The sequence below is a fragment of the Oryctolagus cuniculus genome, chromosome 3 (assembly GCF_051225735.1).
Source record: "Oryctolagus cuniculus isolate XC-2025 breed Fujian yellow rabbit chromosome 3, ASM5122573v1, whole genome shotgun sequence".
NCBI lineage: Eukaryota > Metazoa > Chordata > Mammalia > Lagomorpha > Leporidae > Oryctolagus > Oryctolagus cuniculus.
In genome coordinates, this window is record NC_142869.1 from 179,609,450 (window position 1) to 179,681,538 (window position 72,089).

Here is a 72,089-nt window from a genome sequence, read left to right on the forward strand (position 1 = left end):
TTGATCTCTTTATATATTCTGGTTATTAATCCCTTATCAGTGGCATGGTTTAAAAAAAATTTATCCAATTCTGTCAGTTGCCACTTCATTTTCATAACTTTTCCACTTTTTCTTTTGCAGTACAGAAGCTTCTCAATTTGATGTAATCCGATTTGTTAATTTTAGATTTGATTGCCTGTGCCTCTGAGGTCCTTTCTAGGAACTGTTTGCCTAAGCCAGTGTCTTGCAGGGTTTCCCGAATGCTCTCTAATAATATGACGGTATCAGGTTTAGATCTTTAATCCATTTTGAATGGATTTTTGTGTAAGGTGTAAGGCAAGGTTCCTGCTTCATACTTCTGCATGTGGAAATCCAGTTTACACAGCACCATTTGTTGAAGAGATTGCCATTGCTCCAGGGATTGGTTTTAGCTCATTGGTCAAATGTAAGTTCATTGTAGATGCTTAGATTGATTTCTGGCATTTCTATTCTGTTCCATTGCTCTATGCATCTGTTTTTGTACCCAGTATCAGGATGTTTTGATTATAACTGTCTTGTAGTACATCTTGAAATTTGGTACTATGATGCCTCTGGCTTTGTTTTTGTTGTATAAGATTGCTTTAGCTATTTGGGGTTTCCTTTGTTTCAAAATGAATTTCAGCATCATTTTTTCTAGATCTGAGAAGAATGTCTTTGATATTTGCTATTTCATTGAATCTGTAAATTGCTTTCAGAAGAATGGACATTTTGATGATATTGATTCTTCCAATCAATGAACATGGAATTTTTTTTCCATTTTTTGTATCTTGTTCTATTGTTTTCTTTAATGTTTTGTAATTCTCACTTTAAATCCCTTAAAATATCTTTTAAATAGCCAGTTGCCCTGTAATTATGTGAATATACATTTATTAGTCACATCTTCCTGTTGAATTCATCCTTTAATCATTATATAATGTCCTTCTTTGTCTCTTTTAATAGTTTTTGTGTTAAAGTCTATTTTATCTGATATTAGGATGGGCACACCAGCTCTTTTTTGATTTCTGTTAGCATGGAATATATTTTTCCATTCTTTGACTTTCAGCCTGTTTGCATCTTTGTCGGTAGGATGGATTTCTTGTAGGCAGCAAATAGATGTTTTTTTTAATCCACTCAGCCAGTCTGTGTCTTTTTACTGGGGAGTTGAGACCTTTTACATTTAGGGTGACTATTGTTAAGTACTGGCTTTGCCCTGCCATGTTTCTGTATAAATAGTCCTCTTTTTGTGTTTTGGATTTCCTTTGTACTTTTGCTGCATCATTTTCTGCATTCATCTTCTTTTGTAGTGATGTATCTGTTTCTGTATTTCTGTTTGTAGCACATCCTTGCGCATATTTTATAGGGCTGGGCAAGTAGTCACAAATTCTTTCAATTTCTGTTTGTTATCGAAAATCCTTATTTATTCATCATAAATGAGAGCTTTGCAGGGTACAGTATTCTGGGTTGATAGTTTTTTTCTCTTAGGACTTGGAATATATCTCACCGTTCTCTTCTTGCCTATAGAGTGTCTGATGAGAATTCTGCAGTGAGTCTAATTGGATTTCCTCTGAATGTGGTTTGGGATTCTCTCATGCACATTTTAAGATATTTTCCTTATGTTTTACTGTGGAGAGTTTTACTACAGTGTGTCGTGGTGAAGATCTTTTCTGATCGTGTCTCTTGGGAGTTCTGTGTACTTCCTGTACTTGGATGTCTCTTTCTCCAGATTGGGGAAGTTTTCTGTTATTATTTCATTAGGAAGGCCTTCTAATCCGTTCTCTCCACACCTTCCTAGGATTTGTATGTTGGGTCATTTGACAGAATCTTGTAGATCTACACTGTGTTTTTTAATTTTCTGATTTCTTCTTCTTTTATTTGGTCTGACTGTAATATTTCCAGAAATTTGTATTCTAGTTCTGATACTCTTTCTCCTTTCTCACCTATTGTGTTGTTAAGGCTTTTCACTGCATTTTTTGTTTGATCTATTGAATTCTTCATTTCTAATATTTCATTCTAACTTCTCTTTAATATCTCAATTTCTTGGGAGTACTTTTCATTTAGAATGTGAATTTGCTTCTGATTGCTTCTAAGTAATCTGATGATTAATTTTCTGAATTCCATTTTTGGCATATCCTCGATGTTTTCTTCTTCACTTTCTAGTATTGAAGAGGTCTAGTGTTCCTTTGAAGGGCTCATAGTGTCTTCCTTATTCTTATTTAGGGTCTTTCCTTTGTTTTTTGGCATTTGTGTATTTTTTGGTCTGTTTGTTTTTCTCTTTAACTTGTGTCTTTGTGCTTGTGGTGAGATTTCCCTCTGCTATGAGCTGCTATGTGTCTGTACATTGCAAGTGAAAGCACACAGCCCTGCCTCCTGGAGTCCAGTTCACTTCTCAATCACAATGGGGTTGCGTATGAGCTCTGGTGCACTACTGGGGCCCAGCTTGCTTCCCACTGGTGTGTGAAATGAGCTCGAGTTTTTGATACTCAGGTCTTCTCCTTGTTGTACAGCGTGGATGGTGGGTAGGAAATTACACTGAAATGTTGTGGTTCTTTTTCCCAAGTTGGGGGTGTGGTGAGGTGGCCCCTGCTATTGATGGGTGTGTGCCTTTGAGGCAAATGCAGTAGCCCCTGCTTACATTCAAAAATGTAAACAATCAATATGGCTTCTCCCAGCTGGCTACAGGTCCAGTTGCAGGGAGAGGGGAGACATAGTTGGACAAGGCGTGCCTGACCTCTCTGTTTGTTCTGCTATACCTTCTCTCTCTTCCTGCTTGGAACTTCAAGCACAGTTCCCCAAGCCCTCCCTCCTGCTGTGAGGCTTGCGATTTCCCAGGTAACCTGGTCTGCTGGGAGGGGAAGTGGGGGTGTGGCACCAGCCTCCCCGTTCTGCATCCCCGCTGCGACTCTGCTGCACCTCTGCCACTTCCCTTTCTTATTTGCTCCTTCAGCGTGGACTTGCCCAGTCTCTGTTGTACTCCTGAGCCCCCCTGTATGAAAAGGGCTCTGTATTCTGCTTGTGTCATCGCTCCTTTTCAACTATCTATTTTGCCCCATGTGACTCAGATTGTTCTGTTGCTATACTACCATCTTGAGCTCCTCTCCAATGAAATAATTTTAAAAGCTAAAAATACCCTTTCTGTTTTCCTCCTCTTGTCTTATATTCTTCTTACATAAGTGTTATGGATATTTTGATTTTCAGAGCTGCAGTTATCTTTAATAAATATTCATAGTGACATATATGAATGAGTTGTGTCAGTTACCAGTATCCAGAAAACAGTGGGGAAAATGATTTAGAAAGATTCATTTTAAAATTTCGTTTTTGGAGGAAAGCATATGGTTACACCAACAGAGAGGTCCCAATTCTTTGTGTCTCTTGCATTTAAAGATATGAAGTCTACATCTTGAATATCAGTTTTATTTGACCAATAGTATATGAACTCTAAATCTAGGCCTTAAGAAGTTTTGAAAATACGTCCTGTCTTCCTTGGAAGACAGCTTCCAAATGACAAAGTCAGACTTGCATGATGGAGGGAAAGAGGTCTTATGGAGAGAAAGTTCCTTGCCATCTGCTAGTCAACTATAGTTGCATGAGTAAACTCAGACAAAATAAGCAGAAAATTTATCCAGTCTGCAGTATTTTTTAAGATTTTTTAATTTATTTATTTGAGAGGTAGAGTTACAGTGAGAGGCAGAGACAGAGAGAAAGGTCTTCCTTCCGTTGGTTCACTCCCCAAATAGCTGCAACGGCCAGAGCTGTGCTGATCTGAATCCAGGAGCCAGGAGCTGCTTCCTGGTGTCCCATGCGGATGCAGGGGCCCAAGAACTCAGGCCATCCTTCACTGCTTTCACAGGCCACAGCAAAGAGCTGGATTGGAAGAGGAGCATCCCATCTGGGATGCCAGCGCCGCAGGCGAATGATTAACCTATTGTGCCATGGTGCTGGCCCCGTCTGCAGTCTTGAAACTAAACAAACCATTGATGTTTTAAGCCACTAACTTTTGGTGTGGCTTGTTATGGAACAAAAGCTAACTGATGAGAGCTCTTCCCAAAACATGCCTACAAATATTCCATCAAACTGGTCTACACACACATGAATATATACATTGTACTGTCTCTATCTTCAAAATAAATCTAGAAACAACCAACCCCACCTCCTCATTTCACCACTGTTCTGGTCTGATTCACCACTGTATCATCTGGACTATTTTAATAGACTCCTCAGTATCCTCTTGCACTTGCCTTATGAGAGTCTGCTGTCCTTCTACAAAAAGGGTGATCCCATTGCTTTATTTTCAATTTTTAATTTTTTAATTTATTTGAAGACAGAGAGACAGAGATGGAAAGACACTGAAAGATTTTCCATCCACTGGTTTACCTCCCAAATTCCTGCAACAGTGGAGCCAGGCCAGGCTGAATCCAGAAGCCAAAAACTCAATCCAGGTCTCCACTGTGGGTAGCAGGGACCCAGAAACTTGATCTATCACCTGCTCTTTCCCAGGGTTTGATTAGCAGGAAGCAGGGATCATAATGGGAAGCAGAACTCAAACCCAAACATGTGAATTTGGAATGTTGTTGTCCAACGCACCATCTTAAGCACTGCACCCAATGTCCATCCAAAGAATAATTATTTTTTTAAAAAAGATTTATTTATTTATTTGAAAGTCAGAGTGGGTGAATGAGAGAGAGAGAGAGAGAGAGAGAAAGTCTTCCATCTACTGGCTTACTCTGTAGATAGCCACAAGAACCAGGCTGGGCCAAGCTGAAGATAGGACCTAGGAGCTTCACCCAAGTCTCCCACTTGGATGGCAGGTGCCCAAACATTTGGGCCATCTTCCGTTGCTTTCCCCAGGCCCCTAACAGGGAGCTAGATCAAAAGTGGATCAAGCAGGACACAAACTGCTGCCCATATTGTATCCTTGCATTGCAGGCAGCAGCTTTATCTGCTATGTTACAGTGCTGGTCCCCCAATTGAGTTTTAACTCAGTGAGATCATGTTATTCCTCTTCTCAAAACCTTCCCGTGTTTTCCCATCTCACTCAGAGAAAAACCTAAGACTCTTACAATGGGCTATGGGATCCAGCATAGTCTAGCCTCATGTATCCAACTCTGCTTCCCCTTAACTCATGACTCCAGCCACACTGGCTTCTTCCATGTTCCTCAGGCATGAAAGATAGGGTCTCAGATTTGCACATGCTGTTTCTACTTTCTTGAGAATTCTTTCCCCAAGTAGCGGCATGTCCTGCTCCCTCAGCTTCTCCTGTGTTTACTCCACTGCCACTTTCTCTGTGAGAGCTCTGTGACCATCTTATAGGAAATTTGAAATCATTCCCATCACTTTCCCTATCACTTTCCATGGTGTTTTTTTCCATAATGCTTATTGCTACTAGAATTACTCTATTAGTTTTCCAGGGCTTCCCTAATAAATTATAATTTTGTTGGCTTAGCAAAACACAAATATACCAGCTACTTGTTCCTTAGCCTGGATTTCTAATTCCATCTTCAGAATGGAATTAGAATTGAAATGGCTTTTTCCTTTGTCTTCTTCTCAACTTTCTCATTGAAAGGACATGTACTTACATCCCATAGAGATAATCTAATTTTGAGATGTATGAGTTTATTACACTTCAAATATCCTCTTTCCAAATAAGTTCACAAACACGAGTTTCAGGTTGAGGATGTGAGCAAATCCTTTTAGGAGCCTCATTTCTACACAATGCAATATGTATGTGTATATTATATGACTATAAACATGTTATCTGCTACCTTTTTCTATCCCTGAGGGTACCAAGTTTTGGGGTTTTGTTATTATATGTAGATATACAGTAGGTGGTTAATAAATATTAATTGAATTAATATAGTGACAAATATATACTGTCTGTATAATTAATAACAATATTAATTTATTTTATTTTATGAACTTTCTTATGAGTTTGATTGATAGCCAAATCCTTAGGGCTTAGAGTCTGGGTAACATACTAAAACTAACCACTAGGCTTGTATCATAATTCACTTAATGTCCACTAGTTTGTTCTAATATTCTTGCTTGTTTTATGCATCTCACCTTACAAATAACTTGTTTGTATATGAACATAACCATTAACCTGATAAAGTATCTTCTGTCTATTGAGAATGATTCTCATTTTGCTGTGATCTGTTTGTTCTGTTTGTTTAGCCTATGTACTTATATTCCTTTCTCAAAGAAGTCAGTGCTGCATTGCTGATTCTCTTCTGTTATTTCAAACATAATTTGATAGCATTGATCAAGAGACCCTGTTTCAACACCCTCCATTATCCAGACATTTGTGAGAAATAATGACACAAAAACCCCTTATAGTATTTATATAATTTATAGATTATACACATGGAGTCCAGTCAGTGTGGAATAGTTTTAGGTAGTCTACAGAACACCATCTTCCCCACTGGTTTTCAGTATAATCTAACAGAGTGGCAGCTTTCTTAGATTGTTTACTGCCCCACATTTTTAATAGTCAAGGTATTTTGCATCATAGTAGTTGATCCTCATAACCATTATGTAAGGCTGACAGAGTAAGAATTATTATTCCTATTTTACATATGAAGAATCTATATTTCAGAAAGTATGGATGGTTTGCCCAAGGTCACATGGTAAAAATATATCTATAGCTAAAATTCAGATTGTGGCTGTAGTTCTTTATCTTATATTTCCTCATCCCTAAAGAATGTATCTTTACCTGTTTTTAATGTGCATATTTAATAGTCCTGCTTGACCATGCCATCAGATTTTGATTTATCTGATTTTTTCAGAAAAGAATTCATTTTAGTTACATCTGGTTTTAAATGGAAATATATTGGTAGTCACTTCTTTATTGCATTAAGAGACCAAAATATGATGTATAAGCAAACATTAAATTGTTCCCATTGTAAGCATCATTTCAGTTCTTTTGTACAGTTATCCTCTCAAGTGAGCTATGCTTATTTTTAAATTTCTTTTCTCATGAACTATATACTTTAAATTTGTCTATTTTTGTTTTATTAACTGTGTTCCTATTATAGTAATTCATAATTTAAACCACATCCCTTTACAATTAGCTTCCACACTTGGCTCCTGAAGAAGTATGTTTCTCTCTAGGGAGATGTCATCCATTAGAAAAAGGAGCCAGATCTCAGTCAGGAAACCTGGGCTTTTGACCTCTGCTCCTCACTGTTGTTGCATATCAGTTACTTCTTTGAACATCTGCTCTTGAAATTTGTAAAATGGAGAAAATTATCCCACCTAATACTTCTTGCTGAAAGAAAAGATGAAATATTCTTGAATTTATAGTTTGTTCTTGGATGAAAGACTCTGTAAGTGCAAGAAGTTCTGTTTTACAACTACTCTAATGAAATAATTAAATTCCTACTGATATTGGCATGTAGTATTGAATACAGATCAACGTGTAGCTCCCTATGCCATTGGTAAAACTATGAACCAAAGTGGCAGGCATATGTGAGAGAATGGTCATATCTGATTGGAATGGTCTAATGTACATTAGTAGGATCTCAGGTAAAGAGTGCAGAATCGCCATAGCATGGGATGAAAATCTGTCAAATGCTAAGATTGGGCTGGTTTCTTGCATCAAGATGAGTGTGTAGAGAATGAGTGACAGGATCAGTTAAAGAAAAATTGAAGAGCAATGAGAGAAAGTTAATATTAAAAGAAAAGAGGAAAGATGAGGGCAAGTTTCATTTAGCAAATGGTGATAGTTATTTATCATCAATTTTATGCTTTACCTACTAGAGCATAGTAACAAATTGTGACATCTAGAAGGGAAATACCAAATTCAATAAAGTAAAAAATTTTCTAGTTACATCAGAAGACAAAACATAACCGTATAAAGTACAATTCACTCACATGTGAAAGAAAACACTCTATTTGAAGCAGAAAGAAATTTAATACAAGTAAGTAGGTGTATGCAAAAGTCTTGGAGAGACCAAAGGAGCAATCTCTGGTTGCTCTCACCAAGACCAATGCCCTGCACAACAATGAGAATGGAATTGCCGAAAGAACTGCTGCCTCTGTTACAGTCAGTGAGATTGGAAATAAGGAAACCATCACAAAATCGGCTGGTCCCAGGGTTGTTAATGTTTGCTAGATCCAACAACAGCTAATTCATATACCACCATCTCTCTTCTCACTCAGTTCACATATGAATTTGCTCACAGTTTTAGAAAGTCCATTTTGTGTCATGAAGAGAATTTATTTCCTCTAGTTCTCTGCATAAGGAGTGTGCCTTTGGAGCACTGACCACCTGCAGAGATGCCCACCTCCAAGAGCTCGTGATCTATGTGAACATAGGAATGTGCTGTGAACATGAGTAATGTGCAGCTGAAGCATTGAATAAGAAGGATTTAGGAAGGTAGACCAAGCAGTCAATAGTCCTTTCCTTCTGGTCAATTGTAATAGACTAGTCAGATCTGATGGTCTGGCAATGGGCCAGTTTCTTCAGAGCTTCCTTGACCTCTCGATTCCTTAGGCAATAAATGAAAGGGTTGAGAGCAGGGGTGACAATGGCATAAAAGATGGAAATAATTTTGTTCATGTTGAAAGCATGGATGGCTCGGGGTCGGGCATACATGAAAATTGTGGCTGAATAGAAGATAGTGACCACCACAAGGTGGGAGGCACAAGTAGAAAAGGCTTTCTGTTTTCCTGTGGGCATACGTAAAACAGTGGCCAGAATACACCCATAGGACAGGACAGTGATAGAGAGTGGGAAGAGAAAGATGATCAGTGCCAAGACAAAGTCTACCAACTCAGCCATGGACATATCTGTGCAGGAGAGGTTAAGTACTGGAGAGATGTCACAGAAGAAATGATTGATGACATTAGGGCCACAGAAACTGAGGCGGGAAATGAAGTAGATTTTTGCCAAGGAGATGCCGAAGCCAATGGTCCAGGAACCCAGAGCCAGGCGGAAGCAGAGCCCATGACTCATGATAGTGGGGTAGTGGAGTGGGCGGCAGATAGCCACATAACGGTCATAGGCCATGGCAGCCAGGAGCACACATTCTGTGCACATGAGTGCTATGAAGAAATAGAGTTGGATCATACAGTGAGTGAATGAGATGCTGTTGCTCATGGACCAAAAACTAAACAACAGCTTAGGCACAGTCACAGAGATGTACCAGGTCTCCAGAAAGGATAGGTTGGCCAGGAAGAAGTACATGGGCTTGTGCAGTGGCCTGTTCTGCTGCACCAACAGGATGATGATCACATTTTCAGTCATTGTCAGGATATAAGCCATAAGGAACATCAGGAACACTGCTGCACGCATGCTCAAGTTCCCAGGGAACCCCACTAGAATGAACTTGGTGACCCGTGTCTGATTCTCCACTTCCATGTTGGAGACACAGGGCTTGGATCTCCTAGGGGGGAAAAAACAAAATCACTTGATCAGACTCTGGTCCAGTGAAAATATTTTGTCTTTACCTTCTCTGGCGATCAATAACAGTAACAGGTGTTATTTATTAATGACATATAGATTAGATAGTGAACTGGTGTGAACACAGGGGAAGCAATTAGAGGATTAAATGTTAGTGGGGCCTGTTATGACTTGATGATATGGAAAAATAACTTTATCATTTCAAAATGGACTCTAGGCAGGCAAGAATAACGGGAGACTAACTGGAGGCTTTGCAGGGAAGGTGACAGTGACTGTGAACACTGTGGTTTAGAGAAGTGGCTGGGTTTAAGATACACTTAAGAAGCAGAATCTTTTAACAGTAGTTGAAGGCAAAGGGAGAAAGAATGAAGGAGAAATTTTGAATGAATACTTATTACACACGAGTGCTGCCATTTACTTAGAGAGGAAAACTTGGGATGCTTGCAGGCATTTTCCTCACAGTTGAAGAGAGAAATTGTTAAGAATTTGGTAGGTTATGATTTGATTAGATTTTAGCAGTCCAAAATATTTCCTTGTAATATGAGTACTTACTTGGTGCTAGGAAGCTTGCTAAGTACCTTACATAAAATATGGCATTTAATTCACAAAATAAAACTAGTGAGACATTATGAATCTCATTTCACAGACGACCCTGTGGTTTAGATAGATTAAGATTTCCAAATCAGAGAATGATGAAGTCAGGATTATTCTAAGACCTAGGGCTTTCTGCCTGCAGAGGCAGGCCTTTAAACAGAAGACTGAATCACTCCCAGATGAGGTAGTTGGCCAGTGCTTGGATTTGCCACCACTTTTATACATTTAAAATTCTTGAAACCTTTAGGAAGTGTTATCTAATCCTACTGAAAATTTTTTTCCAGTCACAAGCTATTAGAGATTAAATCAAATTTAAAAACAATACAGTATAATGAAAGTACGATTCAGTCTAGTGCACAAAACAGAAATGAATACATAGAAATGCTTGATATCTTAGTATGTATATCAGAGAAGAGATAGCCAGTGACTAAGTTTTGAAATATAAATAGAGAAGAAGAGATGATTTAGGAAGATGGACCAAGGCAAGGAGATCTGAAACTGCTTGGCTGTTTCAGGGAAGCAACACACTATGGCCCAGCTGCCATGCAAGTTAGCAAATTATGAGTGAGTGAATGAGTAGAAAAGTGATGGATTAGGAGAGAAAGGAGAAGGGAGAGAGAGAATATAAATTATCAAGACCAGATAATAACATACTCATATTGTACTATTGTACCCTAGCTTTTGATGTGGAAGAATTGTTTTGGAATGTATAGGGTTGCCAAGTCAGAAATTGGTAGACCAGTTGGAAGATCCCTTCTTAGCAGACTCTTAAAAACACACACAAAAAGAGAAAAATCACTGCAGCTAATAAGATTTGTTAAAGACACAAAGATGAAAATTTTTAGCTGTACCTGCTCACACAAGCAACTTTGTACTTCTAGGGGAATGTATACAACTTCTCCGTCAAAAAAAAAAAAAAAAAGACTTCCCTATTTCTCATTAACTAACTGAAAGTTCTACTGCATGCTAATGGAAGACAATATGGTGTTGCTACCTTATTATTTTACTATAAAATCTGTAGACCTATTTTTACCCATAATAGCTTTTATTCAATTTCAGAGTACTCAAAAAATATGCTACATCATGACAGATGTTACCATTGATCTAGAATCAAACATCTCATCTTCTCTCCATTCTGGCACCTGCTATGTGTGCACTTTCCTCTAGTTTGTTTTGGATTCTGTACAAATTAGGTTCCAAGTAATTTAAATTTAATGAAAATGCAACCTCCTTCCCCACCAAGAAGGAGCCACTTTTGTGCTGCAACCACAAGCAGGAGATGTGCAGTGTGCAGTATGGGCCTGTCAGGGGACATGGAATGGACCTAATGGCCGGGATCACACTTCGGGGCATTTGTTTCTGCTCCAACACCAGGAAAAGTCTGTTAAAAACAACAGGAGGAGACTGTTTCCTTAGCTCATTGCATAACCAGCTGCATTTTGATTTCAGATACTGTCAGCCATACTGATTACTGGGAATAGAGAGTGGGCAGAATGAAAGGGCATTAAGCATTCAGATTTAGAGGCCTTGAAGAGTGCTGCTTGCATGGTTAGAAAGTCATGTTCTGAAAAGGGGCACTCACCTTGGTGCAGTGGCTTCTGATGGGTTGAGGTGTGAAAAGAAACTCTTCACTGATTCTACAATAAGAAGAAGCAGAAAAAAAAGATTCAGGTGTTGAGTAGATATGAGGAACCCGCTCCCTAAACCTAGGAGGAGTGAATGGGCACAAATTACCCCTCTGTTTCCAAGCTGATAGGCAGAACAAGTTGAGAGGAGAGTCCTGCGTGCTAAGACTATGTGTGTGCCTGATGTGGCATCAAGCTGGCTCTTCCAGCACCCTGGTACCAGAACACCCATCACTTTCTTAGGGAACACTGCAGTGTTCTCAGGCAAGCCGAATTGTAATGATCTTTAGATTCTGAGGGCATTATATGCTACAAGACTTCTACTCTCTGTCAGTACCCAAGAGAAAACAACCTTGACGATAGCAGTTCAGGTCTCTTGTGGGATTCCAGAGAAATTTTTCATTTGTCTAAGTGTGGTGATCTTATTTGTTTCACATGATATTAGTTCCATGGGGAAAAAAATCCACTGATGACCACATACATTGAAAAGCACCATATGTTAGTTTCCTTTCAATCTGAAAGATGGATCAATGCAATAAACTCTTCTGCATTTAAATCTCTATTTTCAGTTATTATTAAGTCTTTGGCTTGTCTGAAACAGAATGATCATTTCCATGCTCCAAGGCAGATATTGATACCAGAAATCAATTAATATTGCTACATTTTGGTAAAAGTTTAAATAAAAATATTTTAATGGTTATGCCTTAAATATTTAATAAATAATTTATCATGATGGGGTCATTGTCACATTTTGTGAGCTTCCTTGTACCACTTGACCAATATTTCACATTCTGGGACAAAGCTCTAGTTGGCTATCACTTCTCTATATTGTGTAGAACTAAGTAACCCTCACATGAAGAAAGACTACATGTGTGCCTGATGTATCAGCTGTCATATTCACTATGGTTTCATGAATGATAAATGGAGATATTAAGAGTTTATTTTCTGACCTTATCACTTTGGCTAGGACTTCCAATTAAAAAGAAAAGATGAGCATGAACATGCAGGTAATGTTTTTAGTCTTAGAGGGGAATCATTTAGTATGTTACCACTAAAGATGACTTTACCTGAAAATTATTGTAGATACCCTTTATTGGTTACGTTACCTTCTATGATAATGCTTTCAAGCCTTCATCATAACTGAATTTGAATTATATATACTATCTTTTTATTCAGCTATTGTGATAATTGTTTTTTTTCTTTCAGTCTATTGGCATGAAAAATAGATTGATTTGATTTCTTTCTGGATGTTGAACTAAGCTTGCATGTCCTGAATAACCATCCCTCATGACTGTGATCTATTATATTTTTGTAAAATATTTTGCTAATATTTAATTAAGATTATTTATGTGTGTTCATGAACATTATTGGTCTGTGCTTGTATCTTTAGTCTGTGCATAAGGGTAATTCTGGCCTTGTAGAATGATGGACTAAGTGGTCTTTTCTATTTTTGGAAGAGTTTGTTTACAACTAATACTATATAACCCTTATATAATTAATAGAATTCATTAGTGCAGTCATCTGAGCCTGTAGCTTTTAATGGGAAGATTTTTAACTATAAAGTCAAGATACGGAATTTAACTATATTAACTATACAGCTAACTATATTGAGTATAAATTCCTACATAGGGAAATTTTAGGTTACCTATTTCTTCTTATGTGGGTTTTGGTAGCTTTTGACTTTCATGAAATTTAATTTTTTAAGCATTTTTTATTTATAAAGAGGGAACAAATTTCATGTATTTCATATATACAGTTTTAAGAACATAATGATACTTCCCGCCCTACCCTTTCTCCTGTAGGACTGGAATAGGGTTCAGTTCACATGTTTCAGTGCTGGGACTAGAGTTTTAGGTGTGATGAGCCCCAGCACCAGTTGTTTTATCTCCTCAGAACCTGGAAAAGGGCCCATCCAAGTCATGTAGCCACAAAGGTACAGTTATTAGTGTCACAAAGAGTTATTGGTGTCACAAACCCCAGCATCACTCAGACTTGCAAGTAAGGCAAGGGAACACCTCCTTTATATCCTTAGCACAAAGAACAAGGCCACAGCTATCACAATCCCTGGTGTAACTGGGACTGAAGTTACATAGCCTTAGAAGCACACATTTATCACAAACTGACTTCTACCTTTACAAACTGCTGTAGACTATACCCCAGCACCACTTATACACACAGCTGACACTGATTAAAACAAAGAATCTCTCAGAAGTTACACTGAAGGTTACTCAGAGTTTATACCTAGAACCAAAGCCAAAGCAACAAATCAAGTGATAACCATCATTCTATATAAATGATAAACTCTGCCCATAAAACCTCCTCAGTAAAGAAGATAGGACTGTCACACCAGATATGTAGATGTCAATGTAGAGACATAGGAAATATGAAAAAGCAGCATAGCATTACTGTGCTACAGAGCACAGTAATTCTCTAGAACTAGATCCTAATCTGAAGATATTTGAAATATCTGAAATAGAATTTAAAATATAATTGTAAGGAAACTCAATGCAGTGCAATAAAATACAGATAGCTTGAATAAATAAGGAAATCCATAGGTGACATGAATGAAAATTTCACTAAAGGAGATAAAAATCATTAAGAAGTACCAAACAGAAATTTTGAAGATTGAAATTTCAATTGATGATATAAAAATATGACTGAGAGCTTCAACAGTAGAATAGAACAAATGAAGAAAGAGTTTCTGATCTGAGGGTCAGATTTTGAAATAACTCTATATGACAAAGATAAAAAGAATGAAGAAAGTCTATGCAAAATATAGAATATCATTAAGCAGCCAAATACTCATATTATAGCAATTCCTGAAGGAGAAGGAAAAAGGCATTGAGAACCTGCTAAATGAAATAATAGTTAAAAATGTCCCAAGTCTTGAAGAAGACATGGATATCAAGATACAAGAAGTGTAAAAGAACCCGAGACAACTCAACAAAAAAAAGTTCTTCTGCAAGGCACATTGTAATTACACTGGCAAAAGTTAAGGACAAGGAGAGAATCTAAAGACAATAAGGGCGCACTCCGACTCCGAGAACGGGGAGGAGGAGGAGGAGGAAGAGGAGGCCGCGGATACAGGGGCGTTCAGTGCTCCAGTAATAAACCGATTCACAAGGCGTGCCTCAGTATGTGCGGAAGCTTACAATCCTGATGAGGAAAAGGATGATGTTGAGTCCAGGATCATACATCCCAAAACTGATTACCAAAGAAATAGATTGCAAGAGGCTTGCAAAGACATCCTGCTCTTTAAGAACCTGGATCCGGAGCAGATGTCTCAAGTGTTAGACGCCCGCCATGTTTGAAAAACTGGTCAAGGAAGGGGAGCATGTCATCGACCAAGGTGACGATGGGGACAACCTTTACGTCATCGACAGAGGAACATCTGACATTTACGTAGTGTGACGGTGTGGGAAGATGTGTTGGCAACCACGATAACTGTGGGAGTTTCGGCGAGCTGGCCTTAATGTACAACACACCCAGAGCAGCTACAATCACTGCTACCTCTCCTGGTACTCTATGGGGCCCGGACAGGGTAACCTTCAGGAGGATAATTGTGAAAAATAATGCCAAAAAGAGGAAAATGTATGAAAGCTTTATCGAGTCACTGCCGTTCTTCAAATTCCTGGAGGTTCCTGAATGCCCAAAAGTGGTAGATGTGATTGGCACCAAAGTATACAATGATGGAGAACAGATCATTGCTCAGGGAGATCTTGCGGATTCTTTTTTCATTGTAGAATCTGGAGAGGTGAAAATTACCATGAAGAGAAAGGGCAAGTCCGAAGTGGAAGAGAAGGGCGTGGTGGAAATCGCTGGCTGCTCCCGGGGACAGTACTTTGGAGAGCTCTCCCTGGTGACGAACAAGCCTTGAGCAGCCTTGGCGCACGCCATTGGGACCGTCAAATGCCTGGCCATGGATGTGAAAGTGTTTGAGAGGCTCTTGGGACCTTGCATGGAGATCATGAAAAGGAACATAGCCACGTATGAAGAGCAGTTAGTGGCGCTGCTTGGAACAAACATGGATATTGTTGAACCTACTGCATGAAGCGGAAGTATGGAACAAGAAGACCTATAATGACAAAGTGACACAGTATTGGTTAGTGCACTGAGGATGTGTTTGTCTAGATGCCAAGCATTTTCTGTGGTTTCAGGTTTTTTCCTTTTTTTTTTTTTTTAACATTTACGAGGTATCAGTACACCGTAGTGACCTAATAGTCAGTAGGCTTTAACATCACTTTCTAAAGAGTAGTTCATAAAAAAAAAAAACCCCAACATATTGGTAAAATGACTTTCTACTCCACAAAATTACTTGACTGAGAGATTTATTCAAATGATTGTAATACATTAAAAGTATGTGTGTTTAAGAAGATAATTAAAATATGTTACCGTGGATGATATGTGTTTGACTTCTTCATGATGTCATATAAGACTGTGCCCATGTGAGAGGGACCTTGGCAGGAATCATGCTGTGAGGCATGGTGTCAGGTTCCTTTTTATAACTCATTCTGTATAGTAGTATTGTAATCATTCTTGTTTTAAAGCTCTTCTGGCTTGGTAAGTTATGTGCTGGCCTTGGCCTGTTGGTGAAATGGTATACAATGTCATATGCAATTTTAAAACTTTTATATTTTGCAGTAAAGTACATTTTGACTTTAAAAAAAAGACATTAAGATGAAACATCAAGTTACATGTAAAGGAAAACCAATTAAACTAACAGAAGACTTCTAAGCAGAAATCCTGCAGACAGTGGTATGATATATTCAAGGTCTTAAAAGGAAAAATTTCCAACCAAGAGTATTATAGCCAGTGATTTTGTTCTTTAGAAGTTAAGGAGAGGTACCAGTGCTGTGGCGTAGCGGGTGAGGACACTGCTTGCAGCACCGGCATCCTATATAGGTGCCAGTTCAAGTCCCGGCTGCTCCACTTCCAATCCGGCTCTCTTCTGTGGCCTAGAAAAGCAGTGGAGGATGGCCAAAGTACTTGGGCCCCTGCACCCGCATGGGAGACCCAGAGGAAGCTCTTGTCTCCTGGCTTCAAATTGGTGCAGCTCTGGTCATTGCAGCCAATTGGGGAGTGAACCAGCAGATGGAAGATATCTCTCTCTCTCTACCTCTCCCTTTTGGTAACTCTGACTTTCAAATAAATAAATCTTTATAGAAAGGAAGTTAAGGAGAAAGAAAGAATCTCTTAGATGAGGGTAAACTGAGAGAATTCACCAGCATCAGACCAGCCTTACAAAAAATTCCGAAGGGAGTCCTCTATTAGAAGTAAACGTCATGAAAACACATGCTATTACCAAATTCTCTAACAGAGTATGTATAATCTGTATCCTATCAACAGAATGACAGGTGTTAGTTCTTATCTATCACTACTAACCTACAATGTAGGTGGATCAAATTCCCCAGCCAAAAGATTTAATTTGGCTAAATGAGTAAAAAAAGACCAAGACCCCACTGTATGCTGCTGACAAGAAACTCATTTCACAAATAAAGATATACTTAAATTTAAAGTAAAGAGCTGGAAAAAGATATACCAGACAAATGGAAACCAAATAAACATGAGTAGATATATATATATATATATATATCAAATATATATACTGTAAACGAAGAAAATTCTATATTGATTAAATGATAGATTCTGCAAGAAGATGTAACAATCATATATATATATATATATATATATATATAAAATCACTGAACATAAGACCACCCAGATACATATAGCAAGTACTATTAGACTTAAAGGGAGAGGGTAGACTCTGTTACAGTAATAGTTGGGTCCTTCAACATCCCACTGTGAGTAATAGACAGATTATCCTGGCAGAAAATCAACAAAGATACACTGGAATTGACCTATACTATTGGGCAAATGGACCTTACAGAGGATTACAGAACATTTCACCCAACAGCTACAGAATACACATTCTTATAATTACCACATGGAATATTCTTTAGGATAGACCACATGTTATGCCACAAATCAAGTCTTCGTGAATTTTAAGACTGAAACCATACCATGTATCCTATGAAACCCCAAAGGAGTAGAACTAGAAATCAACAAGAACAACAGAATGTTTACAAATACATGGAAATTAAACAACATGCTAGTGAATGATCGAAGGTCATTGAATAAATTTAAAAGGAAATAAACTTTCTTAAAATTAGTGAAAATGAAAACAATATATCAAAGCTTGTATGATACATAAAATCAATATTGACAGGGAAGTTTATTAAGAGCTTATATTGAAAAAAGAGAAAAGTTTCAAATAAATGATCTAATGATGCATCTCCAATATTTAGAAAAGCAAGAACAAATAAACTCCAAAGTACCAGGAGGCAAGAAATAGTAAGCTTCAGAGCAGAGATAGATGAAATAGAAACTTAGAGAACAATACAAGAGATCAACAAAACAAAAAAGCTGTGTTTTTGAGAAGATAAAAAAGAGATAAATCTTTATCCAGATTATCAAAGAGAAAAAACTCAAATAAAATTAGAAATTAAAAATAAGATATTACAGTTGACAACATGGAAATACAATGGACAAGAGAAACCACTATGAACAACTATTTGCTAACAAGATATCTGGAAGAAATGAATAAATTTCTGTAAATGAATAACCTACCAATATTAAATCAAGAAGATACAGAACATCTAAACGGACCCAACACAAGCAATGATATTGAAGCAGAAAGTAAAAGTCTCCCATAAAGGAAAAGTCCACAACTTCTATTAAGAGATTATATTGAATCAATCAATCTCTTTCTCTCTTTCTCTGCCTCTCCTCTCTCTGTGTAACTCTGACTTTCAAATAAATAAATATATAAAAAAGAGCTTATATTGAAAAAATAGAAAGGTCTCAAATAAATGATCTAATGATGCATCTCTAAGATTTAGATATACCACTGAATTCTACAAAACATTTGAAGATGCTTTACCCCCAATACTTTTTAAGTATTCCAAAATATTGAACAGGATGGTACTCTACCAAACTCTTTATGAGACCAGCATCATTTTGATACCAAAATCAAGCAAATACACAACATGGAAAGAAAACTACAGATCCATGTCCTTGATGACCATAGGAGCAAAAATTCTCAAGAAAATACTAGAAAACTGAATCCAAAACCACATCAAAAAGATCTTACATCACAAACAAGTAGGATTTATCCTAGAAACTCCAAGGTGCTTCAACATTCACAAATCAATAAATGTCAAAATTCACATCAGCAGAATCCAAAACCAAAACCATATGATCATCTTAATAGATGTGGAAAAAGCACTTAATAATATTCAACATCCTTTCCTAAAAAAAAAAAAAAAAAACCTCCACAAATTGGGTTTGGGTTTATAAAGACATGCCTCAAAATTATAAAGGCTATATGTGATAAACTAATAGCCAATATCTTGCTGTATGGTAAAAAGCTAAAAGCACTTCCGCTCAAGTCTAGAACAAGACAAGGATGTCTACCTTCATGACTGATTCAGTACAGTATTAGAATTATTAGCAAGAGCAATTAAGGAGGAAAAAGGCATCAAAATTGGAAAGGAGTGAATCAGAATATCCATGTTCACAGATTACATGATGTTGTACATGAAAAAACCTAAATACTGCTCCAGAAAGCTATTAGAATTGATAAGCCAATTTGGCAAAGTTGCAGGGCACAAAATAAACATAGAAAAACAGTAACTTTTTAATTTAAAAAAGATTTCTTCGCCGGCACACCGGGTTCTAGTCCCGGTCGGGGCGCCGGATTCTTTCCCAGTTGCCCCTCTTCCAGGCCAGCTCTCTGCTATGGCCTGGGAAGGCAGTGGAGGATGGCCCAAGTGCTTGGGCCCTGCACCCCATGGGAGACCAGGAGAAGCACCTGGCTCCTGCCTTCAGATCAGCGTGGTGCACTGGCCGCAGCGTGCCGGCCGTGGCGGCCATTGGAGGGTGAACCAACGGCAAAAGGAAGACCTTTCTCTCTGTCTCTCTTACTATCCACTAAGCCTGTCTAAAAAAAAAATTTCTTTATTTATGTGCCTGAAAGAGTTATGGAAGAGGGAAGAAGAGAGAGAGCACTTCAATCTGTCAATTCCCTCCCCAGATGACTGCAACACTGCAGCTGAGTCATGCCAAAGCCAGGAGCCAGGGACTTCTGGGACTCCCACATAGGTGGCAGGGATCCAAGCACTTGTGTCATCCTCCTCTGTTTATCCTAGGCCATTAGAGGGAGTTGGATCACTGGCATCACAGGTGGCTACTTTATCCACTATACAACAATGCAGGCTCCAACAGTAGCTTTTTTATACATTGATGATGAACTTGCCAAAAGAGAAATTAAAAAAAGAAATCCCCATTCACAGCAGCTGCAGAAATCAAATATTTAGGAATATATTTAACAAAAGAAATTAAAGATCTCTACAGTTTAAACATTGATGATGAAAGAAATCATCAGGAGGAGGCAAGATGGCGGAATAGGAAGGGAGCACACTGATAGTCCGGGGAGAGACAGTTTAATAACAGTGGAGATACTGCAGGTTCAAGGAAAAGTAGGGGAGAAAACAGCAGAAGAAACTCTTCTGGAACGCGTGATTCACAGTGGACCTGCGTGGAGAGCGTGGGAGCCCACAGCTCGGGATACCAGCGTGAGACTCAACACACCAGCGCTGGAAAGCGAGGTGAGCCGAACCTCAATAGCCCGAGACACTGGCAGGCAAGCGGAGAGAGGAGACTAGAGGGAACGACCCCCGGGGGGGGGGGGAGTTCAACAGGCTAACTGGAAGAGAGAGAGAGAGAGAAAAAAAGGTAACTGGTACAGACACGGGTTTCTCTCTCTCCGCTCACCTCTCAAGGGCGAGCAAGACAAAGAGCAGGCGCCATCTTGGACATACGTCATAAGCAGAGCGACCTCAGGTCTGCACCGGCCCTGAGCCTAGCAGAAAAACCTGACTCTGGGCGGGGCGAACTAACAGGAGATTAGGACCTAGTAAATTTGTGGTGCTACTAAACTGAGACTGTGAAAAAAGAGACGGTGGGGGAGAGAACTCGCAGAATTCACGTGAGTACTCTCCAGAGACGCTACAATTCCGTAACTTTGGCAACCCAGTGGGAGACTGAAGGAGAATTTGAGCCCACTCTGAGGGCCGAACAGATTCCCTGTGTGGTCCTTGGGAAAGAGCTTCCGATCTCTGGCTCCTGTGGGTATATCATTTGCCTGCTAACTACCTCCAACTTCATTCAGCTGTGCGGAATTACTTCCCTTTTGAACCAAAAAAAAAAAAAAAAAAAAAGAGAGAGAGAGAGATCTATCACGCCTAACCTGGGAGTGTCACCTTTGGCACACCAAACAGACAGCTCAGGCCACACCCATCTCAAGCCTCTAAGGCTCCATCAAAAACAGACAGTCCACTTAATCTAGAGTCATAGTATAACAAGAAAAAGCACCACAGTGAAGAAACCAAATATCTCCAATATGCCAAATAACAAACGCAAAAACCAAGATAATAGAAACAAGGAAGTCACCATGACGCCCCCAAATGAAAAAGACACCCCAATTCAAGATTATGAAGATGATGAGATAGAAGAAATGCAAGAAGCAGATCTCAAAAAATTGATAAGAACTTCAAGAAGGTCTCAAAAACAAATTCTTTAACTACAGAAATCCTTAATGGACAAGGTAGAACATCTCTCTCGTGAAAATGAAATATTAAGGAGGAATCAAAATGAAACGAAACAACTAGTACAACAGGAAACTGTGATAGTGACGAGAAATCATAATGAAGTGAAGAATTCAGTAGATCAAATGAAAAACACAATAGAGAGCCTTAAAAACAGAATGGGTGAAGCAGAAGAGAGAATATAGGACTTAGAAGACAGAGAACAGGAAAGAATACAGTCAGACCAAAGAAAAGAAGAGGAAATTAGAAATCTAAAACATATTGTCGGGAATCTTCAGGATACTATTAAAAAACCCAACATTCGGGTTCTAGGAGTTCCTGAAGGCATGGAGAGGGAGAAAGAATTAGAAGGCCTTTTTAGTGAGATATTAGCAGAAAATTTCCCAGGTTTGGAGAAGGACAGAGAAATCCTAGTACAGGAAGCTCACAGAACCCCTAATAAACACGACCAAAAGAGATCCTCACCACAACACGTTGTAATTAAACTCTCCACAGTGAAACATAAAGAAAAGATCCTAAAATGTGCAAGAGAGAAACGTCAGATTACTCTCAGAGGATCTCCAATCAGACTCACAGCTGACTTCTCATCAGAAACCCTACAAGCTAGGAGGGAATGGCGAGATATAGCCCAGGTACTAAGAGAGAAAAACTGCCAGCCCAGAATATTATATCCTGCAAAGCTCTCATTTGTGAATGAAGGTGAAATAAAGACTTTTCATAGCAAACAGAAATTGAAAGAATTTGTTGCCACTCCTCCAGCCCTGCAAAAGATGCTTAAAGATGTGTTACACACAGAAACACGGTCATCAATATGAAAGAAGGTAAAGGAAGGAAACCTCACAGCAAAAGATCACAGGGAATTCAAAGCATATATTAGAACTTATCTTTGGCAAATGGCAGGGCAAAGTTACCACTTATCATTAGTCACATTGAACGTTAATGGTCTGAACTGTCCAGTTAAAAAAACACCGATTGGCTGATTGGGTTAAGAAACAAAACCCATTTATTTGCTGCTTACAAGAAACGTATCTTTCCAACAAAGATCCATACAGACTGAAAGTGAAAGGCTGGAAAAAGATATACCATGCCAACAGAAATGAAAAAAGACCGGGCGTAGCCATCTTAATATCGGACAACATAAACTTTACCACAAAAACTGTTAAGAGTGACAAAGAGGGACACTATATAATGATTAAGGGATCAATACAACAAGAAGATATAACAATTATCAATGTATATGCACCTAACTACAGGGCACCGGTTTATCTAAAAAATTTGTTAACAGACTTAAAGGGAGACTTAGACCCCAATACAATAGTACTGGGGGACTTCAATACTCCACTCTCAGAAATAGACGGATCAACAGGACAGAAGATCAACAAGGATACAGTAGATTTAAACGACACTATAGCCCAAATGGATCTAAAAGATATATAAAGAACTTTCAATCCTACAGCTAAAGATTTTACATTCTTCTCAGCAGTACATGGAATCTTCTATAGGATTGACCACATACTAGGCCATAAAGCAAGTCTCAGCAAATTCAAAAGAATTAGAATCATACCATGCAGCTTCTCAGACCATAAAGGAATGAAGTTGGAAATTAGCAACTCAGGAATCCCTAGAGCATACGCAAACACATGGAGATTGAACAACATGCTCCTGAATGAACAATGGGTCATAGAAGAAATCAAAAGAGAAATCAAAAACTTTCTGGAAGTAAATGAGGATAACAGCACAACATACCAAAACTTATGCGACGCAGCAAAAGCAGTGTTAAGAGGAAAGTTTATATCAATAGGTGCCTACATCAAGAAATTGGAAAGGCACCAAATAGATGAGCTTTCAATTCACCTCAAGGATCTAGAAAACCTACAGCAAACCAGACCCAAATCTAGTAGGAGAAGAGAAATAATTAAAATCAGAGAAGAAATCAACAGGATTGAATCCAAAAAAAAAAAAAAAAAAACATTACAAAAAATCAGCCAAGCGAAGAGCTGGTTTTTTGAAAAAATAAACAAAATTGACACCCCATTGGCCCACCTAACTAAGAAAAGAAAAGACCCAAATCAATAAAATCAGAGATGAAAAAGGAAACGTAACAACAGACACCACAGAAATAAAAAGAATCATCAGAAATTACTACAAGGAATTGTATGCCAGCAAACAGGGAAACCTATCAGAAATGGATAGATTCCTGGACACATGCAGCCTACCGAAATTGAACCAGGAAGACATCGAAAACCTAAACAGACCCATAACTGAGACAGAAATTGAAACAGTAATAAAGTCCCTCCCAACAAAGAAAAGCCCAGGACCAGATGGATTCACTGCTGAATTCTACCAGACATTTAAAGAAGAACTGACTCCAATTCTTCTCAAACTATTCAGAACAATCGAAAAAGAGGGAGTCCTCCCAAATTCTTTTTATGAAGCCAGCATCACGTTAATTCCTAAGCCGGAAAAAGATGCAGCATTGAAAGAGAAGTACAGACCAATATCCCTGATGAACATAGATGCAAAAATCCTCAATAAAATTCTGGCCAATAGAATGCAACAACACATCAGAAAGATCATCCACCCAGACCAAGTGGGATTTATCCCTGGTATGCAGGGATGGTTCAACATTCGCAAATCAATCCGTGTGATACACCACATTAACAGACTGCAGAAGAAAAACCATATGATTATCTCAATAGATGCAGAGAAAGCATTTGATAAAATACAACACCCGTTCATGATGAAAACTCTTAGCAAGCTGGGTTTGGAAGGAACATTCCTCAATACAATCAAAGCAATCTATGAAAAACCCACAGCCAACATCCTATTAAATGGTAAAAGTTGGAAGCATTTCCACTGAGATCTGGTACCAGACAGGGATGCCCACTCTCACCACTGCTATTCAATATAGTTCTGGAAGTTCTAGCCAGAGCTATTAGGCAAGAAAAAGAAATTAAAGGGATACAAATTGGGAAGGAAGAACTCAAACTATCCCTCTTTACAGATGATATGATTCTTTATTTAGGGGACCCAAAGAACTCTACTAAGAGACTATTGGAACTCATAGAAGATTTTGGCAAAGTAGCAGGGTATAAAATCAATGCACAAAAATCAACAGCCTTTGTATACACAGACAATGCCATGGCTGAGGAAGAACTTCTAAGATCAATCCCATTCACAATAGCTACAAAAACAATCAAATACCTTGGAATAAACTTAACCAAGGACGTTAAAGATCTCTACGATGAAAATTACAAAACCTTAAAGAAATAGAAGAGGATACCAAGAAATGGAAAAATCTTCCATGCTCATGGATTGGAAGAATCAATATCACCAAAATGTCCATTCTCACAAAAGCAATTTATAGATTCAATGCAATACCAATCAAGATACCGAAGACCTTCTTATCAGATCTGGAAAAAATGGTGCTGAAATTTATATGGCGGCACAAGAGACCTCGAATAGCTAAAGCAATCTTGTACAACAAAAACAAAGCCGGAGGCATCACAATACCAGATTTCAGGACATGCTACAGGGCAGTTATAATCAAAACAGCATGGTACTGGTACAGAAAAAGATGGATAGGCCAATGGAACAGAATAGAAACACCAGAAATCAACCCAAACATCTACAGCCAACTTATATTTGATCAAGGATCTAAAACCAATTCCTGGAGCAAGGACAGTCTATTCAATAAATGGTGCTGGGAAAACTGGATTTCCACGTGCAGAAGCATGAAGCAAGACCCCTACCTTACACCTTACACAAAAATCCACTCAACATGGATTAAAAACCTAAATCTACGACCTGACACCATCAAATTATTAGAGAACATTGGAGAAACCCTTCAAGATATTGGCACAGGAAAAGAGTTTCTGGAAAAGACCCTGGAGGCACAGGCTGTCAAAGCCAAAATCAACTATTGGGATTGCATCAAATTGAGAAGTTTCTGTACTGCAAAAGAAACAGTCAGGAGAGTGAAGAGACAACCGACAGAATGGGAAAAAATATTTGCAAACTATGCAACAGATAAAGGATTAATAACCAGAATCTACAAAGAGATCAAGAAACTCCACAAACACAAAACCAACAACCCACTTAAGAGATGGGCCAAGGACCTCAAGAGACATTTTTCAAAAGAGGAAATCCAAATGGCCAACAGGCACATGAAAAAATGTTCAAGATCACTAGGAATCAGGGAAATGCAAATCAAAACCACGATGAGGTTTCACCTCACCCCGGTTAGAATGGCTCACATGCAGAAATCTACCAACAACAGATGCTGGCGAGGATGCGGGGAAAAAGGGACACTAACCCACTGTTGGTGGGAATGCAAACTGGTCAAGCCACTATGGAAGTCAGTCTGGAGATTTCTCAGAAACCTGAATATAACCCTACTGTTCGACCCAGCCATCCCACTCCTTGGAATTTTCCCAAAGGAAATTAAATTGGCAAACAAAAAAGCGGTCTGCACCCTAATGTTTATTGCAGCACAATTCACAATAGCCAAGACCTGGAACCAACCTAAATGCCCAACAACGGTAGACTGGATAAAGAAATTATGGGATATGTACTCTTTAGAATACTATACCGCAGTAAGAAACAACGAAATCCAGTCATTTGCAACAAAATGGAGGAATCTGGAACACATCATGCTGAGTGAAGTAAGCCAGTCCCAAAGGGACAAATACCATATGTTCTCCCTGATCGGTGACAACTGACTGAACACCAAAAAGGAAACCTGTTGAAGTGAAATCGACACCATGAGAAACAGTGACTTGATCAGCATAGCCCTGACTGTTAATGAACAACTTAATACATTATCCTTCTTAGTAGTTTTTTTGTCTGTTCTACTTAATATGACTGGTTTAGTTCTGTAATTAATACACAGTTATTCTTAAGTGTTGAAAATTAACTGAAATGTGATCCCTGTTAAACATAAGAGTGAGGATAAGAGAGGGAAGAGATGTACAATTTGGGACATGCTCAGGCTGACTTGCCCCAAATGGTAGAGTTAGAAACATACCAGGGGACTCCAATTCAATCCCATCAAGGTGGCATGTACCAATGCCATCTCACTAGTCCAAGTGATCAATTTCAGTTCATAATTGATCATAATGAAAGGACTAAGAGTCAAAGGGAGCACATAAACAAGTCTAGTACCTGCTAATACTAACCGATAGAATAAATAAAGGGGAGAGTGATCCAACATGGCAAGCGAGATACTCAGCAGACTCATAGAATGGCGGATGTCCTAAACAGCACTCTGGCCTCAGAATCAGCCCTAAAGGCATTCGGATCTGGCTGAAAAACCCATGAGAGTATTTCAGGCATGGAAAGCCAAGACACTCTGGCAAAAAAAAAAAAATAAAAAAATAAAAACAACAACAACAAAACCTAAATGAAAGATCTCTGTGTGTGAGATCCCAGTGGAAAGAACAGGTCTTCAAAGAAGGAGGTACCTTTCTCTGAAGGGAGGAGAGAACCTCCACTTTGACTATGACCTTGTCTAAACAAGATAAGAGTCGGAGAACTCAGAGGGCTTCCATAGCCTTGGAAACTCATGACTGGTGCATAGGGAGATTACTGATGCCATAAACAGGAGTGTCAATTTGTAAAGTCAACAACAGGAGTCACTGTGCACTTACTCCTCATGTAGGATCTCTGTCCTTAATGTGCTGTACATTGAGGCTTAATGCTATAATGAGTACTCAAACAGTATATTTCACTTTGTGTTTCTATGGGGGTGCAAACGACTGAAATCTTTACTTAATGTATACTAAACTGATCTTCTGTTAAAAAAAAAAAAGAAATTAGCAATTCCCAACTTGACTCTCATTGGGATTAAACATGACAATAGGTATGATCTGATTTCATCATCATTTAAAAAAGCGTCTATTATTTTTCACTTTATGTTTCTGTGTGGGAGCAAACTGTTGAAATCTTTACTTAATGTATACTAAACTGATCTTCTGTATATAAAGATAATTGAAAATTAATCCTGATGTGAATGGAAGGGGAGAGGGAATGGGAAAGGGGAGGGTTGCGGGTGGGAGGGACGTTATGGGGGGAAGCCATTGTAATCCATAAGCCGTACTTTGGAAATTTATATTCATAAATAAAAGTTAAAAAAAAAGAAAGAAATCATCAAGGACACAAAAAGGGATGATATATCTTATTCATGGATTGGAATGATTAACATAATAAAATGTCTATACCATCTAAAGCAATCTACAGATTCAGTGCAAGCCCTGTAAAATACCAATGGCATTCTTTACACAATTACAAAAACAAACCTAAAGTTCCTATCAAATCACAAATGACCCAGATTAGCCAAAGCAATCATGAGCAAAATATAAATAAATAAATAAAGATGGAGGCATCACAATACCTGACTTCAAAGCATACTACAAAGCTATAATAGTTTAAAAAGTATGGTCCTGGCATAAAAACTGACAAATAGACCAGTGAAGCAGAATAGAGAGCCTAGAAATTTATCCACATACATACAGCCAACTGATTTTTGACAAAAGTTCCCAGACTATACATTGCAGAAAGGATAACCTCTTCAATAAAGGGTGCTGGAAAAACTGAAGATATATATATATATATATAATTTATATTTATATATAAATTGAAATATATATATGAATGAAATTAAATCTGTACTTCTCTTCATATACACAGATCATTTCAAGATGGATCAAAGATCTAAATTGAAGACCTGAAGTTGCTGAAAGAAAATGTAGTGGAAACACTTCAAGATATTGGTTTAGGTCATGACTCTTTGGATAATATCACCAAAGCATAGACAGAAAAATGTAAATCTAGACAAATGGAATTATAACAAACTCAGAAGCTTGTGTACATCAAAAAATATAGTCATAAGGGTAAAGAGACATCCCATATAATGTGAAAACAATTATGGGAATTACTTATCTGACAAAGGATTAATATAAAGATTACAGCAATTCAAAAAATTCAACAATAGAAAGTAATCAACCTAATGGGGAAAAAAAGAATCTCAACAGACAGTTCTCAGATGAAAAAATACAAATGATCAATAAATATATGGAAAAGTGCCCAGTGCCGGTGCTGTGGCATAGTAGGTTAAGACTCCACCTGTGGTGCCACCAGCATTGCATATGCATGCTGATTCCAGGCCCCTACTAGCTCCACTTCTGATCCAACTCCCTATTGGTGGCCTAGGAGAGCAGCAGAGGATTGCCCAAGTGGTTGGGCCCCTGCATCCACACTGAGGACCTGGAGGAAGTTCCTTGATCCTGGCTCTTGGCTTCAGATTAGCCCAGCTCTGACCGTTGCAGCAATGTTGGGAGTGAGCTAGTGGATGGAAGGACTCTCTGTCTCTCCCTCTCTCTGTCTGTAGTTCTGCCTCTCAGGTAAATAACTAATCCTTTGAAAAGGAGAAGAAAACTGTAAAGAAAAAACTCCCAACATCACTAGCCATCAGAGAAATGCAAAGCCACAATGAGATATCACCTCACTCCTGTCAGAATGGCCATTGTCCAAAAGACAGAGAGTAACAAATGCAGATTAGCGTATGGAGAAAAGGGAACTCTTATATACTGTTGGTAGGAATATAAATTAGTGTAGCTGCTGTGGAAAAGCAGTTAAAAAGCTAGAAATATAGTCTATTGTCAAATAAAGTTATGCCCTTGTAAAAAGAATGCAAGAATGCCACAAGAGTTGACGTCAGTGTTACCCTCCCTCATTTTTGTCATTTTGTTGTTATGCACCTATTTCTAAATGTTACAAATTTCACAATGCATGTTTCTATCTTTTCTTTATTTAGTGAATTGTTCATAATTTTTAAAAATCATTCCATTTTTAAAATTCATTTGAAAGAGAGAGATGGAGTACTCCTGTCACTATTTAAATGTTTACAATGACCTGGGCTGGGCAATGCCAAAGATAGGAGCTGGGAACTCAACCCAGGCATACCACAGAGTAGCAGGGATGCAATTTCTTGAGCCATCACCTCTGCCTCTCAAGATACACACTAGCAGGAAGTAGAGTCTAAAGCTAGAGCTAAGCATTGAACCCAGATACTTTGAAATTGGACATGGATGTCTTAACCAGCATCTTAACCACATGGTTAAGGAATTTCAAGTACCTTAAGCAGTAGACCGTTGTTACTTTGTTGGGCCTAAAGAATAGACACTTTCCTTCAGTGCTCTTTTCTGTATCCATAATCTTGCCTTTGTAGTACAGAGTATTTCAACTGTGATTTTGCCCCTCCCTCAAAAATGGATGCTGCTGATTTTCACTTTATGTGAGGCTTGTGGTAAAGGCAGGAATACTCTATTTCCCTGACCAGCCTCAATCTTAAGCCATGTAAACTTCATTGCTCCTTTTTACCTCACCCAACATGGCAGCAAATCTCTGCTTCATATCTGAGGCTGGTCATGGGTTGGGATTTCTTCTTCTTTTCTAGTGGACCCCCATTTCTGTCAGTTCAGGATCCTGGCCTGAATGGATTTCTACCACTTCTCTAAGTGCAGATTACTTTTATTTCTTTTCCCTCAGTAGTAATGCATTTTATCTTAACAGGTGGCAGAGAAGTTTTCTAGCCTTTCCTTACAGTGACTTAATATTGATTATGCTTGCAAGATCGTGCTTGGGGGCAAATGATTTCTGATTTAAAAAAAGTTTCTATATTTCAGTCTGGATTCCTTAAGTATAATTTTATATTTTTATTGGATAGTTTTAAAAATATTTTCCTTAGTTTGTAGAAGTTTCACCCTAATATAGATATGGTTCAATTGTATTTCTTCCTTTTGAGCTATGTAATATGTTTGCATCTTTGGCTTGATATCTTTTTTTCTTTTTTTAAACTTTTATTTAACAAATATAAATTTCCAAAGTACAACTTTTGGATTATAGTGGTTTTTTTCCTCCCATAACCTCCCTCCCACCCGCAACCATCCTATCTCCCACTCCCTCTCCCATTCCATTCACATCAAGATTTATTTTCAATTATCACTATATACGGGAGATCAATTTAGTATATACTAAGTAAAGATTTCAACAGTTTGCACCCACAAAGAAACACAAAGTGAAAGTACTGTTTGAGTACTAGTTATACCATTAATTCACATAGTACAACACCTTAAGGACAGAGATCCTACATGTGGAGTAAGTTCACAGTGACTCCTGTTGTTGATTTAACAATTGGCACTCTTATGTATGGCGTCAGTAATCACCTGAGGCTGTTGTCATGAGCTGCCAAGGCTATGGAAGCCTCTTGAGTTCGCCAACTCAAATCTTATTTAGACACGGTCATAGTCAAAGTGGAAGTTCTCTCCTCCCTTCAGAGAAAGGTACCTCCTTCTTTGATGGCCTGTTCTTTCCGCTGGGATCTCACTAACAGAGATCTTTAATTTAGGTCATTTTTTTTTCCAGAGTGTCTTGGCTTTGCATGCCTGAAATACTCTCATGGAAAATTCAGCCAGATCCGAATGCCTTTAGGGCTGATTCTGAGGCCAGAGTGCTGTTTAGGACATCTGTCATTCTGAGTCGGCTGTGTATCCCACTTCCCATGTTGGATTGTTCTCTCCTTTTTAATTCTATCAATTAGTATTAGCAGACACTAGTCTTGTTTATATGATCCCTTTGACTCTTAACCCTATCATTATGGTCAATTATGAACTGAAACTTATGACTTTGACTAGTGAGATGGCATTGGTACATGCCACCTTGATGGGATTGAATTGGAATCCCCTGGCACATTTCTAATTCTCCCAATAGGGGTAAGTCGAATTGAGCATGTCCCATACTGTACTTCTCTCCCACTCTTATTCCCACTCAATTTAATGGGGATCACTTTTCAATTAAATTTAAACACCTAAGAACTATTGTGTATTAATTAAAGAGTTCAACCAATGGTATTAAGAGAACAAAAAAATACTAAAAGGAATAAAGTAGTAAGTTGTTCCTTGACAGTAGGACAAGGGCTGATCAAGTCACTGTTTCTCATAGTGTCCATTTCACTTCAACAGGTTTCCTTTTTTGTGCTCAGTTAGTTGTCACTGATTAGGGAGAACATATGATATTTGTCCTTTGGGACTGGCTTATTTCACTCAGCATGATGTTTTCCAGAGTTCTCCATTGTGTTGCAAATGACAAGATTTCGGTGTTTGTTTGTTTGTTTGTTTTTTACTGCTGTATAGTATTCTATAGAGTACATGTCCCATAATTTCTTTATCCAGTCTAATGCTGAAAGGCATTTAGGTTGATTCTAGCTCCTAGCTATTGTGAATTGAGCTGCGATAAATTTTGAGTTGCAGACAGCTCTTTTATTTGCCAATTTAATTTCCTTTGGGTAAATTTCAAGGAGTAGGATGGCTGGGTTGTATGGTACAGTTATATTCAGGTTTCTGAGGAATCTCCACACTGACTTCCATAGTGGCTTAACCAGTTTGCATTCCCACCAACACTGGGTTAGTTTCCCTTTTTCCCCACATCCTCTCTAGCAACAGTTGTTGGTAGATTTCTGAATGTGAGCCATTCTAACAGGGGTGAGGTGAAACCTCATTGTGGTTTTGATTTGTGTTTCCCTGATTGCTAGTGATCTTGAACATTTTTTCATGTGCCTGTTGGCCATTTGGATTTCCTCTTTTGAAAAGTGTCTATTGAGGTCCTTGGCCCATCTCTTAAGTGGGATGTTTGTTTTGTTGTTTTGAGTTTCCTGATCCCTTTGTAGATTCTGGTTATTAATCCTTTATCTGTTGCATAGTTTGCAAATATTTTTCCCATTCTGTCGGTTGTCTCTTCACTCTCCTGACTGTTTCTTTTGCAGTACAGAAACTTCTCAATTTGATGCAATCCCAATTGTTAATTTTGGCTTTGACAGCCTGTGCCTCCAGGGTCTTTTCCAAGAAGTCTTTGCCTGTGCCTATATCTTGCAGGGTTTCTCCAATGTTCTCTAATAATTTGATGGTGTCAGGTCTTAGATTTAAATCTTTAATCCATGTTGAGTGGATTTTTGTGTAAGGTGTAAGGTAGGGGCCTTTGTTCATGCTTCTGCATGTGGAAATCCAGTTTTCCCAGCACCATTTATTGAATAGACTATCCTTGCTCCAGGAATTGGTTTTAGATCCTTGATCAAATATAAGTTGGCTGTAGATGTTTGGGTTGATTTCTGGTGTTTCTATTCTGTTCCATTGGCCTATCCATTTGTTTCTGTACCAGTACCATGCTCTGTTGATTACAACTGCCCTGTAGTATGTCCTGAAATCTGGTATTGTGATGCCTCCAGCTTTGTTTTTGTTGTCCAAGATTGCTTTGGCTATTCAAGGTCTCCTGTGTCTCCATATGAATTTTACCATCATTTTTTCCAGATCTGATAAGAAGGTCTTCGGTATTTTGATTGGTATTGCATTGAACCTATAAATTGCTTTTGGGAGAATGGACATTTTGATGATATTGATTCTTCCAATCCATGAGCATGGAAGATTTTTCCATTTTTTTTGGTATTTCTTTTTATTTGTGGTTTTTTTTTAACTTTTATTTAATGAATATAAATTTCCAAAGTACAGCTTATGAATTATAATGGCTTCCCCCCCCCATAACTTCCCTCCCAACCTCAACCCTCCCCTTTCCCGCTCCCTCTCCCCTTCCATTCACATCAGGATTCATTTTCAATTCTCTTTATATACAGAAGATCAGTTTAGCATATATTAAGTAAAGATTTCAACAGTTTACACCCACATAGAAACACAAAGTAAAAATACTGTTTGAATACTAGTTATAGCATTAAATCACAATGTACAGCACATTAAAGACAGAGATGCTACATGAGGAGTAAGTGCACAGTGACTCCTGTTGTTGACTTAACAAATTGGCACTCTTATGTATGGCGTCAGTAATCACCTGAGGCTCTTGTCATGAGCTGCCAAGGCTATGGAAGCCTCTTGAGTTCGCCAACTCAAATCATATTTAGACAAGGTCGTAGTCAAAGTGGAAGTTCTCTCCTCCCTTCAGAGAAAGGTACCTCCTTCTTTGATGACCTGTTCTTTCCACTGGGAATTCACTTGCGGAGGTCTTTCATTTAGGTCATTTTTTTTTCCAGAGTGTCTTGGCTTTCCATGCCTGAATGGTATTTCTTTTTTTAATATTTTGTAGTTCTCATCATAGAGATCTTTAACGTCCTTGGTTAAGTTTATTCCAAGGTATTTGATTGTTTTTGTAGCTATTGTGAATGGGGTTGATCTTAGAAGTTCTTTCTCAGCCATGGCATTGCCTGTGTATACAAAGCTGTTGATTTTTGTGCATTGATTTTATATCTTGCTACTTTGCCAAAATCTTCTATGAGTTCCAATAGTGTCTTAGTAGAGTTCTTTGGACCCCCTATATAAAGAATCATATCATCTGTAAAGAGGGATAGTTTGACTTCTTCCTTCCCAATTTGTATCCCTTTAATTTCTTTTTCTCGCCTAATGGCTCTGGCTAAAACTTCCAGAACTATATTGAATAGCATTGGTGAGAGTGGGCATCCCTGTCTGGTACCAGATCTCAGTGGAAATGTTTCTGAGTTTTCCCCATTCAGTAGGATGCTGGCCGTTGGTTTTTCATAAATTGCCTTGATATCTTAATATTCAGTTTTTTAAAAAATGGCCTCTGTTATCATTTATTTCTTCATTTTTCCCTTTCTCTTTCTTCTCGCATTATGAGACTTCAATTATATGCATTTTAGATCTTCTCAGTGTTTGAAATAGTGGACATTTTCCATCATATCCTTTGTATCACTAATATCCTTTTAAATTGTCATTCATTTTATTTCTCCATGGACTCTTGTTGTTTTCTCTTGCCTTACTTTGTACTGCTCAGGTTCCCATCTATTCTTTCTAACCTGATATTGAACATATTAACCTTTTTTACTTTTAATAATTGCATTTCTTAGTTGTAGAAACATATTTGACTCCAAGGTTTTGATACTGTTATCTAACATACCTTCTCTTTCCTTAAACATCATTTTTTAAAGCAAGATTCATTTATTTATTTGAAAGGCAGAGTTACAGAGAGAGAGAGTGAAGATAGAGACAGACAAAAAAAGAGAGAGATTCCATCCATTGATTAACTCCCCAAATGCCAGAAGAGACAGGTTTGGGTCAGGACAAAGCCTGAAGGCAGGTGCTTCATCTGGTTCTCCCACATGAGTGCAAGGATCCAAAAACTCTGGAAATCTTCTGCTGTTTTCCCAGGTATATTTATAAGCAGGGAGCCTATCTGAAGTGGAGCAGCCAGGACTCCAGCCAGAACTCATATTGGATACTGGTATCACAGGCAATGGCCTAATTCACTATACCACAACACAGGCCTCTGTTCTCAAACATGTTATTAACATGTCATGTTAAAATTTCATCTGATAGCACTAACATTTTCATTTATCTGATAATATTTTTGCTACTATTTTCCCCTCATTTTTAATGTTTTAGTCTTCTATGATAGGTCATTTTTTGACTGAATGTTGAAAAATATGAATGGAGACTTGTAAATGTAATTTGATAACATCTATATAATGCTACCCTCATCAAAGGTATATTTATTTGGCTTCTGACAGGCAGTTATCTTAGGCACATATTACCTTTGTTGAATGACCAGAATATGGGAAGTTTTAATTTTACAATTCGTCCTTATTCCTGAAGAATATATTTTACATATAATAACATATAATTCTTAACATGTGTATGTTGGTGAAAGATACTGGCTTTTGATGGACCCTGAAATGTAAATATTGCTTTTGTAAAAAGAAGACTTATTTATTTGAAAGAGTTACAGAGAGGGGCAGGGAGAGATTGATTTTTTATCCACTGGTTCACTCCCCAAATGGCTGCAACAACCAGGACTGGGCCATGCCGAAATCAGAAGCCTGGAGTTCCATCCAACATGGGTGGCAAGTGCTCAAGTACTTGGGTCATTTTCTGCTGCTTTCCCAGGCATATTAGCAGGGACGTAGATTGGAACTGTGAGCAGTCAGGACTCGAACTGCCACTTATATGGGATGCCGGTGCCACAGACAACGGCTTAACCTGCTGTGCCACAGTGCTGGGCGCAAATATCGCTTTCTAAGCTCTTTGAATCTACGTAAGTTTTGCTCATTTTTCTGAGTATCTTTGCCCCTGGTTAAAAGTTTTAAAAATGCCTGGAGAACAAAGTGTTATTGAGTGTTTGGCCTTCCTTTTTCCCCTTCCTTGTCTTTGTGATCTTGGCCCTCAAGTGCTTTGTCCAGGGAGTTTTCTAATTCTCCAGGGTCAGTATTCTTCTTATAATCCTCTTCAGGTTTTCTGATCATCTTCAGTAGGAGAGATAATCTGACATAAAATGACACTATAACGAGATGTGGAAGTCCTAAAATGGATGTATGTTTTTACTCTAGAGCCAAAAGAATTGGCTGCTGATGGGCTGAATATTTATTATGAGGAAACAGAAGAAACCAGGAAGGCTCTAAATGTATAGTTATGACAAATATTGAGATAAGGAGCTATGTGAAAGGAATATTTTGATGAAGATAGTCCAAGTATAGATTGCACTTGGACATGTGAAAACCAGTAGAATTGTCAAATACTGGAGTAGAACTGAATGTGTAAATTTGGGAGCCGTCAGTGTTTAGCTGTTATGAAGTTAAGTAAGATCAGTTTGGTATTAGTGTACTTGGAGATAAGAATAAATTTGAATCTTGCATCCTCTTACATGTAGTCATTTGAAGGAGGATATGAATTTTGCAAAGGAGTCTGAGATGCTTGCAGTGAGCTAAGTGAATTTCAAGGAAGGTTGAATCCACTCTATGATAATGCTGCAAGAGTAGCTGAGTGACATAAGGAAGTTGTTTGATTTTAGCAACATGAAAGATTTTAGTGACGTTTACACCAGTGGTTTCTTAAGAATGGTAGGAGCAAAATTTTAGTTTGGATCAAAGAGTGATAGAAGGAAGAGGAAATTGATATGCAAAGTGCCTCCAAGTCCTTCAAGGAATCCATATGTAAAAGGCCCATTATCTGGAAGGTGATATGTAATGTGGTCTCAAGGAGGCTTCTCTTTATTTCTTAAAATTGGCAATGTTACATCAAATTTTGATAAAGGGAATGACCTAGTACAAAATGAGAAGTTTATGAACAAAGAAATTTGTGGGGAGCAAACCGGACTAGACTGAGTTGCTGGAATTAAGACTTATTCTATGCATCTGCTCTCCCACAATATGGCGCTGGGAGAGAAGTAAACAGCTTCCGCACAGCTGCCTCCAGTTCAACCAATAAACTGTAGGACTTGCTCCTGATTGGAGAGCAGCGTACTCGGCATGTGGGCAGCTGAGTTAGGATTGGCGGAGGAGGACTATAAAGGAGGAGAGAGACGGCATGCACCAGGGAACATCTAAGGGGAACATCTATCCGAATAACACCTGTGCAGCCCCCGAGAGAGCCGGCCGGCAGTGTGCCGCTCCCCTGCGGAAGTGGGGAATGTGGCCAGGGGGAACTGCCCTTCCACGGAGGTGGAAGGGATAGTAGCCAACCCGGGAAGAACCAGCAGCAAACCCGGGGAGGGCCGAGCAGATGAAAGAACAGCGCAGGGTTTAGTGTCGTTCCTCCACGAAGACGGGGAGCGACATAATGGTGCCGTGACTCGGATAGGAAACTTAGGAGGGAAGAAACGGGAAGAAATGGGAAAATACCGGAGAGAGAGAGACTAGCAAACAGCCTAGGAAAAGCCGGACGAAAAAGGTGCCGGAAGAAGCTATTGAAAGCCTAGGCATAGACTCAGATACGGACTACGGGGGGAAGCTGGGAGAAATCTCTAAGGTCGAAAGCGAAAGTGAAAGCTAGAACAAACAGACTCGGATGCGGACTGTGGGGAGAGACCAGGAGAAATGAGGGAGGAGTATTGTTGGAGGAAAACTTAGGGAAACATACCGGGTAGAGAAAAGTGTTAGGGAAATTGAAGCCGTGGGGGGCAGGCCAAGGCGGACACGAAAGCCACTTTGGGATTCTCAAGTTAGCCCGGGAATAGGGGGCGAAAAGTTGAAACCAGAAGCTGAAACGTAAGCCAGATTGGGGTCCGTCTGATTAGCCCGGGGAGCAAAGGACGGGAAGCCAAACCGTGGGGCGGAGACGTAAGCTGGGTTGAATTCGCCAGGCTAGCCCGGGGAACTTAGATTGAATGCTAGTGGTGGAGACGCAAGCTACGCTGTGTGACTCGCGGAAGCCGCCGCATGCAGAGAGAGCACGGGGCGTGAATAGATAGGGAACAGGGCTGGCGCGGGGCCGTGGTGCAGATGCGAAGGGCGTGGAGACCGCGGAGCGCGCGAAGCCAAGCCGCGCAAAGCCGGGAAGCTGCGCAGATGAGAGAGGCGCGGGCTGAAGCGGCTCAGCCGGGAAGCCGCCGAGAAGTAGCCTCGGGGCGGGCAGCGGGAAGCTGCGGGGATAAGAGAAACAGAAGTTTAGAAGTAAAAGAGAAATAGGAATGCTGGAAGATAGAAGTAAAATGGGAGAAATGGGAATGCCCGGAGATAGAGAAATAGAGAAATAGAAAGGCCTCCCTACAACACTGCAATGTGAGAGCTTGGATTCGGTCTGCCTGATTAAGTGAGGCGATGAGCACGATGAGCACCTGCAGCGGCTAGCAGCTTATGCGCCGCAGGTCACCGAAGACAGGCACGAATTAACATCAGTAAGGCCTCCCCACAAAAAGGCAATGAGAAGGCTTGGATTCGGTTTGCCTGATAGAGCTTGTAAGCCCCTGCAGGCAGAGCAGAGCATGCGCTGCAGGGCACCGAACACAGGCATGCATCAGCGCCTAAAAACCTCCTCACAACATGGCGAAGAGAGGACCCGGATTCGGTTTGCCTGATTGATAGGACTTGTAAGAGCCTGTGGCAACTCTAGCAAGTAGAGCAGAGTGTGTGCCGCGGGACACCGAAGACAGGCACGTATCAATGCCAAAAAATAAAAAGAAAGGGGGATCTGTGGGGAGCAAACCGGACTAGACTGAGTTGCTGGAATTAAGACTTATTCTATGCATCTGCTCTCCCACAATATGGCGCTGGGAGAGAAGTAAACAGCTTCCGCACAGCTGCCTCCAGTTCAACCAATAAACTGTAGGACTTGCTCCTGATTGGAGAGCAGCGTACTCGGCACGTGGGCAGCCGAGTTAGGATTGGCGGAGGAGGACTATAAAGGAGGAGAGAGACGGCATGCACCAGGGAACATCTAAGGGGAACATCTATCCGAATAACACCTGTGCAGCCCCCGAGAGAGCCGGCCGGCGGTGTGCCGCTCCCCTGCGGAAGTGGGGAATGTGGCCAGGGGGAACTGCCCTTCCACGGAGGTGGAAGGGATAGTAGCCAACCCGGGAAGAACCAGCAGCAAACCCGGGGAGGGCCGAGCAGATGAAAGAACAGCGCAGGGTTTAGTGTCGTTCCTCCACGAAGACGGGGAGCGACAGAAATTCAGTCAAGGATCTATTCAGATTTTGTGGGGTCTGAAACAGATAATTTATCAGACATTTTTTAAAAAAAAGAATATGAAGTAATGAAAATAAATTTGCATTAAGATGAACATTTATCTAGAATTCAAAATCAAGAGTAACTGAAAATTTTGAGAGGTTGAAAATACCTTATATATTAAAAACTTATAAATAGTTATTTTATCTGCTAGTTAACAACAGATATGTGTTCTGGTGTCTAATACATGTCTACTGCTTTGACTATATATCATTTGATTGTATTTTCATAATAACCATTTCAGAATCTTGGAATCAAAGGAGGTTACTAATTTGGTCAGATATGTAGGCCAAATGGAGATAAAGGCCAAGATGAAGAAAGACCAACTGCAAAGTGTGGACTCCTGACTAAGCTTCAAATAAATAAGCATGTGAAGCGGGGAGGAAATGCTTGGTTTTGTCTGTTAGGAAAACTCATTAATGAGATCTAATGAAAACCTCTTTTTTGACATTAGGATCCATTCAATTCCTCCTTGCCTGTGGATTATAGCAGCTTCATTTTTTACTTTCTACTCTCATACTTTCTTCTTCACTTTTAACACATAGAAGTTTACAGCATTTAAAACTTAATTTTAGCCGGCGCCGTGGCTCAATAGGCTAATCCTCCACCTTGCGGCGCCGGCACACCGGGTTCTAGTCCCGGTCGGGGCGCCGGATTCTGTCCCGGTTGCCCCTCTTCCAGGCCAGCTCTCTGCTATGGCCAGGGAGTGCAGTGGAGGATGGCCCAGGTGCTTGGGCCCTGCACCCCATGGGAGACCAGGAAAAGCACCTGGCTCCTGGCTCCTGCCAGGATCAGCGCGGTGCGCCGGCTGCAGCGGCGGCCATTGGAGGGTGAACCAGCGGCAAAGGAAGACCTTTCTCTCTCTGTCTCTCTCTCTCACTGTCCACTCTGCCTGTCAAAAAAAAAAAAAAAAAAAAAAAACTTAATTTTATACTTTAGAGATGTTAACATATTGCCTGTCTTGTAACAGCTTAAGTTTTACATCTCTTAGTACTTTATTATAGGTTATCTTTCATTGATGAAGTTGTCACATTTTTGTTGTAATTGTTATAGTCTTCATGAAGAATGAATGGGTAATAATTGTATTGAATTTTTTTGCACATATAAATATGTATTTGTCATTAATAAAAGCAAACAATAATTTAAATTGGCATAGTATTTTTATTTTGCAGTATGTAAACCCGATATTCTGTAGATAGCTATAATTACATTGTCTTCTTTAATCTAATATTGCAAAGGCTGATTCTAGATGCCATAGACAGAATGATAATTTGACCCATGATCTTCAGTTTTTTGTGTACATAACCTGTGCAGGCCTTTCCCTTTCACTATGAGCAGGGCAATACATAATGAGACTTCACTCCAGTAATAATGTTACACTACCTAGAAAATTGAGATTTTTAAAGATGTAATTGATCACTTGATTTTATTTCCTTGAAATAGACTATCCTGACTGATACTGACCCAATCATGTGAAACCCATAAAAAGTTTCAGGCTTTCCCAGATGTCAGAGATTTGGAACAGTAGAGTCTTGAAGATGAAAGCTGCTGCTGTGAGAGGAGTAGGCCATGTATAGAGATTTGAGATTGGTCCCCAGGAGCTAGCAGCAACAACAAAATGGTATTATGGTTACCTGTCATGAGAATGCAAGGAAATGAGCTCTTTCAATAACTAGTGAGTTTGGGAGAGGACCTTGAGCCTCAGATAAGATGGTTGCTCCAGCTGACACCTTAATTTCAGCCTTGTTAGACCCTCAGTTCAGAACTTGGGTATATATAATGCCTGGACTTCTGATATATCAATAATATTTATGATGATAAATTTCTGTTCTTTTAATCTATAAATATGCAAGTATCACAAATCAATGAAAAACTAATACATTAATTTAATATGTTTCTAAGTAACTTTTTTGATTGCTTTCTAGATCTTTAGGATCCTATAATTATACCCGAAATTCAGTAATTTCACCAACGTATATGCAGGTTTATTATGTCACTTTAATATGAAGGAAAATGGTGAGCTTTATTCTGAAGGATAAAACCTTTTATTGAAGTGAAGTTTTAATTAATTATAATTGAAAACAGAAAATCATTTTTATTCAATGTCTTTTCCATCAGAAATACCAGTTATCCATATGTTGTATCTTTTTAGTCTGTATTATATCTGTCATCTTCGTTTTGATTTCATATCAAAGATACATTTTTCTACACTGTTAAGTTTGCTTTTAATGTCATTCATAAAGTATGATCTAGCTTTCTTTATATCTGTACATTACTGTAATCCTCTTAGCTTCTTTCGTATTTCATTTTATTGCCTATCACCTTACTTTCAACAAGTTGATATGTTTAAATTTCTTTTGAGTAATACCACCAGAGATTACTAGATCCTTTGATATTCATTCTGGTCTTGTTTCTTAATATCAGAAAATTTTCTCACTTTAAGGTAAGTACATAATCACTAATAATTACCTTTGTCACCTGTGAATATACAAGTACATATGGTCAAGTGACTATGATCTAGTCAGTAGAAAGTAAGCAGCAGTTTTATGTATGACTTTTAAAAGTGTCCCCAATGGCAATAGGATGCTCTTTTCTCTTTTATTTTTGATGGCGCAAATGGGAGTGTGTTGACTGGATCTCAAGTCATATTTTAGAACACAAGATAGAAGTTATGTGCCTAGAATGATGCATCAGAAACACAAAAGGAGGTTCAGTTCCTGTACCTTTGAAAGTCAGGCAGTCTTGCTTTGCTTAAGACTAATTTCCATTGTATTTAAGCTAGTATTTCTTTAGGTTTTCTACTAACACTATTTAACGTAATTCCACTGATAAAAAATGCACTAATATTTGTTGTCTACACTTATTATTTGTTTCTTTTTTAAGAAAAAATTTTATTTATTTATTTGAAACATAGAGTTACAGACAGTGAGAAGGAGAGACGAGAGAGATCTTTCTTCCTCTGGTTCACTCCCTAAATGGCTGCAACAGCTGGAGCTGAGCCAATCCGATCTGATCTGAAGCCAGGAGCCAGGAGCTTCTTCCTGGTCTCCCTCACAGGCGCAGGGGCCCAAGCACTTGGGCCATCTTCTGCTTTCCAAGGCCATAGTAGAGAACTGGATTGGAAGAGGAGCAGCTGGGACAGAACCGGCACCCATATGGGATGCCAGTCTGGTTGGCAGAAGGTTAACCTACTGTGCCACAGCACCAGACCCTATTATTTATTTCATGAGGAATGTTATTCAAATCAGTATCATAGCAAATGTGGCTTCCCAGCCTCTGATCACCTTTCCACAAGTGCAGTATATTTATTTGGTCATTAGACTTGTATGCTTAAAATTGAAAGTGGATATCTAAGGATTTAGACTTAAATCATTGGTTTGGCATTCAGTAGGCTGCCAAGTGAAGAAAGAAGCATCGAAGTCTTAGAGGAAGCAAAGATCTCTGTATGATTTTCCTCAGTGCTGTATAATCTGTTCCACCAAAATAAGTCATTTCACAGCTGTTCTTGCTTAGCTTGGTTGTTTCAGCAGTGCAAAGATGAAATAGAGAACATTACCTGGATTTATGATCACAGAGTTAGGATATTGTGAGTCTTTTTCCCCCAATATTTGATTCTAATTTTCTTTTTCCAGAAAGTAATTTCCTGCTGCTATTAAGTGATATGAAACTGATTAGAGTCGGAAAAAAACCCTGTCATCCGAAGAGTTTCAGTTTGTAGTTTACTAGCCCCTACTGTTCTTGACTCAAAGTATTAAAAGTGAAATGTGATAGACTTCATTTCTACTAGAGATCCCTGCTTTTTCTATGGTGCATAGTTATTTTTAATTTTGTCTCCACCAAGCTAAAATGGCTTTTGTCTACATCTGAGTGAGCTCATGCTGCAATTAGGGGGTCAATTTAACACCATAAAAGATCTTTCTCTTGTGGTCCTTTTCTTTATGAACTTAGAATACTGTACTGTGGGGAAGATAGATGATTCTCAGTGCTTTGACTCCATTTTACCCATCATCTGCCAACACATACAGTTCTTTTATCTCTAGATTAGGAAAAATCAGTGCATTTTGGGGAATTCTTTCTACTCATTTTTTTGTTTCTTCATGATGTTTCCTTTAATTTCACATTATTGGTGATTCTGGTGGGGATTCTTAAAATTTTTTGGTTGAAAATACCCTTCCTTTCAGTATCAGTGTATTTTTCATTTTTTTATGAACATGCTAGTGGTTTCTTGAGATGGGGGGGGTGGGAGAGTGGCTAGGTGCTTATTCTTACACTATCTTTTCCTGAAGTGAAGGTGTCTCTTTTTAAATTATTTTGCAAGAACTGAGTAGTTGAAAGTATTCTGATTGTGTATCATCAAGAAAAATTCTAATGTGAAGTAAAAGGAGAAAATAAGGAAACTAAATTAATTACTTATCTATTTTCTTTTCTTTTTTTCTTTTTTCTTTTTTTTCTTTTTCTTTTTTTTTTTTTTTTTTTTGACAGGCAGAGTGAACAGTGAGAGAGAGAGACAGAGAGAAAGGTCTTCCTTTGCCGTTGGTTCACCCTCCAATGGCCGCTGAGGCCGGCGCGCTGCGGCCGGCGCACTGCGCTGATCCGATGGCAGGAGCCAGGAGCCAGGTGCTTTTCCTGGTCTCCCATGGGGTGCAGGGCCCAAGCACCTGGGCCATCCTCCACTGCACTCCCTAGCCGCAGCAGAGAGCTGGCCTGGAAGAGGGGCAACCGGGACAGAATCCGGCGCCCCGACCGGGACTAGAACCCGGTGTGCCGGCGCCGCTAGGCGGAGGATTAGCCTAGTGAGCCGCGGCGCTGGCCTATTGCTTATCTATTTTCAACCAATATTATATATTGTGAGAAAATGTTTTTATAGTGATAGCTATGCTGCATTAGGTGGATACAAGGGATAGACATGAATCTGCAAAAATAACAAAAGCATTAAATATCCAATTAGTAAATATTCTGATATAACCTAAAGTGTTGAAGAAAAAGTGAAAAATTTGAATAATAGTAATATTTGAAGTAAAGGGATAGAAAAGGACTAACTACCTTTATAAAATTTGATTTTATGTTAACGTATGGAAAAAAGATTAAATGAATCTTTTCATCAAATGAAATTATCTTCGCGTGATGAAATTAAGAAAAAGCCACACAGGAAAGTATTTCTTTTTATAATATACACGCACACAAGGTAGCTTTTGTAATCTATATCATAAATATGAGGACAAACAAATGTGGGCTTTTTACCCCTTAAATTTGCAAAATAAGGAAAAAGGATCTGAAAACACAGATTTTAGCATTTGGGAAAAATTCTGTGATAGATTATTAATTATCAGTTGAGAGAATTTAGTGACTTAATATTCACTAGGAACTCTAGAAACTAGAGTTCGTTAATGATGTATGGAATTTGCTTTCTATATTGACAGGTTGGTATATTTACTAAAAAGAATTTGAGAGAAGAGGAGGCAACAACACATATAGATAGTTTTGGTTAGGTTTGAATTAATAGCTCAGAATGTGGGGTTACCATTTATGACAGAAATTCAAAAATTTCTTGTAAATATGGAATTATAGGTAAGTTTATTTCGGGTAATGAAATTTATCAGAAATGTCCTTAGTTACATCACAGTTGCAAAGCTATATAAAGAATATCTTAATTTCAAATTTTGAGAACCTAGGTCATTTAAAACATCCATAAAGCATCATAGTTATGAAAATAAAACAAATATTACAGTTTACCTGGTTTATTTACGGTTAGTATAAAATTGTCTTCTTTGTCAGAAAGGGTCAGAGTTCAAGAGATATCCCAAAATGTCTAAAGTGATTGTACCTTTAATTTCTGGAAGTTATTTCCAAGAATGACAGCATTCATTCGCTATATATTCTAGTAATGTTTGCATATTTGTTGACAATTTGGAACACTGACCTGGCTAAAGATAACAGATTACTTGAAACTGTCAACTGTAATGTAGGCATTTTACACAAATTATCTCTAGTATTTACAACCATTCTAGAAGGTAAGTGCTATTTTTTTAACAAAGAAGACAAGTTAAGCCATAAAATGTTAACTAACTGGCCAGATGGTATCGCTGGTGAAAGTCAGAACAAGGATTTCAAACCAGTTATCTTTGATGGAGCTAGGCATCATTCTTTATACAATGATACAGTGACAAAATCCAAAGCATGGGCAGACAAAGTGCAAAGAACCCTGGACCTCTGAGAAAATATGCTCTAAAAAAGAGGGCTCTCATGAATCACTAACATGTAACTTATCAAATATTGATCTATAAAAGGAAATTCATTAAGCATGCAGAGGACTACATTATTTTTTGCATGGATCAGGCCATAATAATTTTTAGTGTAACTATGTGAGTCCTCTCAACACTATCTTTTTTTGATGACAGATAACAAGAAGTTCTTAAGATTCTTGATCCTTTATCTGACTTTTTCTAGAACTCTCTGTAATGCAGCCATAACTTCTCTGTTCCTTAAGCTGTAGATCAAAGGGTTCAACATGGGCGCTATCACAGCATAGAACAGAGCAATCATCTTCTCTTTTTCTTCTGAGGATGCAGACTGTGGGCCTAGGTAGGTAAAGATGGTGGCGCCAAAGCACATGCAAACCACAGTGAGGTGAGAGGCACAGGTGCCAAAGGCTTTGCTACGTCCTTGGGCAGAACTAATTTGTAGAATGGCAGCAACTATTCGAGCATAAGAGAATAAAACCAGGGAGCAGGGAAGCACAATCACCAGAAATCCTGAGATGGACACCATGACCTGGTTGAAGGAGATGTCCACACAAGCCAGCCGTAGCACCGCTAGGGTCTCACAGGCAAAGTGATTAATAATAGTGTGACACAGAGGAAGGCGGAAGGTTATGATTGTTTCCATTAGTGAGTTTGTGAAACCAGCAGCCAGCAGCAAGTCCCAGGCACAGCCTTCCATGCATGATGACTGTGTAGTGCAATGGATGGCACACTGCCACGTAGCGGTCATAGGCCATGGCTCCCAGCAGGAAGAACTCAGACCCACCCAGTGCCAGGGAAGTATAGAGCTGGAGCACGCAGCTGTGGAAAGGGATGGGCATTTGGGGTGAGAGCAAGTGATATAGCATTTGTGGAGCCAAACTGTTTGCATAACAAAGGTCGACAAAGGACAGGACACTAAGGAAAAAGTACATGGGGTTATGAAGCCTGCTGTCCAGTCTGATCAGAAGGAGAATGAGGGAATTTCCCCCAATAGTCACCATGTACATGATCAGGATCAGGACAAAAAGGAATACCCGTGTGCCCCGGTCACTGGATAGCCCCAGCAGAATGAACTCGCTCACCCATGTCTGGTTTTTGCTTTCCTGGCCCATGAACTTCTGAGGACAAAACTAAAGTGTAGACAGAACAAATCAGAGAAACCTAGGATTGGAAGGGCAGTTTTTAGATGATATTAAGAGGATACCAATCTGAACTTAAAAATTACCCAGGATATCTCAGCCAAATCATCATTGAAACTCTGCCTGAACACATCCATGGATGAAGAACACAGTGGAACACCTCTGCAGCTGGAGAGTAAGCAGAAAAGAAGTTACATTTTGGGAATTCAGTTTATTGGAACATGATTTCTTTTCCTAAAAATAGTCTCTTATTTGGAGAAAGAATATTGGTAAAGAATTTATACTTAAAATATAAATTTATTAGTTATTATAGGAGATAATTCTTGTCTTTCTGGTGAGCATATTTTAGTCCAGAGGAAAGATATTTTTGAATTGTGAATGATATTCAGTACTTTTTGCTTCCTATATTTCTCCTCTAAAAGTCTTAAATCACATCCCTACTCACCCATCTTCAGTAGAATGCACCCATGAGACATTACATGTTCTACATACAATGTTTATATACATTTATCACTAAATACTTTTTGAATTTTTTTCTGTAGTTTTCCCTCTTACTTTTAGAGTTTCAAGAGGAAGGCTTACTCCCTACCTACCTCATACTGTTTGCCCAGTTGGGTGACATCAACCTCAAAGATCAGGTGTTGAATGATGTGAAGGTATACATAACTACCACAATTAATCTCTCAGGCCCTCAAGGTTAATTTAACAAACTGCTTAATGATGTTACTTTATTACTTGCCAACAATGTTTTCTTGGGGAAGGTGTAGTTCATCCACTTTCTGTGGAAAATGCGTTAGTTTTTATCAGTGAAAATTGAAGGATAGAGGATAAAGACTTGGTTATATAATGTAGTAGTACTGATATGTTTTTCTTTTTAAAAACATATTTAATTAAGCTTTATACAGCATGGAAATAATTAAAATGAAAATTTTATGAAATAAAAAATTGCAAAGTACATTCTGTATAAGGTGTTAATATCCATATAGGGGACTCCAGCAAATCAGTAGGAAAAAAAAAATAAGCATAGATTTTAAAATGGTTGAGTTCTTGAAGAAATATTTCAAAAAAGAACACACATATATAGCCAATAGCTGTATTAAAAGATTCTCAAAAACAACTATACATCAAGGAAATGAATATCAAGACTACAATGATATATTATCTCACACAAAGTAATTTTTAACCCCAAAATAAGATTTATTTTATCTTTAATTACTTATAGAAAGAAGGAAGCTATTCATAAAATATTACATTTTGGGGGTATGTAGTCTTGCAGAGAATACTGACAGTTTATGAATGGTCTATACAAAATATTGGTATCCAACTACAGAGAGAAATTAGACTACTATTTCATTTATTGAAAGCTTCTAGTCTCAGCCTGAAAACTTGAGGAATTGTTAGTAGAGATCATATCATTACATGAGTAATTAACACAGGTGGTTGGGGTACTTAGGATTAAAGGTCATCATCATGAAGATGACCATATTCAGATGGTTAATTACACAGTACTTAGGATTTAGTATTGTTTTGAATAAGCTCCTAGATGCCAAGGAGCTTATTAAAAACAGAGTTTTCATAAACTGATAACTAAACAGAATTTAGTGGAAAGGATCATGTCAGACACTAATTCAACACCTTATATAGAAAATTTTAATCCCCCATGCCAAAATCAACTGGACAACATACTCAGCTGTAAGAACAGCAAACAAATGTACAGTGCTTACATATGGTAAGATTCTTCACCACATGAAAAGAAAAAAGATTCAAAATCTGCATCAGAAATAGGCAATTGAAGTGGGCATTGAACCTAGCAGTTAAAGTACCTATGAGTCACATCAAAGAGCCTGAGTGCAATTCTCAGCTCTGTCTCTTGTCTCTATCTTCTTGCTAAGAGTCTGGAAGGCAGCAGTGATGTTCAAGCGGTTGGGTTCCTTTCACTCACAGGCCAGACCTGGGTTGCATTGCTGGCTCCAGGCTTGAGTCTAGCCTCAGTCATTGCAGGCATTTTGGGAGTGCTCTCCTCCCTGCCATGTGTGTGTAGGTGTGTGAGTGTGGGTGTGGAGGTGTCTGCCTCTCAAAGTTAAAAACTAGGTAATTTATAATCAAGAGCTATATTTTGATACAATGTTCAAAAATAACAATTTTTAAGCTTTCATAACTAAAACGCAATAGCATTGTTTTCTTTATGCTCTCTTCCTTGCGCTTTTCTATTATTCTGTATTACCTCAGTTTCTTTTTATTCTGCCACATCTTGCATTGGCTTAAAAGATGTTTGTACTAGAATCATTATACTTGTTGGAAAATTTTCCAAGTCATAAAAGCAAATACAGCCGGCGCTGTGGCTCAATAGGCTAATCCTCCGCCTTGCGGTGCCGGCACACCAGGTTCTAGTCCCAGTCGGGGCGCCAGATTCTGTCCCAGTTGCCCCTCTTCCAGGCCAGCTCTCTGCTATGGCCCGGGAGTGCAGTGGAGGATGGCCCAAGTGCTTGGGCCCTGCACCCCATGGGAGACCAGGAGAAGCACTTGGTTTCAGATCAGCGCGATGCGCCGGCCGCAGCACACCAGCAGCAGCGGCCGTTGGAGGGTGAACCAATGGCAAAGGAAGACCTCTCTGTCTCTCTCTCTCTCTCACTATCCACTCTGCCTGTGGGGAAAAAAAAAAGCAAATACAAATACAAATATGAGCTGGATAGGTTTCCTACCACAGCCCCACATAAATGTACTTCTGATACTACAGTGCTTTTCAGAGATTCACCAACAGCAAAAGGGACAATTCTACAGAATATAGATAATGTAAGACCTATCCATTCCTTCTCATTCCACTGCTTTGCTCCCAATAAGCTTTCCTGCACTTATGCTTTTCAGAATATTTGGATTAAGAGAATCATTAGGTCTAGTTTCATGGGCAAGGGAGTTTTCTAGAAAGTTCATTACAGCCACCTTTTCTAGGGATATTATTTGAAATCTAAAGAATAAATTATATTTCCTCTATGTGAGACTGTTTCCTTTTTCCTTTTCTTTATTTTCTCCTTCCCACATAATGTCATGAAGGCTGGAATATCTGCTGTTTTAGAAGACAGAGAATTGCCTCTCTCTGACTCTCCATACACACACACACACACACACACTTCAAGAATTTCTGCAGTAAAGATATTAAAGGAATTAACAGTTATTTTAGACTTCCTGTTTTGTTATAGGATTTAAACAAGTGAACTTAATAACTATGTAAGTCACAAATAAAAATGAAAATATACCAAAGTGAGATAATTTCCAAGAAGTGTTTCCTCTGTGATCTGTTCTTTAATGGAATTTGTTAAACAAAACTTATGCAAAATCAATTGCACAGTGAATCACTGAATGGTCAATTTTGGGTTTAGAAAAACTGTCTCCTCTATTATTTTAGTGGCAGAAGTTGGGAAGAAAAACAAGCAAAGTCTTGAAGCATCATAGGCCAACCAAATGCAAAAACTCTTGGAAGCAGAATGAATGTTACAAGAAGAATTAAATTGTGATTGTACTTATCTCTAGGTCACATTGGTATAAGCTTTTACTTTTTATTTTCTGAGCACACATTACACAGACATTATACTAAATATCTTATACATCTATTAATATAATAAATATAATAATAGCATTCAGAACTTTGGCTTATGATCTATATTTTGCATATGGAAAAAAGAGGTGATGTGACTACATGGGGGAAGAGTCAGTAGGTAAACAAGGATTATCTGATAACCTGGGAATTATCCATTATGCTGCCCATAAGTGTAGTGCTGTGTAATGCTGTATTACTGTTGAAAGGCTAGAATTAACTGCACGGAAAAATCAGGAAATATATCAAGAGGACTAACAGAATTCCTACTTCAGAACTGATTCACTTCAGAGACTGACACAGTGGTCATTTTGGAATAGAGTAGGTTCTTGCCCACTTACCTATAAAGGTGAAATACGGCCTTCAAGCCACCCAGACAACAGATGGAAGGGGAGAAGTATTTCTTATCATTCCTAGTTGGGGTCTATGTTCTGCATCATATCATCAGCCTCTTTTGTAAACTTGAAAAGGTCATCATGCTTACACTTATGTGTCTGATAAAGAAATGAACACAACAGCATATGGTGGACACATGATTGAAAGACCTTTGTTCCCTTGTAAGAAAAACTAAGGGTGCTTATTATGGAAAATATCTTGGAAGGGTGGTAGGGCTGTGAAAGTTGTGGAATTTGAAAATGCATTTGGAACAAGTGACTTTCTCAAACTTTAGGGAAGAAATCTCAAGGGGCTAATTATGTTTTGTTTATCAAATTTCATTTAGATCCCCTCCCCCTCTGTATGGCCACTTCTACACCCAACACCTAAACCTCTGCTTCAACTTTGCAAATCGAAGTTTCATTTCCTTGTCCCTGGAGTAGGGGATAGAACTTGGCAAACTTTAATTTCTCAAGGGAAGTACATCTGAGTCTTTGGTAATACTTTGGAATGGTAGGGACGTTTATCTTCCATTGTGAGCATGATGATGTGATTAAATCTACATCCTCAATCCAATTCACTAATCCCCACATCCCACTGAGCAGTAACTCCTGGTCCAGACAGCTCTGGAGCCTGTGCACACAATTCTATCTGTATATGTGCAGGGAGATTCCAGTCTTTGGTGAGACGTTGCTTTTTACTGGGATGCTGTGTTTGGAAATCTACCTCTGCAACCTGTAACTCTCTTAGAACTTGTGCCCTTTCTTTTCTTTACCAAACACAGATCTTACTCTGTTTTGTGCTTAAATATGATAGTGTTCAGTTTAAATCAGACAATCTCCAGATAAGATGCTAGGCTTTGTGCTGTGAAAGCTGTAGAGCTACAATACATTTCTCTCTCCCCTTCATAAAAAGTGAGAGGTTTTCAGCTGTGTTCATTGATCATATGAAAGCCCATCCTCTGCTCAGCTATATGGCATTATTCTATAAAAACAGGCCAATTCCTGGCTCATTCTAGAGCTGACTACAATATACCATTTACATAGAAAGGACTATCTTTATGAGTGCTAGAGCTGGAAAGAGAAATTCAATAAATCGCAAATTAGCTCTGCATCTTACAAGAGAGGAGAGTAGGAAAGGGGAGAAAAAGGAGAGGGAAGGGAAGAAGAGGCATGGGGCGGAAAGGAAGAGGAAGGATATGTTGATTTGTAGCTTCCAAGATGTTGCTGACATTTCTCATAAATATTTTTCTCTTATTTTCTCTCCCCTGTACTTTGGGGATTCCATTCCTTCCCTTAGACCACTATTTATACAGGTAAAGGAGGGAATAGGCATAAACTTATCTGTGAAACCAATTTCCTCATCTAATTAATGAGGATTCCTTTAAAAAATATAATGATAGTGTACTATGAGTAGTTTGAGATAGAGGAAACAAGCACACCAGTTCTATTTTAGCTATGTTAAAAAGGAGATTCATATTATATAAGTGCTATTAAGCAACCAATTGGGAACATTTGTTTGGAGTTTGTGAGAAAGCTCTTGTCTGTCTTGGGTAGAAAAATTTACTTAAAAATAGAATGATGGATAGACATACAGAAAAATAGATACAGATGCCATGTTTTAGGTTAGATCACCTATAGTAGACAAAGAACATTGATCCACAATGGCCACAGAAACAGAAGAAAAACTCAAATAATTATATGGGAAAGAGAAGGTTGCATAATGCTTAGTCCAACAATTTTTTCGTAAAACAATTTTTTAATACTTGATGGGGCAGACTTCTTAAGATTTTTTTTTTTTGAGAGGTAGAGTTACAGACAGTAAGAGAGAGAGTCACAAAGAGAGGTCTTCCATCCACTGGTTCACTCCCCAAATGGCCACAATGGCCAGAGCTGAGCTGATCCCAAGCCAGGAGCTTCTTCTGGGTCTCCCATGTGGCTGCAGGGGCCCAAGCACTTGGGCCATTTTCCTGACTAGGCCAAGCCAGGAACTGATTTCCCAGGCCATAGCAGAGAGCTGGATCTGAAGAGGAGCAGCCCAGACTCAAACTGGTACCCATATTGGGATGCCAGCACTGCAGGTGGAGGATTAACCTACTCGGGGCAGAATTTTGACCCGATGATTAAGATGTTGCTTGAGACACCCACATCACATATCAGAGGGTCTGAGTTTGAGTCCCAGCTCTGCTCCCCAGATTCCAGCCTCCTGGTATTGTATACCCTGGGAGGCAGAAAGTGATAGCTAAAGTACCTGAGTACCTGCAACCAATGTGGAATACCCAGATTGGGTTTCGGTTCCTGGCTTGGCCTAGTCAGGCTGTTATGGGCATTTGTGTAGTAAACCCATGAATGGGAGATCTCTATCCCAACCACCAATATATGTCCCCCCCACCTTTCTCTGTGTGTGTGTGTGTGTCCCTGCCTTTCAAATACACAAAAACATTAACAAATACAATTTTAAAGATTTATTTATTTAATTGAAAGTTCGAGTTACGGGGTTGAGTGTGGAGAAGGAAATCCTAAGTCAACTGTTTCACTCCTCAGATGGCTGCAAAGCTGGAGGTGGGCCAGGCCAAAACCAGGAGCCAAGAGGTTCATCTATGTCTCCCACATGGGTTTCAGGGGCCCAAGAACTTGGGCCATCTTCCTCTGCTTTCCTCAGGCCATTAACATGGAGATGGATGGGAAGTGGAGTAGCCAGGACTTGAACAAGTTCTTATATTTGATGCCTGTGTTGCAGGCAGGGGTTTTACCCACTATGCCACAATGCTACCTCCAATAAACACAAATGTTAAAGAATAGTTGAATAAATACTGTATGCCTAACCTTCTGATAGACATTTTACAAAATTATAACTTTAAAAATAATCACACATACTAAATTTTATTGCTTTTTTATAATTGAGGAAACTAGAGTTCAGAGGTATTAAGTACATTTTTCAAAGCCATCTTGCTGGTGAGAGGTGGGCTCAGCAAAGTGTGGCTGTTCTCACTCTGAAGCTCCTCATTTTGTCCACACTGCATTTCTTGAAACCTAGAGGGGTGCAGAGTCAAGGAGGACATATTCCCAAGCAGATCCCCAGTTTAACAACTGAAGGAATTTTTTTGTTTTGTTTTACCACATTTATAATATGGTGGTAACACTATGTTAAAACTACAGTGTAGAGATCCAATTTATGAAAGTGTGATTCACCATGTCAGAAACTCTTGTAGATCCATAGTTTCCTCATTGTCTATGGTGCTGTCTTTGGAATGTTGGAGGGAAGAATGAATTCTTCAAATCTTTCTTTTTGTTTCAACAAACTTTTCCAATACTCTCTGAAAAGCACTCATCACATCCTTGTTCCTCAAGCTGTAGATTAAGGGATTAAGCATTGGTGTCACTACGGCATAGAAGAGGGCAACCATCTTCTCCTGTTCTGCTGAGGAGGCACCCACAGGTCTCATATATGTGAAGATAGCTGTTCCAAAGCACAGGGACACCACAGTGAGGTGTGAGGCACAGGTCCCAAAGGCTTTGCTACGTCCCTGCACAGAGCGAATGCGCAGAATGGCAGCAACTATATGACTATAGGAGAATAAAACCATACAGCAGGGAAGCATGATCACAAGAAATCCTGAGATGGCCACCATGACCTTGTTGAAGGAGATGTCCACACAGGCCAACCTCAGCACAGCCAACATCTCACAGGCAAAGTGATTAATGACATTGCGACACAAGGGTAACTGGAAGATGATGACTGCCTGCATCACTGAATTTGTGAATCCTGCCATCACACAGCCAACAGCCAGCCCCAGGCACAGTCCTCCATGCATGATGACTGTGTAGTGCAGTGGGTGGCACACCGCCACGTATCGGTCATAGGCCATGGCTCCCAGCAGGAAGAACTCGGTGCCGCCCATTGCTAGAGAAATATACAGCTGGAAGACACAGCTGTGAAATGGGATGGACTTCCATGCTGACAGGAAGTGAACAAGCATCTGGGGTACAGTGCTGTTGGTGTAACAGATGTCCACAAATGACAAGACACTGAGGAAAAAGTACATGGGCATATGAAGCCTGCTGTCCAGTGTGATGAGGAGGATGATGAGGAAATTTCCTACCACAGTCATCACATACATGGCCAGGAATAGGACAAAGAGGGATACCTGGGTACCCCAGTCACTGGACAGCCCCAGGAGAATAAACTCACTCATCCAGGTCTGGTTTTCCCTGCCCATGAGCCTTGGAGGACCAATCCCAAATTACAAATCAATAAATACCAGAATGTAACCAAACCAAAAACGCTTCTCCTTCCCTACATGGGAAATATTTATTAAAAAGCTTAGGCACTTGAGTTAGAAAGCTTAATGGTAAAACTTGAACTCTCTCTTTTGGGTCCAGATTCCTAACCATGGAGTTGCTTCAGTTCTTTGTTGGGTACCACCAGTTTTTCCCTCTTGACTATGGGCACAGGATGCCTGCTGTCCAGTCTGATGAGGATGAAAAGGAATCTATAGCAAATAAGCTAACAATTATGAGCACCTTTTTAAAATTTACTTTTTTAACTTCTGTGATTCTCAAACTATGAAAATGCGATGTTCAATTTTCAACCTTTTATAATTAGAAATTTTAGGTTTCAACTTAGAAAGTAGCAAACATAAAACAGATTTTAAGAGGCAAAAGAAGTCAACAAAATTATATTTCAGAGTCAGTAAGGTAAAAAATGAAGACCTGAGTTATTAGGCACAGTTCTGAAAAATCTCCACATTTGTCTCTTCTTCAGGGGAGAGACAGGAAAGAATCCCAATATTATTTTCTTTCTTCTTTAGAAAAGTGGCAGAGGATGTGTCAACCGCCGAATATGACTATCAAAAAGCAAATCAAAATCATTGATGCATTAACTATTTTCTTTAACGAATAAGAATTCAAATACTCACCATAGAATTTAGTCTGTTAACTAAGAAATAGTGAATGGTTATGTAGCTGCACATTCCCACTGATTCTATTTGTATGTGTTCTGAACAGAGATTATTATCGTCTGCAGACTGGAATGTGATGAGAAATAATTAATTGGAACTAACTTATTGAAATAGTTGTTGATTATCTCTTAACTCCCTTTACTCTTCCCGCATCTCAAATCTGTCTGCTTAGTCCCCTTAGGAAACTCTTGTCTTCTCTCTTGGTGTTGATTTCTTTCTACCTCAAGTCCCATAACCAGAAGGCAGCACTGTAGTCTGATCAATACCGCATCTTCTGCGTATAGACTATTACTTTGGAAATGTCAAGGACTCAAGAGTGCTCTTTGAAACTGTTAGTAATCTTGTTTGCACTTAATTCAAATCACAAGTGATTTCCAAAAAACTTACGGATTTAGTATCAGATTGCCCCTTTATCAAGTTACCCTCTGATGCCCCCAAAATTCAGACTCTCATATTATATTTCCCCATCCCTTTCCAGAAAATTACCCATTGCATGCTTTAACAATCTCATCACACACTTCTAAAGTTCTTTCATAGGAGCCCGGTTTTGGGCGCGGCCATGCATGCGCCAAGGAAACAGCGCCCCACGCAGTAATTCATGCAACCTGGGCACGCGCAGAAGGAAAATCTAATCTGCGGACCCTACGAGACCGAGTGAAACCGGAATTTAACAGCGCTGGAGCGCTGTCAGGAGAAAGGTCTGGGAAAAAAGATACCTTGAATTAAAGCTCATTTCACTGCGCAGGTCCGTGTCCAACCCGTTCCAATCAGAGCTTGCCTCTCCAGCCTTTCGGCCTACCACTCTGTCCAGACCAGAGTGTCCTAGCCTCCAGTATCCTCCGCTGGTCTGCAAGTAAAGTCCCACTCCCCATCTTTCCCATGAACGACTCGTGGCACTGATGGCTTTTTGAGTGCATCAGGTAGCAGGTGTACCTCTCTGGGTTCTAGACTTAGTAAAGAGTACTCTCAATATCTCACACACTCTGTTTCTCTAATTCTGCCTTTTAAGGAGAGACAATAAAACTAATGGCACCTGTCCCAACTAGATATCAGCTTGCTGTCTGTGTTCAGGTAGTGCCATTAAATATGCGCTAAAAATCGTGCTTTGTATTTAATGTATTCACTACAGGGCAGCTGACCGCAAATTGAGTGTTGCTGAAATTGGGATTCACCAGCAGATAAAAAGTCTATGGACATTTGCATATGAATCTTTGATTCATCTATGAGTAAATTAAGTTTTAAAAACAACTCCTACCAAATAATTAATGTAAGTTACAAGGGGGAGGCAATAAAAGGAATTAATGTTCTATAATTCCTAATAATTTATTCTAGAGCCTCAGGAGTTTAGCAAGTCATTTTGTGTCATTTCTGTCAGGGAAAGAGGAAGCCTACATTTTTTATCCCTGATGAAAAAAGGAAAGGTTGATATGTGAAGGCATCACTGTCAAACACTGCAAATATAAAAGAAAGATGAGTCACCTCAAAGAGGAAAATCGATGTCTGCAACTCATCCTCAGAACTTGGCCAAAAACTGCCACTACTGGGATATGAGTCGGGTGGCCCATAGTTCTGTTGCATGTGAACCAAATCACGTAAGGGCATGTGACCAGCAGAGGACTGAAGATGACAGGTGGGGGATATGTGATGATTGCATAATGTATCTCAGGTTCCAAATATGAAGACTTTGTTGGAAAAAAATTAATCTCTTAGTGTTTTGAGTCTTTCACTTTTTAAAAAATTTAGCATTAGTTGAGGATTTGACAAAACATAATCCTCGATCTTTGACAGTAATTTCTCTTCAAGGCCTATGAAGGTATTAATCAGATATAAACCAGAGACACACCTGGCTAGCATATCATATTTCTACATCCTCTTCATGTTTTCTTTTCTAAATGTTTCTCTGCAGGAGTGAATAATCTACTATGCCAGTAAACTTCCATTTCCTGGTTTAATTACATCATTTTTTGATCTGTAAAAAGAGCATCTATCCAAGTATGTTATAATTAATTGGAGGAAGGGAAGGGGGATAAAATGATACATATATTATAATATAGCAGAAATAATTGTCTTTAAGAACAAAGGTTCAAATGAAATACCATTAAGAGTTGAAGACTTTTTTTAAAATTTGATATGTAAATAAAAGCTAAAAACAGATTTTCATAAGTAAGTTGACAATATTAACTTACAATAATAGTAGAATGTTCCTGTACTATCTTTTCTCCCTGAAAGTATGATTCAAGTTTCCAAGAGTTATGCATCAGTGTTCATCTCAAAAAACAAAGCCCATGGAAAGCTTGAGTTTTCTCAAGAGTGTTAATTGGCTAAGTTGCCTTTTTTTTTTTTTTTTGACAGCCAGAGTGGACAGTGAGAGAGAGAGACAGAGAGAAAGGTCTTCCTTTTGCCATTGGTTCACCCTCCAATGGTGCTGTGGCCAGCGCACTGTGGCCGGCACACCACGCTGATCTGAAGCCAGGAGCCAGGTGCTTTTCCTGGTTTCCCATGCAGGTGCAGGGTCCAAGGACTTGGGCCATCCTCCACTGCACTCCCGGGCCATAGCAGACAGCTGGCCTATAAGAGGGGAACCGGGACATAATCTGGTGCCCCGACCGGGACTAGAACCCGGTATGCCGGCGCCGCTAGGCGTAGGATTAGCCTATTGAGCCACGGTGCCGGCCCTAAGTTGTTTTTTCATTCCCTATTCATACTTATATTGGGACTCTTCAAAAAATTCATGAAAGTTGGATATTATGAAAAAAAGACTAGGCTTGGATTTAAAAAATTTTTGCACCAAAATAAATCATCTTGTAATTCCACTTCCATGAACTTTTTGAAATCTCCTGGTACATACCTAACTTGCTTCCAGCCACAGAATGTTTAAATTCAGTCTTTCAGAAGATGTTAGCTTCTGACCATCATCATTTAAGAATGAGTTTTTCAGCACAAATCTATGCTCTGGACTGTATTTCCTAGAGTTAGCAAGTACTGATATATCTTGTTGCATCCTCCTGTTTTTTTTTTTTTTTCAGAAATTGACAAAGAAAAATGTAATCCCTTCTTTGCCTCCCACTCCAGAAAAAAAAATAGAATACACATGAGAAAGTACACTTTCTTTGGTAGCACAAGAAACAACCTGTGACATTTAGAGCTGGTGATTCCTGAGAAAGCAGTCCAAGCCAAAAGTTGAGTGCTTCTCCTCTCAGAACTCCCTCCTCAGTTTGGTCACCCAACATATTTTTTTCTTAGTACCCAATGCTAAAAGGGGGCCTTTAATATTCAGAAACCACATTCAGTCCAACTCTCATGAGGCTTAAAAATTTAGAAAGAGACTGTGTGTTACAGAGACCCTAGATTCATGGCTCATGGTCCTACATACGCACCAGACAGCCTCTGCATGTGACTGAGTTGCCCACAGGACCTCAGGCCAGCATGGCCCCGGGAAGGTAGGAGGACTGGGAAAGATGTGGGATTTGGAAGAAGTAACTTTCTTTCCCTCAGAGAGAAAATCTCCACAGACCAATTATGCTGTGCTTGTTAGGTTTCTGTTACTTTTTTGCCATCATTTTAATTTTTTTCTCCATTCATCCCTCATTGTTCAAGAATTTGTTGTTGGCCATTCCTCACCTTAAACTCTGACCTAAATTTATAGACTTCACAAATATGAATTTTTCCTGACAAAAATCATGAGTAGAATTCAAAATCCCAGTTTTCAATTTTTAAAAAAGATTTATTTATTTTATTTGAAAGGCAAAAAGAGAGAGAGAGAGGACACAAGTTTCCATCTGCTGGATCACTCCCCAAATGGCTACAGTGGTTGGGGCTGGGCCAGACTGAAGTCGAGGAGCCAAGAGCTTCATCCATTTCTCCCACGTGAGTGGCAAGGGCCGAAGTACTTGGGCCATCTTCCACTGCTCTCTCAGGTGCATTAGCAGGGAACTGAATTGGAAGTGGAGTAGCTGGGACTTGAACTGGTGTTCATATGGGATGCCACCATTATAGCAAGTTGCTTAAATCACTGGACCACCACAACACTGGCCCCCAAAATTCCAGTTTTCTAGGAGACAATCTCCCAAGTCTTAGTGGAAATTTCACTTTTAGAAAGTTATAACCTACCCTTGACTTTCTCTCCACGCACTTCTGATCTAAAATATTTGACCTGAAGTGTTCTGTTATTCATGGGTCATTGATGAGACCCTTGAATATTAACTCTTCTAAGACAACACTTAAGGTATTTATAATTTATGACCAAATATTCTCAGAACAGGTGCAACTGTTTTGTGAGATTTTCCCAATTCTGCCTCACTAGTGAAAGACTCAGCTAAGGACTATCAAATTACTTGAAAATTTTTGTAACTAGAGGTAAGCACATATAATACCAATAGAAGATATAACTAACAATAATAGTAGAAAAATGATATTTAAGGAAAAAAGGTAAAAGTAGAGTAATGTGAAACTGTTTGAAACACTTATGAAAAATGTCATAAATAGGGGCCGGCGCTGTGGCACAGCGAGTTAAAGCCCTGGCCTGAAGCATCAGCATCCCATATGGGCGTCGCCAGTTCTAGTCTTGGCAGCTCCTCTTCCGATCCAGCTCTCTGCTATGGCCTGGGAAACAGTAGAAGATGGCCCAAGTCCTTGGGCCCCTGAACCCACATGGGAGACCCAGAAGAAGTTCCTGGCTCCTGACTTTGGATTGGCACAGCTCCAGCCGTTGCAGCCATCCAGCAGATGGAAGACCTCTCTCTCTGTCTCTACCTCTCTGTAACTCTGTCTTTTAAATAAATAAAATAAATCTTTAAAAAAAATCATAGATAAATAAATGTTTAAAACATATTTTCAAAACTCAAGTCTCAATGTTATGACTGACAATGATATTATGGATAAAGAGTATTTCTACAAATACTACAGAAATTTATTACCCATTTTAAGGATCTCAATACTTATAGGAGGGAGGTAGGGAAGAATGGTTATCTTAGAATTACATCTATGAAACATGAAAAAATATATATAAAAACTTCCATAGAAAAACAACAAAATGTAAAACCTAATGTTATTGATAGAATTTGGGTTGTTTCTAGCTTATGACTGTTGGTCTTAATGGACTGATTTTTCAGTACTGCACATTCATACACACACTCACCCTTTTGCTACATACCCTTTTCCATGCTAGTAACTACATTACAGGTTGAAATGCATGACCAGCTTTGGTATATTGTCAGTTTATCAAAACAGTGGTACCAGTTTCCACCAACTGTAAATGAAGATGTCTGCATCTTTCCCTACCCTTGATATTTTAGTGTTTTTTTATTTTGACCATTCTGATGGATACATAGTAGTATTTCACTAAGATCTTGTTTTATATGTTTCTGATGAATAACACAGTTCTTCAATTTGCAAATATTTTCTGGTCATTTGGATATTCCATTTTCTGAAATTCATATTCAATATTTTTCCAATTTTATATTAGGTTATCTCAGTTTTTCTTATTGATTTTAGTTCTTTATTTTAATATGAATTAGTTGTCATTTATCTCCATCATAGATATTTTCTTCAAAGTGTGGCTACCCTCTTTACTCTCTGAAGTGTAGCTTTGATGAAATTATATATTGTTTCTTGTATAGTTACCACTTTCTATATCCTAATTGAGAAATCTTGTCTACCACAAATCATGAAATTATTCTTCAATGTTATGTTCTGGGAGTTTTCATAATTAAATCAATTTTAAAATTAAGTGAATTTTCACAAATCAGCTTTATAAATGAATTTATTTATGTGCATGATACGAAATAGCAGCCCAGATTTAATATTTTGATGTGGATATACAATTGATTGAGCACACTTTTTTGTGAGTCCATTCTTTCCTCACTACTGTTCATGTTACCATAAGTTTTTTTTAAAAATTGCTCTGGGAGAAGTGACATTTCTGTCTACTGAGTCTTTCAGTCCATGTGAAAGACATATTCCATTTATTTAGTATCAATATATTTTTAGATTTCTATGTAGGTGTTATAGATGTGTCACTAGATTTGTTCCCAGGTTTAAAATTTTGGAATGTTACTTTAAATAGTATCTCTTCAATTATGTAAAAATATGATTGGCTTTATATATTGAATATACATATGTAACTTTTGTTGGTGAAGGGTGTCATTTTTTCCTTATGTGTTTAATTAGAATTCTCTGGTGAAGTCATCTGGCCTGCAGTGTTCTTTGGTGGAAAATTCTTTTTTTTTTTTTTTTTTGCCAGGCAGAGTTAGACAGTGAGAGAGACAGAGAGAGAGTTATAGACAGTGATAGAGAGACAGAGGGAAAGGTCTTCCTTCCATTGGTTCACTCCTCTAATGGCCGCTACGGCCGGCACTGTGCCAATCCGAAGCCAGGAGCCGGGTACTTCCTCCTGTCTCTCATGTGGGTGCAGGGACCCATGCGCTTGGGCCATCCTCCACTGCCTTCCCAGGCCACAGCAGAGAGCTGGACTGGAAGAGGAGTAACCGGGACTAGTACCCAGCACTCCAACTGGGACTGCGGCCCAGGGTGCCTGCGCCGCGGGTGGAAGATTAGCCTAGTGAGCCACGGCGCCAACCCTGGTGGAAAATTCTTAAAAATAAACTTCTTGGTCTATAATACTGTGCTAATTGTTCACATGTCCATTTTGTCAAGGTCATTTTTTAGAAGAATTTGTTCATTTCAGCTAGATTTCAGCTAAATCAATGAAACTAAATTTGATAATATATCCCTGTATGTTTTTATGCATAGAATGTTTTTTATTTGAGGATATTCAGGGCTTCATTTTGTAACACAGAGGCCATACCATGGCCCCAACTCCACTTCCCACCCTGCACTTCTTAAATGTTTATCACTCTAGGAGACCCAGCAATCCCCTTCATGACTTTTTGAAGATCATTGAACTGGAAAATTATACCCTTATTTCTCTTAAACAGATCAATAGCATTACTTACAGACTTCATTTTACATAGATAGCAAAAGTTATACTAAAATTTTCTCTAAACTAACTTTATATTTTTCTTATGCATAGAATCTTTAATAATGTCTTTTTCCTTTCCTGACGTTTCTTATTTCCTCCTTTTCTCTCTTCCATTCTTTCTCTCTTCCTTCTGTCCCTGCACCTCACTCTCTTTCTTTCACCAGGAAAATAGATTATAGGCCAAAAACACAAAAATATTTTAATGTATGTTCTTTCTTTCATCTCGACAGTAAATTATAGGCCAAAGTTTGACCAAAAAACACAAAACTTAAGAGGAATAAGATTTTCCTAGAACATCTTTTAATATCATTTTATGCAAGGAGAAAAAGATTCCCAAGAGGATATTACACTAAAACACAGGCAAAAAATAAATAAATAAATAAGTGGGGCTACATCAGCAAAGAGGTTTGTGTACAACAAACTGAAAATGAAAAGGCAACTTGTGCAAAGGGAGAAATATCTGCAATTCATGTTTGTGATAAGTAGTTAATATTCAAAATATGTAAGGAATGGACTCAAACAACTCAATGGCAAAAAAGAAAAAAAAAACTTTAAAATTCAATTTAAAAAATGGCAAATAAGTTGAATAGGTGTTTTTTCCCCAAAGAAGTAAAAAAAAAAAACAATCAACAGATGTATGAAGAGACACTAAACATCATCAATCATCAGAGGACTACAAATCAAAACCGCAATAGCCCCTAGCACCTGTTAGAATAGCTATTATGAAAAAGACAAAGATACCAAGTGTCGGTGGGAATGTGGAAGCTACGGTGAGCTGGTAAGCTACGGTGGTAATGCAACTTGTTATAGCCATTATGGACAACAGTATAGAGTTTCCTCAAAAAAAATTTAAAATAGAACCACCATATTAACCAAATAATCCAAAGATTCTACTTCTTGGTATAGGAGAGGTTTTTAAAAAGTGTGTGGAAAGCATGTACTAGGTTTAACTCCACTTTTCTTTTTTTAAATTTAATTTTCTTTTATTTTTAACTTTTATTTAATGAATATAAATTTCCAAAGTACGACTTATGGATTACAATGGCTTCCCCCCCATACCGTCCCTCCCACCCACAACCCTCCCCTTTCCCACTCCCTCTCCCCTTCCATTCACATCAGGATTAATTTTCAATTCTCTTTATATACAGAAGATCAGCTTAGTATACATTAAGTAAGGATTTCAACAGTTTGCTCCCACACAGAAACATAAAGTGAAAAATAATAGATGATTTTTTTTAAATGATGATGAAATCAGAGCAGACCTATTGTCATGTTTAATCCCAGTGAGAGTCAAGTTGGGAATTGATAATTTCTTTCTTTTTTTTTTCTTTTTTACAGAAGATCAGTTTAGTATGCATTAAGTAAAGATTTCAACAGTTTGCACCCCCATAGAAACACAAAGTGAAATACATTGTTTGAGTACTCGTTATAGCATTAAATCTCAATGCACAGCACATTAAGGACAGAGATCCTACATGAGGAGTAAGTGCACAGTGACTCCTGTTGTTGACTTTACAAATTGACACTCCTGTCTATGGCATCAGTAATCTCCCTATGCTCCAGTCATGAGTTTCCAAGGCTATGGAAGCCCTCTGAGTTCTCCGACTCTTATCTTGTTTAGACAAGGTCATAGTCAAAGTGGAGGTTCTCTCCTCCCTTCAGAGAAAGGTACCTCCTTCTTTGATGACCTGTTCTTTCCACTGGGATCTCACTCACAGAGATCTTTTGCCAGAGTGTCTTGGCTTTCCATGCCTGAAATACTCTCATGGGCTTTTCAGCCAGATCCGAATGCCTTTAGGGCTGATTCTGAGGCCAGAGTGCTATTTAGGACATCTGCCATTCTATGAGTCTGCTGAGTATCTCACTTCCCATGTTGGATCACTCTCCCCTTTATTTATTCTATCGGTTAGTGTTAGCAGGTACTAGACTTGTTTATGTGCTCCCTTTGACTCTTAGTCCTTTCATTATGATCAATTGTGAACTGAAATTGATCACTTGGAATAGTGAGATGGCATTGGTACATGCCACCTTGATGGGATTGAATTGGAATCCCCTGGTATGTTTCTAACTCTACCATTTGGGGCAAGTCAGCTTGAGCATGTCCCAAATTGCACGTCTCTTGCCTCTCTTATTCCCACTCTTATGTTTAACAGGGATCACATTTCAGTTAATTTTCAACACTTAAGAATAACTGTGTATTAATTGCAGAATTAAACCAGTCATATTAAGTAGAACAGATAAAAAAAACTACTAAGAGGGATAATGTATTATTAACTCCACTTTTCCATGCACTGTTTCAAGTTTTTTCACATATCCAAAGGAATTGAAACCAGTATGCCAAAGAGATCCCTGCATTCACATGTTCACTGCAGTGTTATCTACAGTTACCAAGATAATGAATCAACCTCTGTGTCCATCAACAAGTGATTGAATTTCTTTAAAAAAAAAAACTCTTTAAAATGGGTGTTATAAGAACAATGGGATACCCTCAGCCTTAAAGGGGAAGAAAATCCTGTCGTTTGCAAGAACATGGGTGAATCCAAGGATGCTGCATTGATAGTATAGTAAGACAGGTACAGAATAAGAAATCCTGCAGGATGTCATCTTTATGTGAAATCTAATGACGTAGAACTCACAGGAACAGGAGTGGAATGTTGGTTGGCAAAGGCTGGGGTGGAGACATTGTGGTGAAGTTTTGCCAAAAGACAAAATTTCAGAGGAGTAAATTACAGAGATCTGTTGTATGGCATGGTGACTATGGATAATAATAGATGTCTTTTATATTTGAAATTTGATAAAATAGATTTTGTGTTTTCACAACAAAAATGGTATGTAATACAACACATATATTAATCAGCTTGATTTAGCCATTCTATAATGTGTACATATATAAAAATATTATGGTTATTCACAGCATATACAAATGTTTACTTTCTCATTTAAACAACAGTATATGGTGGTGGGTTTTGGTGAGTGTTTAAGGTGCCACATGGGTTGCTCATATCCCAAATGAAGTGTTTTGTTTCAATAAGTCCACTCTGCTTCCAGTTCCAGCTTCCTGCTAATGTGTAAGATGATGGTCCAAGTACTTGAGTCTCTACCACCTATGTGGGAGACCTATATTGAATTCTTGGCTCTTGACTCAGATCTGGACCAGCTCTGCCTGTTGCAGGCAGTTGGAGACTGAACCAGCAGATGGAAGATCTCTCTTTCTCTATATATATGTCTCTCTGTTTCTACCTTTCAAATAAATAAAAAACATAAGAAATGTTTAAAAATAAGACCATACATTCAAAAAACAGCATATACTTGGAGAAAATATTTACAAAATACTCATTTGATAGAGAACCTTTATCTAACATGTATAAACATTGAAACTTAAGAAAGAAAACTCATTTAAAATAGACATGAGTCACATTTTCACCTATTAAAAAGATAATATATGGTGAATATGCAAATTAAGAAATGTTTGATATCACTAATATTAGGAAAGCAAAGTCAAATGATAATGAGAGTCTATCACACATCCATTGAGAGACTAGAATGAAAAGAACTACCAATACCAGTCTCTGATGACAATGTGAGAAAACTGAAACTTTCATGCACTGCTGGTGGCAAAATAAAATTGTATAGCCACTTAAGAAAGAATTAAGTTTTTAAATCTTTTTTATCTTCCAGAAATTCCTATCCTAAGTATTTACCCAAGAAAAATAAAAGCATATGTTCACACACACATACACACACACACATCCTCACACTCTGATGATTATATTAGCTTAATTTATAATTGCCAAAGTCCAGAAACAACCATCTATCAATTGGTGAATGTGTTAACAATTTGCAATACATGATACAGAAAACCACTCAGCCTCAAAAAGAAACGAACTACTGTTATATACAACAATCCATATTAATCTCAATGATACCATTACACACAAAAGAAGGTAGAGTCAAAGGCTGCATTCAGTATAATTACATTTATTTAACATACTGGAAAGGGTAGAACATGCACAGAAATGAGACCAGTGATTTATGAAATGGAATTATTTCAAGTTTACACTTTTTGGAGCTGAAGTGTGTGATTGTGCATTATGGAACTGTTGAGAAGTGAGGTGAGGCAATATAGCCAAGCCCATGTTTCATTTGGCAACAGAAATGCTCTGACATTATACTTTTTTTTGAAAAGGCAGGGGCACCTTTTTCTGGCTAGGACAAAGACCAGGCTATCTTGTAAGCCCAGTTGTTAGTCTTCTACTGACATTAGGAACTTCTGTCAGATAATCTTTATATTTATTCCATGTCTACATTACGTAAGTTAGTGAAAATTTATCCTAAAGCAAAATTATCAATGTTTTACAAGCTGGCTTCCTTTTTGTAAAGATTTATTTATTTATTTGAAAGACAGAGTTACACAGAGAGGGGAGAGGCAGAGAGAGAGAGAGAGAGAGAGAGAGAGGTGTCTTCCATCTGCTGGTTCACTCCCCAATTGGCTGCAACAGCCAGAGCTGTGCTGATCCAAAGCCAGGAGCCAGGAGCTTCTTCCAGGTCTCCCATACAGGTGCAGGGGCCCAAGGATTTGGGCCATCTTCTATTGCTTTCCCAGGCCACAGCAGAGAGCTGGATCAGAAGGGGAGCTTCCAGGACTAGATCTGGCGCCCACATGGGATGCCAGTGCTTCAGGCCAGGGCTTTAACACACTGCGTCACAGCACCAGCCCCCCTTTTTAGGATTTCCTAAATTGAATATGTGGTAAGATCATGTCTTTTCATTAAAAAAATAGAATAACTCAAGAAAGTGCAAGAGATTGTTGAAATTCACACTTTTCTTCCCTTTGTCTAAACACTCATAGATTAACACAAACTTGACTTTGACTTCATCTGGAGCAACAGTACTTAGATAGCACTTAGCATTTAGTGAATGCAACTAGAGAGTTATTATATCCTACTCATGCAGTATTTAAATGACAATTAACAGCAGTTAGTCTTTGTGACAGCTCTTAGCAAAATTGCATCTCTGTGAAGTTAGTTAACTTCAAGGAAAATTTAAAGACTTTTTGTAATGTTACAATAAGCCTTTCAAATTCTCTTCTGACATTGGTTTCCTCACCACATAAGGCTTATGAAATAGAGATATAATAATCACAGAGATAATGTTTATTGGATAATTGTGTCTCCCTCTAACTCACATGTTGAAGTTTTTACCCACAGTACATCAAACTGTGATAGTATTGAGGATATGGGCTTTAAAGTGATAATTAAGCTAAAGATAGGTCATTTGGGTGGGTAGGCCAATTTAATATGACTAGTGCATTTACTCATACAAGAAGAGATTAGGACACATGAAGATCATATGAAGACAGAAGAGAAAGAAGGCCACCTGCAAATCAACAGAGACATCAGAAGTTGCCAGCCCTGCCAACATTTTTTACTCAAATTTCTAGACTTCAGAATTCTGAAAAAATAAATTTCTATTGTTTAGGCCCCCATGCAATAATACTGTTAAGACAGTCCTTATAGTGAATTAATAATAAAATAATAGAAATGAGGTTATAGATGTAAAAACATTTGAAAAATTAAAGCCATTCAAATATAAATAGTCCAAAGTGTATAAAAATAATACTGATATACATATCTAAAAGCATTATTCTCTTAAGTTCTTTATTTTTACAGTTAAAAGTTTTGATTTAGGCCGGCGCTGCGGCTCAATAGGCTAATCATCCGCCTAGCAGTGCCGGCACACCGGGTTCTAGTCCCGGTTGGGGCGCCGGATCCTGTCCTGGTTGCCCCTCTTCCAGGCCAGCTCTCTGCTGTGGCCAGGGAGTGCAGTGGAGGATGGCCCAAGTGCTTGGGCCCTGCACCCCATGGGAGACCAGGAGAAGCACCTGGCTCCTGGCTTCGGATCAGCAAAGTGCACCGGCCGCAGCGGCCATTGGAGGGTGAACCAACAGCAAAGGAAGACCTTTCTATCTGTCTCTCTCTCTCACTGTCCACTCTGCCTGTCAAAAAAAAAAAAAAGTTTTGATTTATAAAAAAATCATAATAAAATAATGTATTTTCGAGTGGGTATGTTGTCTAGCAGTTAAGCCACCAGTAGAGATGCTACATCCCAAATCAGAGTGCCTGGATTCAAGTCCTGGCCCTGCTTCCTGCTGTTGCACACCCTGGGAGGTAGTAGGTGATGGCTCTAAGTGGTTGGGTAGCTGACATTCACAGAGGAGAAGTGGATTGAGTTTCCAGCTCCTGGTTTTGGCCTGGCCTAGATCAAGCCATTGTAGACATTTGGGGTGAACCAGCAGATAGGAGCTCTCTCTGTCTCAAATAAGTAAATTAACTAATTTATCAATGATAAAGGATTAAAAAAAGGAAAATAATGGTAAACATTCTCGAATAACCTCCTCTGTTGTTTGTCTTCCTCAGAAGATAGGAATTGCTAAGTCCTGCAGCGACAGAGCTGCATGGAAGTGCTTCTCAACTAGCTGTACCTCACCTTCAAGGAAGGTGAAAAATCTCGAGTGTGGTTTGTATAGGAAGCTGTAGAAGTAAAAATTCTAAGTCTCAGTGTTCTCGTTGCTAGAAATGAATCTACTGTAAGATTTTATTAATTTATTTCAAAGGCAGAGTTACAGAGAGAGAGAGAGAGAGATTGACACAGAAAGGTCTTCTATCCACTGGTTCACTCCCCAAAGGGCTACAACAGCCAGAGCTGAGCTGATCCAAAGCCAGGAGCTAGGAACTTATTCCAAGTCTGCCACATGGGTGTAGGGGCCCAAGCACTTGGGCCATCTTCTACTGCCTTCCCAGGCCATAAGCAGAGAGCTGGATCAGAAGAGGAGCACCTGAGACACGAATTGGTGCCTATAGGGGATACCAGCACCACAGGTTGGGGCTTTGCCTACTATGCCACAGTGCTGGTCCCATAGAAGTTAATCTTTTTAAAAGCAGTGTGAGACAAGGATTCCAAAGTGTCCTACAGGAGGACAGCCTAGTTCCTACCAAAAGAAGTGAGAAGATTTTGGTCCTAGTTTGGGTTATGAGGTACTGAGACTTGTTTTAAATAGACAAAGAGGAAACACTATACAATCCATATTATGAAATTGGTCTTGCTCTGTTCACAATACCACATGTAAACATCACAAAACAAAACAAAGACCTTGGAGCCAGTGTTGTGTCGTGTGGGTTAAGCTGACACTTGCACTGCTAGCCTCCCATATCAGAGTGCTGATTTGAGTCCCATAGGCACTGCTTCCAATTCAGTTCCTTACTAATATGCCTGGGAAGGCTGTAGAAGATGGTTCAATTAGCTGAGCCCCTGCCACACACATGGAAGGCCCTAGTGGATTTCCTGGTTCCTGATTTCAGCCAATCCCAGCTCTAGCTGTTGCATCCACTGAGGAGTGAAGCAGTGGATGGATGATCTCTCTGTCTCTCTCTGTTGTTCAGAATTTCAAATGAAAAAAAATTTTTTTTGACAGGCAGAGTTAGACAGTGAGAGAGAGAGAGACAGAGAGAAAGGTCTTCCTTCCGATTGTTCACCCCCCAAATGGCCACTTCGGCCGGCATGCTGCACCACCAATTCGAAGCCAGGAGCCAGGTGTTTCCTCCTGGTCTCCCATGCAGGTGCAGGGCCCAAGCACTTGGGCCATCCTCCACTGTCTTCCCGGGCCACAGCAGAGAGCTGGACTAGAAGAGGAGCAACCAGGACAGAACCCAGCGCCCCAACCGGGACTAGAACCTGGGGTACTGGCGCCACAGGCAGAGGATTAGCCTAGTGAGCTGTGGTGTCAGCTGAAAAAATTATCTTGAAGAAAGAAAAACATTGATGATAAATATTTTTTATGAACATAGACTGAGGAACCTTTAATAAAACATTAGCATGCCAAATACAATATATACAGAAAGGATTATACACCATGGCCAAGTGAGTCTTATCCCAAGAACGTGAGTTTATTTTAACATATGGAAATCAATCAATGTACTACATTAAATCAATAAAGGGCCAAAAAACCAACTCAATGATTCTAAAAGAGACAGAAAAAAACATTTGACAAAAAGCAATGCCCTTTCATGTCAAAGTCACAAATTGAACAAGAAAAATTCCCAAACTTGAAAAAGATGTGAAAGCTATGTGGTTTAACTTTCATGGAAAGTCCACAGCTAACATTATCCTTGAGAGTAAAACACTGGATGCTTCCATTCATAGCACTTCTGTTCAACATTATTCTGGAAATTCTAACCAGGACAATAAAAATAAATAACTTAATTAATACATAAGACATCCATACAAGAAAAGAAGAATTAAGCTATTTTCATTCACAGATTATAAGATCTTGTATACACAAAATATTAAGGAATTAATAAAATGCCATTGGAACTAATTAACAACTTCAGTGATGTTATAGATTGAATTGTGTTCCCTCAAAGTTCCTATGTTGAAGTGTTAACATCCATTACCCATGATGTGACCGTAACAGTAGATACAACTTTTAAAGAGGTAATTGAGTTAAAATGTGGTTGTTTAGGTATACTCCAATCCAGTATGAATGGTGTCCTTATAAAGTAGCCTCTTATAAATTAAGAGGAGATTAGGACACACAGTGAGACCTTAAGATGCACATTTACAGAGAAAACACCACATATGTTAACAATGGGATGGCAGTCATCAGCAAGCTAACAACAGAGGCCTCAGGAGAAACCCACTCCATAAACATCTTGTTCCTGGGTATCCAGCCTTCAACATTTTGATAAAATAAATTCTAATTGTTCAAGATACCCAGTACATGTTATTTTATTTTAGTGTCCATATAATATTGATAGAAGTAAAATTAAATACAAGATAAATATACAAAAAAAATGTGTTTTTATACATGAACACTGATTCATACTGAAGTTTTGAAATCACTGACCTAGAGAATGCAAGATTACAGGTGAGTTCTTAGAGGAAAATATTAGTTGTGTCACAAACCTGTCGAACTGGAATTTCTGTGGATGGAACAGGGACAATGACATTTTATTTTTTCTAAAATGCAGTCTGTTCTAAATATTTTTGTTACTGTTTATAAACATTCAGAATTTTATTTTAAAAAAATCACAACCATGAACACTGTTACAACTCAAACTCTTTGGTTCTCCACAATGATACTGAGCATGTTCACAAGGCGTTCCGATTGTTAAGTCTTAAACAACCATCATTAAAAGAAGGAAAAAGAAAACTCAGCACACTACCGTTTAACTTGTTTAATGTTTCTTCACAAATGCTGAAAAATACTAAAGTACAGACAAGGAATAATCAAAATGTTGTGGCCAACATTATAAATATAGAATTATTTTTAAACATTTATTTAATAAATATAAATCTCCAAAGTACAGCTTTTGGATTACAGTGCCTTATTCCCCCCATAACTTTCCTCCCACCTGCAACCCTCCCATCTCCCGCTCCCTCCCCATCCCATTCGCATCAAGATTCATTTTCAATTATCTTTATATACAGAAGATCAATTTAGTATATATTAAAAAAAAAGATTTCAACAGTTTGCACCCACACAGAAACACAAAGTGTAAAATACTGTTTCAGTACTAGTAATACCATTAATTTACATTGTACAACACATTAAGAGCAGAGATCCTACATAAGGAGTAAGTTCACAGTGACTCCTGTTGTTGATTTAACAATTGGCACTCTTGTTTATGGAGTCAGTAATCACCCTAGGCTCTTGTCATGAATTTCCAAGGCTATGGAAGCCTCTTGAGTTCGCCACCTCCAATCTTATTTAGACAAGGTCATAGTCAAAGTGGAAGTTCTCTCCTCCCTTCAGAGAAACATACCTCCTTTTTGATGGCCCGTTCTTTCCACTGGGATCTCACTTGCAGAGATCTTTCATTTAGGTCTTCTTTTTTTTTTCCAGAGTGTCTTGGCTTTCCATGCCTGAAATACTCTCATGGAAAATTCAGCCAGATCTGAATGCCTTAAAGGCTGATTCTGAGGCCAGAGTGCTGTTTAGCACATCTGG

At 38.8% G+C, this 72,089-nt stretch overlaps 2 protein-coding genes and 2 pseudogenes across 4 annotated transcripts; 1 reads left to right on the forward strand and 3 right to left on the reverse strand.

The window, feature by feature from the left end:
• Positions 1-6,365: 6,365 nt before the first annotated feature.
• Positions 6,366-20,766, reverse strand: OR6B1 (olfactory receptor family 6 subfamily B member 1). Of its 3 annotated transcripts, XM_089329596.1 has the most exons (4): positions 20,449-20,526; positions 16,006-16,196; positions 11,571-11,625; positions 6,366-9,377 (listed from the first exon to the last, which is right to left on the reverse strand). In XM_089329596.1, the coding sequence occupies exon 4, from the start codon at positions 9,350-9,352 to the stop codon at positions 8,417-8,419; it is 936 nt and encodes a 311-aa protein (XP_089185722.1). In that variant the 5' UTR covers positions 9,353-9,377; positions 11,571-11,625; positions 16,006-16,196; positions 20,449-20,526; the 3' UTR covers positions 6,366-8,416. The 3 variants fall into 3 exon arrangements, with proteins under 3 accessions (XP_089185722.1, XP_089185721.1, XP_069927474.1); XM_089329595.1 differs by lacking the exon at positions 16,006-16,196 and having other exon boundaries at positions 20,449-20,766; XM_070071373.2 differs by lacking the exons at positions 16,006-16,196; positions 20,449-20,526 and adding an exon at positions 15,379-15,495.
• On the forward strand, positions 14,648-15,664 carry LOC149127626 (cAMP-dependent protein kinase type II-beta regulatory subunit pseudogene; annotated as a pseudogene).
• Positions 20,767-45,225: 24,459 nt separating the features above from the next.
• LOC100347813 (olfactory receptor-like protein OLF3) lies at positions 45,226-46,150 on the reverse strand (annotated as a pseudogene).
• A 7,268-nt stretch (positions 46,151-53,418) lies between these two features.
• LOC100357829 (olfactory receptor 2F1) lies at positions 53,419-54,363 on the reverse strand. Its single transcript, XM_002711975.3, has one exon. The coding sequence runs from the start codon at positions 54,361-54,363 to the stop codon at positions 53,419-53,421; it is 945 nt and encodes a 314-aa protein (XP_002712021.3).
• Between the last annotated feature and the right edge of the window lie 17,726 nt (positions 54,364-72,089).

Excerpts from the sequence above, each read along its gene's own strand:
- LOC100357829 (XM_002711975.3), bottom strand. The coding sequence starts at position 54,363 with ATGGGCAGGGAAAACCAGACCTGGATGAGTGAGTTTATTCTCCTGGGG.
- OR6B1 (XM_089329595.1), bottom strand. The coding sequence starts at position 20,500 with ATGACGTATGTCCAAGATGGCGCCTGCTCTTTGTCTTGCTCGCCCTTG. Across the intron at positions 11,626-20,448 it reads GTCTTGCTCGCCCTTGAGAG|AATCAGTGAAGAGTTTCTTT; the intron begins GTGAGCGGAGAG and ends TTCTTATTGTAG. Across the intron at positions 9,378-11,570 it reads TCAGAAGCCACTGCACCAAG|GAGATCCAAGCCCTGTGTCT; the intron begins GTGAGTGCCCCT and ends TTTCCCCCCTAG.